The sequence below is a fragment of the Tauraco erythrolophus genome, chromosome 13, assembly GCF_009769465.1.
Source record: "Tauraco erythrolophus isolate bTauEry1 chromosome 13, bTauEry1.pri, whole genome shotgun sequence".
Classification (NCBI taxonomy): Eukaryota; Metazoa; Chordata; class Aves; order Musophagiformes; family Musophagidae; genus Tauraco; species Tauraco erythrolophus.
The window spans coordinates 16,825,408-16,881,929 of NC_141477.1; the positions used below are offsets into that span (position 1 = coordinate 16,825,408).

A 56,522-nucleotide genomic window follows, 5' to 3' on the forward strand; every position below is an offset into this window, starting at 1 on the left:
CAATGGCCAAGTCTGAGTACCGGTTGTCTAGCAGCAGTAAGAGTGATTAAGTTCACACATACTGGTTTGACTATGGACTTCATTTATTTCTTATCGAAGCCCTTTCAGAGGCCCTTGTTCAGATGTTTTACTGATCAGCTTATTTTGATGCTACGAGGAATGCCACTCCTGAAAGAAAAATACTTCAGCTGCCAGGGCTAATAGCCTGTGCAGGACATGCACAATGAGCGTAAGTAGTCCTATATAGAGCTGAACATGCAATTCTGCAGGACTGGGCTATATCCTGCAATCACAGGATACAGTGGCCACACCAAACTGCCAAACTCCTTAATTCACAAGAGCAAAATGAAAGCAATGAAGCATCAAGATAACAAAAATGACTTCCTAATCTCAGATCCAGAAAATACGTTGATAATCTTTGAAGCTTCACATTGAAATTCAGAACTATCATTACTATCTCAGCTGTGGGGGGGAAGGAGTTCTGTAACAAGCAGTTCCAAGATAAAGACAAAAGTCACCTTACAGAATGTCAGAATTAGGAAACAGGTTCAAACTACTTTTACCTCCTTACCTGAAAGCTACAATTTTACCTCGTTTTCTTAACAAGAGAAATTTCAAAAGCAGATAGACAACAAAAGGAGAATTCTGAGTCATGTCATGGTGTAACAACCCACACAGAAGACACATCAGCTAAACATACAATTAAAAAGCACAGCTGCATTAGTTAAGTTCTCTTGCCAACAACACAAATCTATTCAGATACGCTTCTGGGGAAAAAAAAACATCATCAGAGTCGTGTGCCGCTTGTTTGCGCTTCTGTTTCCAGCAGCATTTTTACCTGTTGTAAGTAGTGTCCTTGAAAAATTAATTGCAGATTAGTGCACCTTCAATGCATAAAGATGTTTTTATTTGACTCTTTTCATAGCAATACTAGGGATGTACTGGTCAACCATTAGGAATAATCATACTATAAGATGCTGAGCAGCAAAATAACTTTCTGAAGGTTGATCAACTTTCAAGTTGTTGTTTTTTTTAATTCTAATTGCTTCCTGAAGAACTACAGTATTAGGCATTATTTGTGTTACAGATTCCCTGCATTAGAAGTCCTGTTTCTTGTTTTCTGTGTAGTTTGAGTTAAATCACAACTTCTAGAAAAGGATTTATCACAGTACTTTGATTTTGTATGATCCAAGAGCAAGACTGAAGAAAGCCCTATAGAACTAAAGATTTTTTTCCTCATGCTAAACAATCTTCCTAATAATGGGAAAGGAAGACAGAACAAGCCAAGTGTAATATTAACTCTAAGTTGAAAAAAAGCAAAAAGGCTGAAGCATAGTAATGCATGCTTAGTGTCATCCGAAAGCACCTCTAGACTTACGTCTGGCAAGTAAGTTAGCATGTTAGCCAAGTTCGAATTTCCTTAAAATTCCATCTGTTCAGCAGCTTTTCAGAAGTCAGTTAAGTTCTGAAGTCTTTGTTGCAAAAGTCAGTCTCAAAAAGCTGAAGTCACTCAATACTTAGACCTTCTTACCAAATTACACTTGAGAAAATATCTGGTTTATACTGTTAGCGCTAATCAAAATTTGGTCAAGAAATATATGTAAACAATAAGGATAATACATTTAAGGCTTAGAAAGAACACTGACAAATTCACCCCTGTCACATTAAAACATCCACATCTCCTTCATGGTCCTCCTCAGTCACTTTTAAAGAGAGCACTTCTTCATTAAGAAATAATCCACTCAGTCTTTCCTTACGAGCTTGTCTTTGTTCTTTCAGCTGTCTCTTGCGTAAGGCCTTTTGCTGTAGTTTCCGTTGCTTGGAACGTTTCTGTGGAAATACGGAAGAGACAACAAATAAGGTTCTGTTCTGCAAAATAAAAACCACCTTTAAAGCTGGCTAATATAAGTTAACCTTTACAATAATGTCTGCTCTGAAAAATAACTAAAATGATTTCTCAGAGGTGGTATGAACATTCACCCAAAATCATATCTAGCATTAAAACATCTGAGTTATGAGGCACAACATCACCCTGTGGTGTTGCATAGCTGACTCTTTGATCGCAAGAATCTTTATTGCAGGGGAAATATTACAGTCTTACAACAAGCACCTGAGATGTTGAAGAGCAAGCAGGAACTGCTCCTCTCTCCCACACTTGAAATTATGGAGACAGGACAAGTGCCACAGTACTACTTTAACTGAAACATGCTTCAGTAGGTCACTCCTCACCAAGTAATCTCCTGAGACATGTTGGAAGAACAAACTCAAGAAGATTCAAAAAGCCTGATGAAACTTCTAGTTGGGAAAAAACACACAACCAAGACAGCCTTTACTATCCAGAAATTATGCCTAGATTAGGTTGATCAATCATGAATAAATTTTTTTTGGTAAAACTGTGTGTTCAAAGAATTAAGTTAGATGCATAAGCCCTTACTCAACCCTCACTCACCTTATTCTGATAAAAAGTAATGAGAAGATCTACTACGTACGAACATCAAGCTTTCACTTAGAAGAGAAGTGATGAGAAGAGCACAAGTTTAAATTCCTTATGGTCATGTCAGAGGAAACAGTCAGCATTGGTTTAGCAAGATAACTTCAGCAGATCCTCAGTTACTAACCATGCTCCGTCAGAACACATATCCCAGTTAAGATCACATAAGCAACCTGAACCAGTCAGACAGCTTAATACACATGTACATAATCAGAAACTTTACTTTTGAATCCCGGATCCTCTCTGCAGCACTTGTGGACAAATTACTATCACTGTGCGCTCGACTCATGTTGGCACTCGAGTTTGAGGTGGAGTTAGCCACACTAGAACCACTGCTGCTTGCTGAGCTGACCATGCTGGCACTGCTGCTGCTGGCACTGGCGCCGCTCACACCGCTGGTACTGGCGCAACTGTAGCTACTCCTCTTCCAGCTTTCCCTTGCAGACCGTTGACGAGGTCCATGCTCCTTGATATAGTTTCTCACCTTTAGAACAGAGGCAGCAGAATTACTAAAGCCTGATAAATACTGTACTGAGATACTCCTTTTCAAGGAAAAAAAACACAATTTGCCTATTAATAATGATAAAGTTATTGGATTGGTTCAGTTAAGTCTTTCAAAACATTGTGCTGTGGCTGCTTAAATCCCAAGCCATCTGGCAGTCATCAAGAGAAATTTAGCTAAGTTAATATGAACTTCTCTACGGAAGGAAGAAAACTCAGTAATAAGGTTTGGAGTTTTTTCACCCCCTCTTCTGTCCTCCAAGTTTTCTACTACGTAACAATAAATTGTTATTATTATAAACACCAAACAGGAATGTCAGTCGAGTTCAACTGAACTAAGTTGTTCACCTCATGTATCAAAACCCTTTCTTTTGCTAGGTATATTCCAACAAAAGCAGCTATAAGGAAAGCAGTACTTTTCTACTTTAAGATGATGCTTATAGAATGTTTCAAATATGAAATAGGCCAAGCCCATAAAAGCAATGAATGTTTTCCATTTAATCTTTACCTTCATCATAACCACAGATACAGAGTACCACTGAGGAGTTCAACTTGCTGGGATACTTATCCTTTCCCAACAGCACATAAGGACAGAACAAAGACTAAGAGGACAGTAGCATGTATCTACCACCCCAATCAGGTACGCTTCTTTGTTATAATTTGTATTTTGTAACGTTTTTAAAACACATTTTTCTACATCCCTTTTTACATGAAATTTATGGTCTTCCCCAACGAATTCCAACCCTTTGGAATTTTAAATGCTAGTTTATATTCAGTGAACAAATAAAGGTTCTCAACTAGCTGATGGTCATGAAGCAGAATATGCTTTGCCATAAGCAGTACTGGGCCCACAGCATAACTCGTTATGCACATGCCAGCTTAGGCTTAACACACATTGAGAATACATACATTATCCCAGTCTTTCCTGTGAAGGTTTAACACATACCATATGCTTTTGAACCCTATTCTCCCTCTGACAACATCGGTCTCCAGTGTATCTCTTTATCTAATGATTATGTATAAAAATTGATCACAACTCCATAAGAGGTTTGGCAAGACCTGTCAGGTGCTGAAACCCCAGAGTCATATGTACAAACCTCAACTCACCTGTTTCAGCTTTTCATCTGTGAGACAGTTCAATTCAATAATGAATTCGCTATCTGTAGGTGATATCTGAGCAGTAGGATCAATAATTTTAATAATATCAAGTTGCTCTCGAAGGCCCATCTCCGTACTGACTTTGCGACTCAAATATTCAATATACTCAACCTAGGACGCAAAGAAAGGCAAGTCATTTTAAGGTGTTATTGATTCTAAACGAGCAACAGAAAAAAGGAAGGACCAACAGAATAAAATGTGCTCACATACCACATTTCCTATAATTCTAGTCTCATTGAGTATTCTCAAAAAAGGGTGAAAACTTCAGTACATATTTGCATCTGCACTAGGCAGTTTAAAGACAAGAATATTCAGCTGAAAGAATCAAGTAGTACTGCACAGGTCTGCGTTTACACCTACAGCCATCAGTATGTCTTCTAAGACGTGGAACTAATTAGAAGTTCTTCTGTATCTTACAGTTCTCACATAGGAAAAAAGTAGATTTCACCTGTTCATCATTTGTCATTGCACTCCATGGAAGTTCATCAAGATTCCTATGCTTGTTTTTCTTTTTCGGAAGCAGACAAGGTGAGCTCGGAATACTAGGTATAACATCGGAAAGTACATCGCTCCCACTCGTAATGTCGCTGCCAGGCAACTTGTAACATGCAAGAGAAAGAACAAAGCCTTACAATACAGCAGGCAGATTTGAAGTCATTCTGACACCATTAACAACTCAGAACATACCATCGAAGAAATTTTTCACTCTGAGGGTGGTGAGGCACTGGAACAGGTTTCCCAGAGAAGTTGTAGATGCCCCATCCCTGGAAGTGTTCAAGGCCAGGTTGGATGAGGCTTTGGGCAACCTGGTGTAGTGGAAGGTGTCCCTGCCCATGGCAGGAGGGTTGGAACTAGATGATCTTTGAGGTCCCTCCCAACCCAAACCATTCTGTGATTCTATGATTAGCGAAGCGTCACTTGTGTACGTGCTCTAACAACCGTCTTAATAATTCCTCATAAGCCTGCAGTGCTCCTTGGAATCTTCCAACAAACAGCAAGCACAGCAAACTCAATTCACACTATTCTCTACTCTTCCATCCTCTTTGTAAAAAGTTGCACTTCAGAAAGCAGCAGAATGACATGGCATTTCATCTATTCCCCTTCTCCATCAGTGTAAATTGTCCATTACAATCCCAACCTAAGCCTAAACCTCTCATTTTAAAGCTAAGTCTAGTTCAAGGTAGATCATTGCAAAGTAGGCTTGTAATTTACACCACACTCCATGCTTACACAAGACAATTCAATTAAAATCACTCTCATTTTCCTGGAAGCCACTGCAGAACTTTACGTAGCTTCATTTATACAACTGACATATAATTTCCCAATGCACTTCCAGTTAAAGTGTGACAGTTGGATTACTCATGCTCAGATTTTGCCAGGTAACACCATAAATTGCTACAAAAAAGTCTCTGCAAAATTCTACAAGTCCAATCAAGTATGTCTCTTAAGAAACGCTTGTTTCAAAAAACAAAGAATAATTTTTAAAAAGCTAGTTACTAATCAAACATGCTGTCAGCTAAGACACGGGAAACCACTTCTTTTCAAAACAATTGCCAAGTTTATCAGGCAATTAAAATTTCCCAACTGAATGAACCTCTGAATCTTTAGGATCCAATCTGAATCGTTCCTACAGGCTGCATTACACAAACGAACTTGTAAATTCAGTGACAGAATACATGTAGAGATTAGCAGTTAGACTAAACCACTGAGAAATCCAGAGCTAATCTCAGTCCATTAAAATAATCTGTTATCTCAAGTTCATTTGCATCTTCTGAAACTGGATTTGTGTTTTCTTGAAATCAGCGTTTTCAGTCCTTACACTGCATTTAGAAGACTCTATACATGCTTTGACTAAGACTTATGACAAAATTTAAAAGTATTCCAAAGCACCATGTTTCCTGTTTCAAAGCTAGGTATATATTCATGGTTGACTTAAGTCTATAATATACACAAAGGTTTGCATATCACAATTTAAAAACTGCTGTACAAATGAGACTATCACAAACTACAGAGACCTGACCAGGGCTGCATCCAATACAGACCAAGGAAAAGGAGGATGTGGTTCATCTTCACACTTTTCCCATCCTGGTGAGACAAAGTGAGCTCTTTTACTGGCACAGAAAAAAAAGATGGAAAATAGGCTACAGCAAAAGCTTCTACACTTTACCTAGATTCCAGCTCCATTCCAAAGGAAGATTTACTATGACCAAACCACTGCAAACAGATATCTATAACCAGACTTCATTAGCAGGGCAGATCCTCAGTACAAAAGATCTAAGCTCATGGCTACAAGACGCATTTGGTCACAGAAACCAAACTTCCATAACATGTAAGCATTCCTCTTTGAAGAGCTGACCGTCAGCCTCTCCTCCGGATTAAGACTGCTGGAATAAAACGGAACAAAACGCTTTCTTCATTGCTGAAGATTCAGATACCTGCTCTTACATTCAGTAGTTACCAAGAAACAAATCCAAGATCCCAAATTTTACATTTACAGCGGAACTAGTTTACCTGCCATTCGAACTCACTGTCTGACCAATCCCAGTAGGTGCTGATGGAAGAGGAGACATCACTGCAGACGCTGCCCTCGGGGAACAAATCGAAGGAGGTGAACTCCTGGTCATCCAGCAGCGAGTAACAGTCGTCCTGATCGCCAACCGAAACCGAGGAGAACAGCTCCTCGCTGCACTCTGAGCTGGCTACGCTGGTTCCACAGGACGTCAAGTTCCACCTGCAAAACAGGACGAAACAAACAGAAAACAGCAAACGCATTGGCATCGTGTGTCCTGAGGAATTCTTTTAAGCCTCAGAAAACTGTCTCCACTTCACCTGCCAGTAACATTATACATTAATTTTATTGAAATAAGTTATAATTATGTAAATGAAAGTATTCCATGTGAAAATATTTTTTAAAGTCCATAAACAAGACCAAAGAGAATTCAACATTGGTATAACTATATTTTTACTTTAATATATTAACACCTTCCACCTCAGAGTCAGGACTCCTGTAGTGTATAAATTGTCTTTTTTGTTGTTGTTGCTGGTTGTTTTTTTCAAATATACTGAACTAAAAATATAATTTCCCATATGTTGGGATATTTAAACTGCCATGTAAATTGAAATAAGCAAAATTAAGTAGTAAATCAATTGTACTTCAGAAGAAAAAGAAGCTAAAAAACAAAACAAAAAAAAAGAAAGAAGAAAACAAAACTAAGGCTTAATAAGGAAACACATTATGGATGTACCCAAGGCTCCATTATTCACTGTTTTCAACTCTGAATGCCAAAAATATTGGACATACTGTTGGAATGAGACAGTGCAAGATGGGAAAATGACCTGTGTGAAAATGCTACCATGCCAATACTAAATGCTTTTTTCTTCCCCCTCGTAATTTCATTTAAAAAGCCAGTTAATGCTGTTGCTAGAGGAAAGCAATTGAGGACTCAAACTTCAGAGAACAGGTTTTTCACTCTAATCAAGAGAAAGCCTGAATTTAACAAACTCATTCTATCAGACTCCATATCTGGATTTATTTTACATATTGGCGAAAAGTAGGTCGAGACAACGATGAGTCAGCACAGCACTGCAATATGGCCAAAAAAATTTGAAAACGGCTTCTAAAATTCACCACACCACCCCATGCGATGCTCTCCTGTTCCCTCAGCCTACCCACTTCAGCCTGGCCAACCAGAAAAACATTTCTCTGTCCAACTGCAAAAGCTGAGTGACGCCATCACCCAGAGAGGCCAGTCTTCACCATCATCATTTAAGCTGCACACCAGGTTGGACAACACGCTTGCGATGAACTCCCTGCCATGTCCATTTGGCCAGCAGTGATTTCATTCAACGCTAAAGACGTTACAAAAACTTTTCTTTTAGCAGACCCAGGAGATGTTGCACTCCCTCCCTTTCTGCATCCCTTGCACACGTGCCGTGTTTTACTGGTACAAGACTTTTGTGGGCAGGGTAATCAATGGGTATGGAGCAGAATAGGAGCGTGGTGACACAGCATGCTTTTGAACATTACTACGGTTTCATTATTCACGAAGTGTCAATGAAAGGAAAGATGGAGTGGACTAAGTTTTCAGACCCATCGAAACACAGGATGGGGTACAGGGGCTCGCCCACTGATCAACTAATCACAGATGCTCCAGGCATGCAGTATCACTGCAGGCAGGGGCAGTCAGCCCATCATAGCTCAGGAGGCCTGCTGTCCTTGGTCGGGTGAACTGGATTAACAAGAAGTAGAAACTACATTACAATTACTTGAAACTTTAAAAAGAAAGCCTTGAGCCAACACCACAGATTGAGCTGTGCATCTGCAATGGCTTGAGCAGTGCAAGACAGGGCATGTCCTCGCCCAAAGAAGCGAAATATCCACTCGGGATGCCTGGGTTACTAACCTGGCTTTGTAAAATGAGCGAGCCTGAATAATACACTCAGGAAGTGAAAGACAATACAAAGAGAAAAGTACAAAATTAATTAAATGCCTATTTGGTGAGTATCACACATTTATCTTACAGGTATGCCACGAATATATCTTACTGCTCGTGTCACCATTGGGTCTTACGACACAAGAACTAGATGATCAAAGTGTATCATATTTGATCGAGGCTTTTCACGATGAATGTTTTAAGAATCTACAGGAGCTTGCCCTTGTGAATGACGCTTTTAAAGTGTAATTTCCATGATTTCATACAAATTCAATTGAACTATTACCTTATTATTCACTCTTCATTATAGCGTAGCAGAAACACCAATAACCAGTAAAAGTATCTTGCAACTGTAGAACGAGAACTAAAACTATCCCAAATGTATGTTCAAGTCCGAAATCTCACAAATTGTTCTCAAAAAAAAAGCTATTGCTACATTCAAGTTTAATACTATGCACAAATAGTAGCAGAATTAGATTCTTAGGTAAGCAGGACCGTTTGGTTTTGGTTTTTACACACAGCTGGAATTTCTTTGTAGAGTCGCACTTGTGTTTTTCGAACAGACCTTTTCTACAAATTACAGACAGCACAATTTGCCCTTCATTAGCGGCACAGGATGGAAATGCTTCTGCAGGAATCGGCGCAGCCACCAAGCCGCCTGGCTCATTCCGAACCTCCACAGGTCGGTGCGGTCCCCACGCCAGGCCTGCTTTTCGCTATTTCAAACACACCACTCCCGAGCTGCGCATCCGACAGCGCTCAGAACCCCGTTTAATAAATTCAGAGAGGAACGAACGCATCCTAGAGACGGACCGAGCTCACACAGACGAGCAATTGCAGCGTTATTATTCACAGCCAGACCAAGCTCACAGGGAAGCGTGACCCGAGCAGGGCCGTGCGGGCGGGCTGCCTGGCGCCAGCGCGGCCGGAGCACCGCCACCGCCACCGCCAGGCTCGTACCGGGCAGGGGGGCGGGGAGGAAGCCCGGCCCTGCTGCACGGGCAGCTCCGACCCCTCCGCCCGCCGCGCCTCCGGCCGCCCCAGCCCTGGCACCGCCGAACCGGCGCGGCCCAGCGGCCTCGCTCGCCGGGTGGGCAGCGGCCGGGGCGCCCCGCGGCGCGGCGGGCAGACCTGTTGGAGTGGAAGCGGTGCAGCGGGTCGGTGCGGTGGCAGGACGAGAGCTGGCAGCCGAAGTCGCTGACGTCCAGGCAGCCCTCCTCGCTCAGGCTCGAGCTGCCGCCCCGCGGCGGGTGCTGGTGCGAGAGCAGCGGGCACGGCTCCTCGGGGGCCAGGAACTTCTCGTACGGCTCCTCGGTCATGGCGGCGGCAGCAGCAGCGGCGGCGGCGGGAAGGAGCGCGGCGCTGCGCCGGCAGGGAGGAGGCGAGCGCCTCACGCACGCAGCGGCCGAGCCGCGGGCGCCGCCATGAGCAGCCGGTGCCGGGACGCGCCTCAGTCTCGCGGCCGGCGCGGCGGACTCCTTCCGGCGGCGGGCGGCCGCGCCGGGACGGGACGGGACGGGACGGCACAGCGCCCCCTGCCGCGGCGGAGGGCGGCCCGGCGTGCGCGCCCCGGGGCGGGGCGGGGCCGCGCTGCCATGGCGGCGGTGGCGGCGGGCAAGGCCGCGGCGGCGGCCTATGGGCACGGCGAGAGCGGCGTGGGACCCGGGGGCGGCTTCCTGGGGCCGCGGGTGCCGGCCGAGGTGGAGGCCATGGCCCGGGCCGTGCAGGACGTGGGCAAGGAGACCTTCCGGCGGCTCCTCAAAGGTAGGGCCCGAGCGCGGCCCGCCCGCGGCGCGCAGCCGGGGCCCGTAGCCGGGGCCTGCCCTGCCCCGGTGCCCCCCGCCGCCCCCCGCGGGGCTGTGGGTGCGGGAGCGGCCTCCGCCGCCCCGCCGCAGGGAGGCGGGCGGGATTTCCCAGGCGGAGCCGACGGGCAGGCGCTGCGTTCCTCGAGGAAGCCGCGGGTCCCTTAGGAAGGCGAGGGCGGACGGAGGGCCCGCTCTGCTCCAGGGACGCTTCCCATTGCTTTTCCCTGCAGGAAGCCAAGGGTTAAATGCAATGAAGGGTTTGCTTGGTTGTATTCTAGAATCCTGTAAGATCCGTGAGAGTGAGGTACAGGCTTTGGCGGCAATAAACGGCCCCCACGCTCGCACCGAGAGCTCTTAGAACAGTTTCTCTGTCGCTCCTCAGCCCCTGGGCCAGCGGCTGGGTCGCTGTCAGGTTGTGTGGGGCACGTGAAGCTCAGAGACCCCATGGATGTTTTCATAACGTGCAGGAGAAAATAACGGAACCTCAGAGGGCAGGTGTCGTATCGAAGGTGGGGCTGTAAGATGGAAAATGTTTTGCCTGTTTGAATTTGTCTGAGGCTTCTCCCTGTGCTAAGCCAAGACAGCTGAGATTTTCTCCAGGCACCGCTGACCGCCAAAACCAGAGTTACTCGGTTGAGTAAATTATTGTGTGCAAAATAATCACGGCACAATCAAAGAGAAGAGTTGATCAGCAGAGCAAGCAGCTTGTTTGTGGCCAGCTGCTGCACAGTGCTGTGACCCTCATGTGCGTGTTCTCTCAGCTAACATCCTTTCGGGCTTGTTTTTCCTGATTTGAGGCCATAAGGACTCAAAGCATGTGGTAGCTAGTTTGTCTTCAAAGATGTTGCATAGTTTCGGAGATGGAGCAACGTATCCAGGGTTTCCTTGCAATAACATAAAGTAATAAAGCTACGTATAGGCACAGGCGTTTGGGACAAGTAAATACAAACGTTGACCCGTATTTGGTGTCTAGTGCAGGGGCAACGGAGATGGAAAAGTGCCAGGAAGCCTGGCTGTCTCCTGAGTCCCATCTGGGCTTCGCTTCGGTGTAGTTTGTCACCCATGCCTCGGTGTGCAGTCAGTGCTTCCTTCTGTAGTGGGACCAGACAGTGCTTCATCCCAAGCCGGGGCAGGTGACCCTTCTGCACCGATTCACCAAGTGCCCCAGGGCAGTGGACAGACAGCCTCCAGGTTATGCAGAGCTGGCAGAAATCTCCAGTCATCTTCTGCTCGTGCTGGTCTGTGACTAAGAGCTTGCAGGACCACAGTTTTTGTCCTTGGAGGTTTAGAAGTGTTTGAAGACATGACGGATTTCAACAGAGTATATCTAAATTGCTCTGTTACTGGCACCAGGTTAGTTTTTTGAGGCTGTTGCTGTTACTCTGTTGCTAAAGAATAATATAAAAAATGAGATGCTGCTTCAGCTACCTGCTCAGCTCATGGTGTAAAAACTGCATGTACCATTATCTCAGGGTTATCCGGCCAGTGTTACTGCAGACTCTGCTAAACTGCAAGTGTAAGTTCGAGGCTGCAAGCGTCTTCTACTAGGAGCAAATGACCCAGCAGTGAGATTTTCTTGGGATGGTTTTGGGTTATTCTTTTTTTTCTCCCTCACAGTGATTGTTGGAAGTGTTGGTACAGCTGATATTTCGGAGTTCCCTGAGTTATACTGAGTAAAAAATATTGTATTCTAGGGTAAAGAAAGTAGGTTATAAAAGAAGACATGGATTTTTGATCAGTTATTAAGGTTGGTCAACAGAAGGAAGACTGATAATGTCATTAAAGCTGTCTAGTTAAAAACTATAAGCAACCTGTTGTTCTCTGAAGACACGTAAGTAGGTAATTAGACAGCAGCCTGTTTCCTGCGCAGTGCGTGATCTCGTAGACAGGCCCCAGTGCTGATCTTTGGCCTTCCCAGTAAATAGACTCTTCTCAGGCTCAGTTTTGTTGTTGTAAAACCTTTTTCAGACAGCGTGGAAAGCTTGGTGCCAGCACCTTACACATCCTAGCTACTCTGTGTGAATCTGCCCTGCAGACAGTGCCAGACAAATTCAGTCAGCCATGTGAATGATCAGGACTCACTACTGAATTTGATGTGCGTTTAAAAATATGAAAAGCAAAGAGAATTTATCCAGAATTAGAAGACAGTCATCAGCGGAACCACCTAATACCAAAAGGAAGGCTGGCAGTGTGATTAAAGCTCTTTTTTTTTTTTTTTCCCCTCCAACCTTAGTGTCAAGCTAGCTCTAAGTGTTGGCTTTCAGTAGCATTTGTTGGGCACTTTTAACTTTTCATGTTTTATTCACAGCACTAAATATGGATCATTATAAATGACTAATCTAATGCCCCGATCCTGCAATGGGATTGTGTCAGTAATCTTTTTTTTTTACCGACAGTGGGGCTTGCTGTGACGCCATTAGTCCATCCAGACTGATCAGAGTGCAGGACAGAGGCTGACGTAACAACAGAAATTCATATAAGCCAGTGTGTGTATGGAAAAAGGATGAATAACAGAATGATAAAGATTGACATAAACTCACACCAGTTATTAGTGTACAATATTGCCCTGTGGGTTAACAGTGATTTCCTTTAAAGTTTGTATTATCAGCAATTGTGCAAACTACAGAGTTGAAGGTTTAGTTTTGTCTCCTTGCTCATTTCATCCTTAGTCTCTGCTGACATTGCAAGATAAATTAATTCTGTGAACTGTTGGAGAGCAGTGTTGGATTGTTTACTCTCTCAGTCCTCTCACCCTGTGTATCAGAAGCGTAGCTAAGCTGTACGCAGACATCTGGTGTGAACAAGTTTGTTGATAGAAGCTCAAGTTGGATTTGCACTCGTGAGCGATGAATGTTTTTATCTTTTTTGCATTATCCCACTGGAACAAATTTCAACAGTGAAAAAATCTTCAGTTTTACAATACAAAAGCTTAATCCATTGAAGGTCTCTTGGTATGGTGTTGTGAGACTGGCTGGTGGTGGTGGATGATCAGATATATTTGCAGAGCCTGAAGTGACAATTTCACATCAGGAGAGCATCAGCGCATTAAGTCAAGTAAAATCGTTGACATGTTTGTGCTGATGTTCACCGTCTCCAGGTCTTCCTCTTTTTAAAGAGATTTTGCTTTGCTTTCTTATTCACAGTCGCTGTTAATGCACTGGAAGGAAAAGACTGCAAGGAATCTGTCCAGCTGATTGCAGAAAGCTCTAATCTCTCAGAAGAGCAACTTGCTTTCCTCATTTCTGGCATGTATACCCTTCTCCGAGAAGCACTGAGACTCCCTTTGTCAACTTTCAAACAAGAAGTAAGTTCTGGGAGTATTGGAGTCCTGATAAGTTAAAAGTTGCGTCAGATGCGAGTCACCACCTAAACCCGATTTGCCAGGTGGTGAGCTGCACATAAAAATGTTGTGCAAGTTCAAGTGGTTGGAAGAAACTGTTAAAAATGTAGAGTTTATTATTTTACTTCTTGGGAAGATTTACAGTGAGCTTTTTTGAAGAGTATTTAAGCTTCGGGAAAGAGATTCCTGTATTTTTTTCTGCTTCAGTATCTTGTTTACTGTGCATGTTTGGTTTCACTCTTAAATTCAAATTGCAAACTGTTATTTCATTGTCATCAACTCTCTCTCTTGCCCTGTGTTTACACATACCACTCATTTTGTCCACACTTAAAGTATCTCATGTTTGCTCGCCTGCCTTTCTTCATACTTCTGCCACAGGAAGGAAGATCTTACGGTCAGAACAATGTAGTGAAAATTGGGAGAAAGTGCTACTTCTGTTTATAAGATGGATGTTCTGTGTGAATATGTATACATCTGCCATGTTGCCAACCTCTGTTCCTTCTTCATTACTATTTTCTTTCCTTTTTCATGTTATTTGACCTTAACTTTTTTCTTTTCTCATTTTATTTTTATGTGAGCAAACTACTTCTGGGCTTCCGGCACCTCTGTCTTGTTTAAGATACTGTTTTCAGATTTACCCAGGCATACTGGAAAAGTTCATATATTACAGGAAACACAGTGAAAGTATTCAGAGCTTATCTTTTGCCATATCGTTTCTGTTGTCATTGTTTAAAAAAGTTACTGCAAAATATACTTGAGAATAAGGGTACGTAATTACGCTGAAAGAATAATATGTTATGGATAGCTGCATAAAAGAAGTGGCAGGGTGGTTGTTTTCAAAAATAAAGGCTTCCAAGAGATTCAGGTCTTTAAAATTAGTGTCTCACAACTTGACTGAAGCTTCTGGAAATTCTTCTCAAAATGTAACCTGTCATTTCAAAGCTACTGGCACTCGAGACTAACACTTTTGGGGAGAGATACCAAGCAAGTAACCACTCTTAATTCACTAGGTAAGAAGTGATCTTTCAATACTACATTCGGTAACATTTCATCTTCCTTGTCTTTCTAGGTTTTTAAGGAAGACCTAAAGGAGCTCAGGTACGCCTGTTCATGCCTGTTTCTTTAATCTGTTTGTTTTTTCATAACTTCTATGTAACTGCATCCCTAAATCAACTTTTTTACACAATAAAGTTGGTATAAAAATTACCTGTAAATAACACATAATACACATGCTGCCAAATGTCATGTGAAGCCAAACGAGAAAAAAACAGGTGTTGTGTAAGACTCGATTTAGCACTGAGCATGAGCAGGAAACTTCGTATGCTGGGGAGATTGGTTTAATTTAGTCCATAATGTAGGTTATGCAAATGTGAGTGACCTTCTCTCTGCCATCCCCTTCTTGCCCTGCAATATTTTTTAACGTGTTTGGTAAGACAGTGGTAACATTTCAGAAGCTACGAAACTGCCCTACTTTTTTTCTTCTTTGAAAGGCCAATGATATAACGCTCATGAAATCCTACCACCTTTTTCAGCTGTGATCTCTCCTGCCCATTACCCAAGAAGGCATAGTGTTTGTTATGGACTGAGTCAAAACCTGTATCGGTCTCTGAAGAGTATCTCTAAATAGAAGTTCATGTCCTAAAAGCTAGAGATCAGATGCTAATAATCTTTATAGGTTTTCCCTTATTTCCATATTCAGTAGCAATGAGAGAATATCAGCAGCTGATGTTCTCATCTATAGAGAAACCTCTGCACCAAGGCTCAATTATTTTAAAATGCTCATTTCCCTTAATTCTTACCATTCTGATTGCTACCTAGGAGAAATCAATAGATATGTTTCTAATTCTGTCTTTTTTCATCCTTATTTGTCCTGCAAACTGGCATTCTTCTCAGACTGTTCTGTAGAGTCATAAGCATAATTTACTTTATGAGCAACTTCAGGGAAATTGAAGCTGCAGATTTAGACACGTAATGGGGGTGTAATTCGGGCCGTGATGAAAGGTGCCGCGCTAGTTCACGCAGTTTTGTCTACAGCTCAGTGCTGGAGCTTGCCCTGCCTTTTGTCTTGTGAGCTCAAAGGCAAGCTGCTTCCTCTGCCGCGTCATGGGATTCGCACCCAGGCTGAAGTAGGTCAGTAAGGAACCGACGAATTGCTTTTGACCCAGTGGGAGTTGGTGGTTTTTGAGGTGCAATTAAGGAATAACGAAGAGCACTAAAAGTTCCATGCCGGGTTGTCTTGGGGTGGGTGAATATTCCTCTGTTGAGCAGTGTCAGAGTTGGTGTGCAGGGATGTGAGAAGTCCCTGCCTGGCTGGCTGAGGGCACTCGCTGTATCTAGAAATACAGACTCTCAGGCCCCTGTCCTGTTGTTTGACCACACTTTAATGTCTTAAACTTTTGTAGTTGTTTGGTTTTTGTTTTTTCTCTCTTTGTGTGTTATTCATGGAACTATGAAGAAACTTTTAAGTCTGGATGATATTTTTCATATCTTTTATAGCTTGAAAAATCTTTTTTATCTTGTTGTTCTGGTTAACGTGACTGATACAGCAGCAACAGTTCAGGTAACTGCATTTGTGTTGCTTGCAGACCTCTATGTCTTACGTACTGCTTGCTGCTGCTGTGCTCCCATGATTCTCGCGTTATTGGGGCTCTCCATAACTTCCATCTCTGAGTCTTATTTCCTGTGAGTAGCTCTCTTCACCTTGTGGCTACACTTTTAGAAGACTGAATAGCTTATTCTGCTCTCAAGCTATGATACTTAGTAAATTGGGTAGCGCCTTTAGCATCTTCGATTCCTGTGGGAAATGTCATTTCCTATGTTTCCCAATGCACTTGGGTTTGGAGGTGAAACACCTGCTCGTTTTTAAGGCACCTGCTAATTACATTCAGACACTTATCCTTCTGCGGTGACTCCTGGGGCTCATCCTGTGATCATGCGCATGAAGAACACGTGTAGTTGGTTGAACGGCAGTGTCTTGGCATTAATTGCACCCAGTGTTTGGGCAAGTACTTTGCATTTTAAAGCAGAAAAATTACTTATTTCCCTTTTTCTGTTGTGTCGTCTTTTAAAAGGTTTGAGTTCTGAGCCAGGTTACTTTCTTTCTCCTCTCCTGCATTCTATTTTGTTTCCTTCAGTGAGGCTGAAAATTGGACTAATTCCACCCATTAAAAGTCTTGTAATTCTTAGTGTCCTGGTGATGCAGCTAGTCTTGACTCCTAGTTTTGGTGGAGAGAGAGCTGGGAGACATGCCCACTTCTGATTAGTTAGATCAATACCACTGGCTTCACACGCTGCCATTCCATATCCCCTATTTCTTGGCCTGACTGGCTGAGCCAGTGAGAATAAATTCACTCTGAATTGTAGGTGCTATTTTTTCCCTCCCCTTTCAGGCTGTTTAATAACTTTATGGCTCAAGCCAATAACATGGGATTGAGATATCCTCACACCTTCTTCCTTGCCCTTTGAGTACCTTCCTCAGAACGTTCCTTTGAAAACTGACTGCCATCTGTAGCTCAGGCCTGAGCTGTGCAACGTGCTGTGTCTGATCTGCTTAGTGTGCACCTGGCCTCACGTAAGCTGCTTGAGCCAGAAACTGAACTTTCAGCAAAATCATTAACTACACAGCAAAAATAATGCAAGCTCAAAAGTACCAGTAAAGCTATTACAGTCAAGCAAGTACTGTGATAGGTCGCTTAATACTCATAACACCTTGTCTCCAGCTATTCCACTACATACAGAGGATATTTGGTCATCATCAGGATGGGTTAACTGATACACTTTCATGGAAAGTGTAAATAATGTTTGCAGAAATAGTCTTGTCTCTACTGAAGGAAAGACAGACTCGTGCAGCCAAAAAGCACTGTCTAGTCCCTCCTCCTGACTTTCCAGTTTGCTTCATGCTAATATGAACTCAGTTTTATCCAAGCACCATTTAAAAATGTGATTTAACCCCATTTCTTCCATTAAGAGTTCAAGCTCTAATAACTGCTGTTTCATCTTCCCGCTGCGTGAGTTGATGAGTTGTTTTTTCTCCCGTCATTAGGCACTGTAAGCCTTTAGGACAGGTAACTTCCTTGTTTGCTTTGATTTTTCTTTGATATCCCGCTGTATATCTCAAGCCACTGCTGAGTAATGTCTCTGGGCACTGGTTCATGTTGAGCACTGGATTTAACCCTGGCAGCAGCAGTAGTTACTTCTACCACTTGTCCAACCTGCTTCTCTGTAGGAAGTTACGGCCCCTGTGGCAAAGGCAGCTGAATGGATAGTGTTTGCTCGGCAGTCTCTGCAATTCACAGCCTGATGTATTGAACGGATCAGCAGCAGCTTGTTTGTAAGGCAACAGGTGTCAGAGGAATGGTAGTGGAGAGGCATGGAGTGGATGGAGTGTGAGTTAGTCTATTCAACCAGTTCTCATGGTCCCCATCGTATTTATGCTTGTCCTCCCCACGTTAGGTGTGCTCCTTTTGTAAGTGATCTTAGCTACAAGGGCCTCTCCTTTTACTTTTGAGAGAGCAATTCGTTTTGTCTTTTCATTACACTTCAGGTGAAAGTGATATGAAATGTGTAGGTTTGGGATTTTTGAAAGCATGCGGTGCTGGCCTGCCTTCTGCGCTTGTTAGAGCCATCACTAGAACTTTTTTTGAGTTTGCTGAGAGAAGTTAAGCAAACACTGGGTTCTTTTGAAACTTGCTGTTGCCATACTAGGTAGAACGGGAAGATGTTAATAACAGTTTTTAGGGTTCTTGATCTAAAAACATAGGCTGTCCTTTTGAGACTGAATCAATACTGAAGTGCTTACATCAGAGCTGGTGGCAATTTTAAGCAATGGAAGATGGACACGTTTTTTGTGTTCTGTAATAGATTTTTTTTTTTGATACCTAAGGCCATATATTTGTGGTTACAAAACACTTAACTATTCTGTATTGTTCTTCTCTTTAAGGATACCAGAAGATTTCATTGTGGATTTTTCCAGTATAGTCTTTGGTAACAGGTTAGTATCTTCATGTAGTATCAACCAGCAGGGTTGCATAGAGCTCTGGTGACAAAAATCCCAGGCCTATCGAAGGAATAGCGAAATTCTCTAAAATAATGAGAATAAGATTTGTCCCATTATTTTAATTAAACAAAACATGATGTCCATCACGCAGGGCCGTATATGCAGTAAGTAGTTTTCATACCGATTTTCAATTTTCTGTGATCATCACCCATCAGTTTTTATGATGTTCTGTAGCCGCTGTAAGGGGCATCAGTACCTACAGATGACAAACGCATTGCAGAACTAAGCATTTTTATCACTGTTGTCATTGCAAGTTAGAGCAAAAGGGAAATACTTGCTTTGTTGAGAGGCAAGCTACACATGCCTTCTGCCTGCTGTGGTTCATGGAAGCTTTCCCAGATAGCAGTTAATCAAGTCTTAATGTACAGTTGAATTGGGAATTAACACTGGGTGACTTCATGACACGTGTGAGGGATGAAGTGCTCTGCTAGCTGCAATTTATTTTCTAACTGGCATACCTCAGTAGCTCCAGAGGAGGTACTGAATCAAGAACTTTTTGAACAGCCTATCTCTCTTGTCCATTCTAGGGATTCCTTTTTTCCATATGATTCTCTGCTCAACCATATTTAGCTTATTCTACTTCTAGAAATTGCTTGAACTTTTTGCATGTGCATATCCTCCTTGAAACTTGAGGTCACTCAGTACATAGCATCACTAACTCAACGCTGCTCCAGATACTCTGCATGGAATCCTCATAGTTATAGTTGTGGTATTTCAGTTACCCTCGGAAGGGTCTGAATGCTGCTACCAAAGTTAGAAATGTTTTTCGTTTCCTTGGTCAAGATCTTGGCTTAAAACTGAAGGTTTTGGGAGTAAAAATAAATTCAGCCTTCTCATCTTTTCTTTGCGCTTCTGTTTGAATTATAGGTGTTAAGAATGCAAAATTCATGGTTGCAAAGTGGAAATATTGTTTGCAGTGGAGAAAGAAGATAAATTTAGATGTCATTTGAAGCATGCATGATTGTTTTCTGCTGTGAAATCACGATGCTGGAAAATTTAGCTTTTTCTTATTTTGAAAGCTGTGATTATCCCGTGTAATCTTGCTCTGTGTTTTGAGACCAGAGAAGAGCACCTCAGATTTGATTTCTAGAGAGATCTGCTTTTATAATCTTAAATGTAACACTGAATCATACATATGCTTATTGAGTTGTAAATATATATGATTGTGATGGCAAGAGAAGTATTAGCATCTGATCAAAAATTCAGTATGAGCTACATAACCCAGAAATATCCATTTTTAATACTTTTCCTGGCATCTTATCCTGTTTTTGCAATTTTGTTCACTAAACGACAGCTCTGAAGTACAGGAAATTTGACATTTGTATTTGTGTGTCCCCACAGTTCCATCAAGCCTTATAGACTGAAAGGAAAGAAAAACTTGCCACATGGACACTATCAAATAACTGCATGATATTAAAACTTTTTTTTTAAGGGCAAGAATAACCCTAACTTACCCCTCTCTGAATGTTTATAGTAAATGTACTGCCTTTTTTTTTTTTTTTTCTCTAAATAGTGTAGATTTAGTTTCTACCAGGAGGGTGCGTTCTGTGTGCCATTTGTCAGCATTTCACACATACCAACTTATTCTTTCTCCCTGTTCAGGGGCCTGCTAGGCATGTCTTGTTCTGTGCATAGGGAAGCATCCAGAATTTGTCTTTGCTTTTGATATTGTTAGGTCAGCTGCTGCTCCAAATTATCTAATCATTCATTTTCAAGTGCTCTCCTGTTGTATCCTTTGGCAGATGATGTTCTTGTCACCAGGTGTATCATCCTTTCCACGTGTAATTTGGACGGTCTCTGGCTGATCCCTGGTGCTTTACATGTTCTAACTTCTGCCATCTGCACTATGTGCTGACACTATATTGCAGCTGTTGGCACAGAGCATTTACAAAATGTAATTATAGTCTGTGGGTTTTGCGTATAAGATCCATTGAGTCTTTTCTGCTGTATTTTGCTGGTCCTCTTAGAAATCAATGGCTTGATTAATGGCCTGCATAATTTCTGTGGCTGTGTTGGTCACTATGCACATTCTGTCATCCTTACAGCATTCTTGCAGTTCCAGTTACAGTCTTGTCCAAGCTGGGAAGGTGCCGACAGAAGCTTAAACTAAGCTATAAAAGCTGCAGCTCTTTCTGAGGGGATGGTACTGAAGTGCAGTCCTGACCAGAAGTGGAGCTTTGTGGTTTGGCCACAGAAATGCCATAGCTTAACAGCGTTCAAAAGCTTCAGTGTTTGGGCATCACTGACTTTTTCCACTACTGCTAACCAGAACATCTTCCTGTTTTCTCTGCTTTTGCTTCCCCAAAATGCTGGTGCTGCACTGAATGGACCGTCTTCCATTGATGGCAGTCAGCATGTCTTAAGGAAGTAATGGCAGCGTGGCTATTTTTAGGCATTCCCCAAATTAAACAATACTCCGGGAGCAGCTCACCACTGAGGGAAAGGCCTGTTCTTATTGTTTAATCCTGCTAATGACTGTTCTAGACTCCAGCTTCTCATGGTTGCACCCAGCTGTGCTGACCTACTTCCTCTCCAGTAGTTGACAGTGAATAAGAACCAGCTGATCTATTTTTTTTCTGCTCGTTCCTTTACCATACTATAAGGAATGTGTGCCACTTCTGACCCCACCCAACCCTCCCTGAAAAAAGGATAAATTCTTTCTTATATTGCCTTTGCTAAATGCAAGAGTACTGGAGAATCTCAACCTGTCAGTCTTGTGTACTTTATCAAATCATTAATCTTTCTGGGCAGTTCCCGAAGGCACCAGCTAACTTGCACACAAGAATCCGAGTAGGGGTGTTAGACTATCATTTGATCCTTGATGTGTCCAGAGAGGATTCCTTTCTGGTGTAAAGTCTGTAATTAGATTATGTCTAGCACCGTGGTTGAAGGATGTGATGTTTTTTATCCTGCCCTTAGCAGGAGTACTGGAGTAGCTTTGAAATGTGCTGTAAATAACTTGCAGAGAGACATGGGATACTTAGCATGGGGAAAAAAAAAAGTAAATAACATGAAGTCCAGACTAGCTCCCGAATGGACCAGCTGAGTGACCTCATTCTGAAGATATTTCTGCATATGTGTCTAAAAATGGGTGGCTGTTATGACTTTGTATCAGATTTGGCTTGTTTACTTACCCAGAGCTTAAGATGCTGTTAAAATTTTAAACATTGTCAACCATCTGAAGTTTAAGCGCTGTCAACTGTATTTCCTTGCAGAAATAAACTGAGGTTTGATCAGCCTGATTCTTCCTGCACTACGAGTAATAAAAGAAGTCCTTGGCTTCTTACACGTTAGACAAAAACCCTGAAGGTTGTACAGAGGTTGGCAGTGAACATTATGTAAGGAACTTAAGAGTTTGTAAATTATGTTGGATTAGCAAGAACCACTGTATGAATCTTTTTTTTTTAAAGTATGCTTCAAAGTACACTCTAATATTATTATTATATTTTAAAACATTGCCGCTAGCTAATACTAGATGCTTTCTACTGAAGGAGCACAGTGACCTCATTCCAACTTGTTTAAGTCATCTGTCTCATTCCTGCTTGCTTGTTCCTGTTGGATCTGCATGAAGGTAGAAATATATTTGCAGATCCCTTTCTATGCCTCGGAGTTGCATGTAATTGAAATAACAGATATGGCAGCCACACGATGTCTCTGACTAAACTTTATAGTGGCACCGGTTTGCTGGAATTACAGAGTCACTTGGTCTCTTTTTTTTTTTAACATGGACCATAATTAAGCATAGGAAAAGTGGGTAATCTGAGCACAGCTGTCTTAAATACACAAAACCTTCACTTATTCAGACTTCTCTAAATGACGATAGATTTAAAAGAGAAACAATTTCTGGACAGGTTTGTTCTGAGGAATCTTATTTTCTCTTTAGATTGTGGTTTCTTTTATGAATTTGCATTTCTGTCATTTCTCATTTACTCTGTAGGCGTCCTGTTTTTGAAGGCACAGCTCGGACACAAGGAAGCAGGCTGCCGAGTGTCCAGGACTTCAAGTGGAGAGTGGACGTAGCTATATCCACAAGGTAGGAAAGAGAATCCTGCATGACCCTAGAAATTAGTTTGCCCAAGGTTGAACTGGCTTATTGTCTACTTAAAAATGTATCTTGCTGTTACGGATCGGCGTGTAGCATTGAAGGGTAAATAGGGAGGGGATTTTCTGAGCAGTGGAGAAGTCGGTTTATAACAGGTTACTGCTGTTAGCATGGACCTGTTGGCATGCGGGGAGAAAATTCATCTACACAAAGTAGATGAACAGGCACTTCTTTATTCCAGCGCTGGGGACACGGGGGATAGCTCCGTCCAAACATGTCCACCTTAGCGTCACAATCCATAGGGTTTTATACTTTTTTTTTTGTCAAATCATTGTTACGTAAGTTCTTTTACATAAAAATGCATATTATGCTCACTCTTAAATTTGACCTTTAAAGTGATTGGTTTCGCTAGTTATATCACCTTATCAATGTTCTTACCCTAAAACAATCATTAGTTAATTCTACTTAACTCTACTGATTGGAATCCTTGATATTTAAATCAAGATGGGAAGGGGGAAGGGGGATTCCAGGCAGCATAACTGGCACCTGTGACGGTTTCCTTAGTTTCTTAAAACAAAACAGAAAAATCCAGTAACTTCCTGGTGAGGTCTCTATGGTTACCTGTTTCAAACTTAACAATCCTAACCTATACATTATGCTTCACAATTTTCTATCTTTTAATCAAACCTAACTCTTCTACTTGATCAAATCTTAATTATTTTATCAGAGTTTTTGCAACAGACCTGCCAAAAGGCTGCCGCCTTCATCTTCTGCTAATGATACTCTTTAGGCTCCTTATTTGTTTTGATCTCCAAAACCTCTGTACTAGAAACGTTTCACTCAAAGTTTGAGTCTCTCTTTCAATATTTTAAAACTTAATGGAGCTGATACAGCTCCACAGGTCCTCAGAGATGATGGAGTAACTTAGACAGATTGAGCCTTACACAGCCAGCCAAGCTCTCAGTTTCACTGGAGCAGGGGAGGGAAATCATCTCTCCAGCTTCTCAAGCAGACTGCTATTTGTCTGTTGCACATGTTAGATAATACGGCTTTCCATCACCTGTACAGTCTGCTGTAGATTATACAAAGAGAGGCTTCAGAACAGCACCTTTACACTGCCATAGTTATGCAACTGGTCATTGATCTGCCTTCTAGTTTCTTCCACAAAACAGGAGTAAAAGGCCTTTGTGATCATCCTGTCTCTGCCTGCGGTGAATAGCTTCTTGCCATCTGCCACAGCAGAGGCAGCTGGGAGATGGATCTTTGCCTAGAGCCAGACAGAAACAGAAACCTGTTGCCTGTGCTGTTCCCGGTCTTTGTCTAGTCCGAACCAAGACAGACCAAGGTGAAATAAATTGGAAGATGATCCACTATTTTTCATAGTGTGAATTGTTAGCATGAGTTCATGTTGCATTCACGAATACCTGCATTGAGGGAGAGCACAGTCTCATTGCTGCCATAGTCGAGAGGCCCACGAGTAATCAGGGACAGTCGTCCTGAAATCAAGAGAAACAGCTCCTAAGTGAGAATTGTAATGGCCACAAGGTGTTAGTTCAGGCGACTCTCAGATGAGCAGTGCTGTAAGCACCACACAGGTATCACTATGCAGAAAAAATCGGTACCGATAAGAGAGCAAAATGTACAGATAAACACCCTCAGGCATAATGCCTGCAAGCTGCAGGCAAATCCTACGATTCATTTTCCAAACAACACAGGAGCAATACATTATCCTTTTCTATTTTCCTTCCTCTTGTTTTCCTTTCCAGTCAACCTTCCCCCTGGGAATTCTTGTTTATCATCCAGCAACAGCCTTTGCAAAGAGGTATGGCTTCTGGCTGTAACGCCTGTCAGTACCTGAGCAGGCTTTGGCAGCACTGGTTGATGGAATCTGCACAAGAATGACTCATTTCCCCTCTTTGGGTCATCAAATAAAATAACAACTCACAAATTTAGAATGAAGACTGGAAGAGCTTGGTTCCCCAAATGAGCTGGAAGTTGAAAGTATGAAGGGACGGAAAGGATTAATGCAACATAACAAACTGACTAAGAAAATTGTGCATTATTAGTAGCAGTACTTGGTCAGCTCTTGTCCCTAAGATAGTTCCACTAAACTGATTATTATGTGAAATAAAAATGCTCCTAAACTTGTGGTTACTAAACTACTAAAAAAAAAAATCTTAGTCTCCACACTGAGATAAATTGGGCAGCACTCCTGTGTTCATGAGTTGCCAGCCGGCCAGGTACAGGACTCTAAGACTGGAATTACTCGTGTTCCGAGTAAAGCCTACATGAACGTCTGAAACTGTTGATGTATAATGCTGTATTCATCACACTGCTGCTGTCTGTCCTTGTAATACTAATAATGTAAATAATTTCAGTTCACTGGCCCGTGCGCTTCAACCATCCATTCTAATGATGATGAAGCTTTCAGATGGGACAGCTCATCGCTTCGAAGTAAGTCTGATTGCCATGATAAATAACAAAGAAACCACTTGAAGTTCTTTTTTGAAAGCTGATTTGCTATTTAAAATATTATAGCTGTTGTAAACAGTGCATTATCATTGGTTGGTTTACTTTGGAGTCCTTCATGTTCAGTGTAGCCACATAAAATATATAATGAAACGCCAAAGAAAATCATTTCCTACCTTGTTCCTGCACACGCTTTGCTGAAACCTCATTTGTTAGAAGAATATTAATTACTGAAAAGTGTTGTTGCATGATATCTAGTTTGATGAAAAATTGTTATCAGCTGTAACCGTCAGACCTGATGGTGGCTCTTGAGGGCAGGAAAATTATTGGTTTATATAAGGTGTGCCACACTTCTAAACCTCCTACATTTGGTAGGGAATGGTAACATTCTCTTCTGTGGCAGAGGCAGTTTTATTCTCTTTTTCTTCAGGACAGTTCTTCATGTTAGAAAGAAAGTAAAAAACCTCTTTGCTTTTTACCTCGGAATTAGTCAGTGGCAGTATGTATGACACCGTGCATAAAGGCTTGCCTCAGGATGGCATAAACTCTTCCATATTTTTAACCTTTGAAAAGGAATGCTGTTTGTTCTGTAAATAACGTGGTGGTGTGTACAGGAATTCAGTGCACAGCAGGCACTGTTGCATTTGAACTCTGTCAAGATTTTGGCTTCAGTTCGTGTGTTAGTAGTAGTCTGGAGGAAGCACCGAAGCATTGTGAGTTGAACGAGGAGGACTAACATCGCTGTTAATGATGCTTCACGAGAAGGCAGCTGTTGAGGAAGGCACAAATCTGTGCTATGTTGCAAAGTGTTGAGGGTGTCACTTCACAGGAGATCAAACTCAGCCTTCTGTGGACAGTCCAGTAAGAGCATCCCATACCCTCTGTTTGAGGTCTTCCATGGAATGATGCCTTAAGGTTAACCCTTTACAACAGGGTAAGTCTCACTTGTGAGAATAAAAACTAGTACGTATTCTTTACTGTTTACATTTGGGGCTTTATTTCCTGGTATATGATGCCAAGTCTTGGTCTTGGTGGCATTGTTCCTTGTTGGTTTGGTTTGGGGTTAGGTTTTTCCGTTGTAAGTCTATGAAAGACCCTTTGCTATTCTGCAGTGGAGATGTGTTGATATGCCTGTCCGGTACATGCAGAAGTGCAGATTATAGAATCATAGAATGGTTTGGGTTGGAAGGGACCTTCAAGATCATGGAGGATCTGCTCCATGATCTTGCCAGGCACAGAGGTGAGACTGACTGGCCTGTAGTCCCCTGGGCCTTCCTTTTTTCCCTTTTTAAAAATGAGGGTTATGTTTCCCCTTTTCTAGTCGATGGGAGCTTCACCGGATTGCCAGGACTTCTCAAATATGATGGATAGTGGCTTAGCTTACATAACAATAATAATAATAGCATACTGATAATAATCAAGATATCTGGTAGCAAACAGTGTGCTTCTCTTAGGATCAGCTCTTTGCTGCTGCTTAGGTCTGAATGCTGAAGATCTGACTGTAAACATGGTTTCTCTATCTGATGAAGAGTCTTCCTGCAGTTAGTAGCTCTTTGGGATAAACCTGTGTTTCGGTGCAAGGTACTATATGCAAGCAAATATAGTCCCCACCTCTTCAGTTTCCTTTCATTTGGACACACATTCAGAACTAATTCAGTCCTGCTAACTAACAGGGCTTATGTAAGATGGTAAGTCCAGAAGATAATTCCATTATGAACAGTTTTAAAATGTGTATGCCACAGGGAGAATTTAGACTCTTTGGTCTCTTGGGTTGGGTTTGGTTTGGTTTGGTTTTTTAATAGCAGTGTGATTTCTGACAACAAAGATCTTTTAAAAAGCAATGGAAATTGCAGCATTTCGAGTCTAGTTGTATATATGTCAAAAGTGAAAAGGACATCATGATGCCTTTTTATGTGTTTCTGATGCATATGGAAAATGCAAATCAGATGTTGGATTCCTCTCATATAATTGATATCCGTGCGACAGTAGGCAGGAGGGTGATAAGGGACTCTGTCAAAGATCTGCGTGTCTTCAGCTCAGTCAAAGCAGTAGAGTGAATGAGGCAGTGCTCTGCGGGGCAGCCCGGGACGGGCCGGACTGCTCTCGGTTCTCAGGTCACCACGCTGTGCACTGCACTCGTGTTGATCTGTCACCCAGTCTGTGCTTGTGCTCAGGTGTGGTTCTCTGTCTGAACAGATAAGACTTCTATCCGTTTGGCTTCTCAGGCTTGAAATGGAAAGTCCGTCAGTCTCCTGCACAGCTGAAAACATTTTGTATATTTAGTCAAAATCTTTTGCCTTCCGTGTATAGGCAGGGCCTAGTCCTCTTTGCTCTTGAGGTTGCTGCTGAGTCTCTTGCTTTGAGACTCAATTCCTTTCTTCTGCAACTCTGGACAAGCAGGTTATCTGGAATTTGTTGCTGGAGAATTCCGTAGGCTCCATGACCTTCCAGGTGTCTTTATCTTTCCTTCCAATCCATGTCTCTTCACCACAGCAGCCGTCAGTTTGCATTCTGGAGTACTTCCTTTCTCACATCTGGAAATAGAGATAATGTCTTATGTAGCTGTTATTACTGGTTTTTCCCACTCTCCTTTTTCACCCAGATGATTTAGTTGAATTAATTGAATTTTATTAACCTCAAATCGTATGTCTTAGGTCTTAAAAAAAAAAAAAAAAAACAAAGCATTTCAAGAGAGATTGGGCTGACACTGTGGAAAGTTCCCTATCCATAGGCATGCCCTAGTCAAAGTTCCCAGGATGTCTCATGCTTTCTAACCTGATTCTGTTTCAGGTGCCAGTTGCAAAGTTTCAAGAACTGAGATACAATGTTGCCCTTATACTGAAGGAAATGAATGATTTGGAGAAAAGGAGCATACTGAAGATCCAGGACTAAACACTTAAACTGGGAGTTTATAGAACAGATCTGAAACCCTCAACGTGTTTTGTGAATGGCAAAGCAGGAGCCCACCGCCACTTTGCCTGTCTGAACGTCAATGGAGCATTTATGATGTCTGCTGTAAATATTTTTTCGATTCAAGTGTTAAAAGCACAAGCTCTTTTCATAAGACTTAAGAAAACCAAAAAATATATCTATGAAAAAGTATAATGCTGTTTGCGAGCGTTTTTGCATGATTCATCAAAACATTTTTTAAATAACTGTCTTAATAGATGTAAGAGTCATTTATTTCTGATTGTGATTCATCACTCTAATTATTTTTGAAAGCCTGCTACCGGAAGCCCCATCAATGTGTATCATAAGAAAGCTCTGCCGAATCTCAAATAAAATATTAAAAAACCACTCCTGCGCTCTAGTATGACAAACATCAACTTGAGTTTTGCATAAGCAACATTGCTGTCTGGCTTCTCACTAAGTGACTGTGGAGCTACAGATATTTGAAGGCTAATTTTGAAGAAAATTGGAAGACGGTGGACCAAGAAATATCAGCTGGGCTTCCCGAACTAGTTCCATGGAATTGCAGAAGTGGAAAGGCACAATCTCAGTCTTTATCTGATCAATCAGAATGGGCTAAATAGCAGCAATCTCACAGATTTCTGACTGGAAATGCCACTCTCGTTTCATGTGTTTCCTATACGTTGGATGTGAACAGAATTGTTCTGACTTACAGAAACCTCTGGCTGTAACTCCCTTAACTTGAAGCACATGTTTTAAGTCTCACTTAAACACTGTGGGACCACAAGTTTGTCCCTAAGGGTTTTGCCAAGAAGGGGTGCATTCCTCAGTCATTGCCTGAGTGAGTTTTCCCCCAGCAGCAAAGACGGGGAGGCTGTGAGCATGGCCAGCACAGGCCACGGGCCCTGGAAGTATGGGATTTATCTGGCTGTCAAAGGGAGCTTAGAAAGCCTGTGCCACTGCCATGGTAAGCATTGGCTTGTTCTAGCTGCTGTCATGGTTTCTATCTCAGTATTGCCACCCATACTTCTCTCCCGTTCTTTGTGACTGTAGAACTTGCCTTTATCTCCCTCACTCACTGCAGAAAACTACTGAAATTAAAATTGTGGATTCAGGAGGCCTTTTACACTCCCACAGATGTTTGTGTAGGAAAAGATGACTTGGCTCTTGGATTTTAAGAATCACAACAGGCATAAAAAAGATTTTATTGTCACATTTTTTAAGATGAGGCTTCTCTGACAGCAGTCCACACCAATTTAAATTTGGCTAAATAGCTGTGGTCCAGAAAGCTTTTAAAACCTGTGCAAGAACATGTCCTGTAGTTTCAAGTAAACCTATCACCCACGATTTCCAACTGCTCAAAAGCTGCATGTTCTGTTTGCTGTCTTTGTAGGCTACTCATCAACAACTTCCAGGTTTGATCTGTACTATGTTTTAACTACTGTGTTCAGGTCACACCAAAGCATATAAAGAGGAATTGGCTCCTATAACTTCAGGTGGACTGTAGATTGCATTAATGGGATGTTTTCCATTTGGTTTTGTGAAGCTTGCTCATCTTTTTTCTGGAATTACGTTATCACAAGCTGTGACACAAAACATTCTGACGTTCCTTGTTATAACCTTTCCCTTCTGAATGTTTAGGTTTACATGGTTTCACACTGGAAACGTATCTCAGCTGAGACCATAAGTGAAGTCTGTTCAGACAAATGGAACGCTGCACGGGAGTAAAATGACCTATCGCTTAAGATATTTTCAAAGTCTATTTTTACTGGTCAGAGTAGCAGAATCCATAAATACCTTTACTTTCTAGACAGAATATATTCATTCAGTTGTTCTCCTGTAAGAGCAATTGCCCATGTCCTCCAGAAGCAGAAAGGCTTCCTGACTGTTTTCTTAATGTTCTCTGCAAGGGGTGATGGACCTGTTAGTCTCAAGTTTGTCTTGCCACAGATTCCGCAGGAGTTGACAGTAATTGGAGGCTTACCATGCACACTGAGGGGTACTTCAGAAAGAAGAGTTCATTTGGGCTTTCCTTCTGACAGGTTAGCTTTCCAGTAAAACAGCAGTTGTCGTGAAAATGGCTAGTGGATAGTTCCTCAGTTTCGATAAAATACAAGCCTTCAAATTATTGTTGGATTTCTCAGAACTTCATGATGAATTATATGTTAAATATTTGTTCAACACTGAAATATCTTCTTACTTCACACTTAAAATATTCTGGAATTTGAATTCCACTGAAGTTCTGACTGTAGCCCTTCCATTCCAGTAGAGAACACAAGTAGCCTTCTGACAGTTGGGGTATGTCTGAAGAGAAACTGTTTTACCCAACTCACTCCAGGCTTGGTCGCGCTTCAGGGACACACTGTGAATCCCCCAGTACCATGCAGTGAAAGATACCAGTTGAACGGGATTCTCACTGTGTCATTCCCGAGGCCTTGCCAAGCTCGTCAGTCACCGATCAGGAAGGGAGGAGGTTTGCATGGGAAGGGCACTGGTTTGTTTTCTTGTTAGAGACATTCACGGACCAATAGCTAACAAGGACCCTTGACAGGTTCTGTTGGTGTTTTTCCCTGAAAACAAACCCCAGCGATCCAGTTGCTTTCTCTGTTTGATGGTGCCATGCATTTATTTGAACTGAGTAACATCTTAATTCTAGTGATTTTCTAACCATGGTGTTCGAACATAAATTTCTCCATTACAGTTTTTCTTTAATTTCCTTTGTAGTATATGGAACGTTATGCCTTTTATTTCAAGATTAATGTGTCAAAACATTTTTAAAATAAGACTTGATTGTTTTTCAATGTAAATCGTGTGTGTATAACAGCAGAGATGCCTATTGCATGCAGTAGGCAGAATGCAAAAGGAGAATTAAAGATGGTTGCCAGAAGTCCTTCAGGGATTCGGTGGCAAAATCACACGGAAAAGTTAGTGCATCTTCCTGATGTAACGGTCAGATCACTCTTTTTTTTTTTTTTTTTTTTAGTTGGCTCAACTCCATGGGCCATCGGTCCAAATCCATTCTCACCTATGGACTATTACCTTGTGTGCAGAGCACTTGAAAATAAAGAGCTGTCTGTGGCTGTGTTTGTTATGTGACTTCTCACATCCCTGCTTCCAGTAGAGAAGCTTTGTCAGCATGACCAGTAGGTCAGAATTTCACACTTGGGTTAGTTGTGTTCAAGAGGGGAAAGGAACAGGTTTGATGGTTGTTTTTGTGGCCTCAAAGCGTGATGCAGATTATAGCGCCAGAAGAAGGCTGAAAAATGTCGTCATGCTCTCATACTGCCTGTTATGCCAGCCATTAACTGCTGGAATAAGATCAGAATTGTGTTCGTTGTCATTAAATGGAAGAAATTAAACCTCCCTTTGTAGAAAAATCTTACAAGGGAGATGTGCTTTTGCAGAGTGAGTCACCTTCTAGCTTTAACTTCTTCTGTTTAAGTGAAGGATAAATCCGTTCTTGATCTCATGAACAATGCAGGTAGGTAGGGGGTTGCTGCTTTTTTTTTTTTTCTTTTTTTTTTTGCTTTCTATTCAAGTACACCTCATGACCCACTGCTGCTCCAAATCCATGAATATATGTATGAATGTGTGAAAACTCCATGCTTTCAGGATGTGTTATGTAAAAACACCCCAGCATATCCAGACTGAGCATGTACATTCAATTTACACAGCTGTTTTTGCTAAAACAGTCTTTGCAGAGCCAGGCCTGGTGTTAGAATCAAATATTTTGTAGTTGTTTGACTTCCAGCGAACAGTAAATTAGTATCTTGGCTTTAAAGTATTTTGCTCACTCTGTACCTGTCACACCCCACGAGGTACTAACGCTTACCAAACACCACACATCCCAGGAACTAGCAGAGGCAAAGCCAGCTGGTTTCTCCCGTAAGAAGTCACAGGTTTTGCCCATAGTCCATCTATGATAAGGTCTTAACTGTTTTCTGGCTTTGGATAAAGGTCTGTGTTCTGAACCCTCGTAAGCATACAGCTTCCACCGTGGGAGCAGTTCATAAGCACAGCTGCCCTTTTCTCTTGAACTGTTCCAGCCGCGTCCCTGCTGGTGTAAGAGAATTCCCAGAAGTACATTTCGCAGCGCTTTTTTGAGACTTATTCCAGTCCCGAGCAATCAGACTGTCAGCTAGCCCTGTGGATGCTTTCATACATTGTAAACAGAAACTGTGGAAGCTCCTTTCAAAGCACAAACGCTGGTTATATTTTCTATGATAATCTATTGCCCTTCCTTATCCTGAATTCACGTGCTGCTAGAAACCCTCCCTTACACTGTGACTTACCTCTTTGAGTGTCTGCTGTGTAGCTATGTAAATACTGGTGGCGTGTCCCCGATGCAGAGATTGTCATTGCACTGCTGCTGGTAACCAGTGGTTATGTCACTTTCCCTCGCTCCAATAGGCTTTGACTCATAGTGGTTTTCAGGACAATGGTTATAAAATAACACACTGAGGGGTTGCCGAGACTATAGTTTTGCAACAGAGACAACTGTTGACCTCAAGGTTACAAGAAAGCATTTTTCTTTTATTTTTTCTGGTTTTGTTAAGGGTTTTGTTCTTTACGAGTTTTTCTTGCATGGAAGTTTGGAAAACAAGAAGTCTGTGTTAGCAAGCTCGAGTCTGGTGGGAAAACCTCACACTTCTGAGCACAAATGCTAATTCTTGCTAACTGTTCTGAAGCATTGCTTAACTGAAATTTTGAGTGCTTCGGTTGTCCTACCTTTCTTTGAATTATTTGATGGCAGGCTGTGCTATACTTTGGATTATTGTCTGACTTAAGTGGTGGCAGAAAGAATTACTGAAACCAGCGGTTATTCAATTAATCTTTATCTTTCTCTAACGAAAGGACTTGCCTAGGAACAATGGTTAGATGTTGAACTTTTTCTTTTTTTTTTTTTTAATAGATTCAAGAGCCCTAGAGACAGAGGCCAAATTTTTTCCCAAGTGCAAAACATCTTAGCATCATAGGAATCAAAGACAATTGAAGAGTCTGATGGCTGGCTACTGTTTCCAGGAATATATCTGACTTTCTATATAAGCTTAAGGATTGCCTACACATGGACGCATAAACATCAAAAATTAGCCCTCATTATTAGTTTAAAGTGTATATTATTAAGAGTTAAGATCCAGAATTTAAGTAGCTTTATATTAGTTTTTCACTTCAAATCTAAGTTTGTCTGAACTTTCTCAAGTATCCTCTCTAAACAAGGCCTTATAAAAGTCACGTTACCTCTCCTTTCTTCCATCTCTTGTCCTGTCTATTCAAACCCCATAGGCAGGGCTTGTCCCTTCATACCTGCTTAGCTTACACAGTCTAAGCTGGGGAGTCCAGATGCTTCTGTAAGTAAGAAATGGGAAATAAATTCATTCATCCCCTCGCTTGAGCTTTGTGTGGAGGCCAATAGTATCAGTAATAGGATATCCTCAGAAATTTCAAATTCCGCAATGGATTTTAAGTGTGAAAAGTGCCCTATATTTTGGAAAACGTATGTGTATGTATCATGGACATTTCTAGAAACTGTAACTGTAGATTTGTGTAAAACCACCAACAAAACAAAACGAAAAAATCACACAACTTATTTTAAAACAACTGCTTCAGTTCTATGGTAGTACCTACAGGTGATTTTGTCCCTTGGCTACATTTAGCACAAACAGTTACACAACTGGCACAACCCTTTCACATAACGAAAATTGGTGGGAATGTGCAGATTGAAGTGGTCAACACGGCTGGTCTTAAACAAAACACACACACACCTTAAGGCACGTGCTTTTTTGTCTGGAGCCGGCACGGACAGGTGCAGCTATGCGGTATGCCACACGGCGTGATCAAATAAACGCGACATTTTCCTTCTGATGTTCTGCTTACTTGTCCTAAAAGCTTCATCACCGACGCTGAAATCGCTTCGCTTCTATGTACATTGGCTAAAAGAGAGCGATTAACTGTAGAGCTACAGCCTTCGAAATTCCAGCTCTAGCAGGATATGGCACTCCTGTTTTCCAAGATCGCTTCGCACTGCTATTCCTTGTGCATCACCGTCGGTACCGAAACGCCAGACCCAGGCGCGAGTTCGGTTTCTCCCCGCGGCGCCCCGGTGACCGGTAAGCACGGTGTAACGGGGCTGCCCGCGGGGGCAGCGGCTCCCGCTCGGCCGCCTTCACTCGGTGCGCGGCTCCGCCAAGCCCAGCCGCGCCCGCGGAGAGACGCAGCCCGGACCGGGCCGGGCTGGTGTCGGCTGTGCCCGAGACCTACCGGAGCGGACAGCAGCAGCGGGCCGGGCCGACGCGGAGCTGCCTCCGCGCCCGACGGGACTCTCACACCGGCCGGGCGCGGCCTGCCCGCCGCTGGCCGACGGGGCGCCCGCTCCCCAGGCCGGGCTCGGACCGCCCACCACGGCCGCTCCGCGGGGGCAGCGCCGGCTTCCCGCCGCCCTTGCGGGACCCCAGCTGCGGGGCCCGGGCGGCGGCTGCCCGCGGGCCCCTGGCCGGGGCGGGCTGTGCCGGGCCGGGGGCCGCTGCCGGCGCGTTACAAAACCGCCTGGTTTTGTAACAACCTGCGGGCGCTGCCCAATGAGCGCCGCCGCCCGCCGTCACGTGCCCGCCTTTATATAAGCGGCGGCGGCGCGGGGCGCTCCCGGCGCGGGGCGGCAGCAGCATGGGCTGGCGGGGCCGCGCCGCGCCCGCGCCCCCTCTGCCTCCGCGCCCCGGCGCCCCGCTCCGCCCGCGCTGCTAGAGGCGCTGCCCGCCGCCATGGGCTCCCACCTGCCGCCGCAGCAGCAGCGCCCGGAGCCCCAGCTGGTGCTGCAGCTCGCGGCCGGGGCTCTGCAGGCGCAGAACTTGGAGCTGCCGGGCAGCGGCCTGGGGCCCGAGTGGCAGGTGCTGCTCGGGCGGGCCGACGCGCTCGCCTACGGCGGGCGGCTGCACGAAGCCCTGCCGCTCTACCAGCTGGCGTCCCGCCACCAGCAGCTACGGGCGGAGCAGCTGGAGAAGCTGGTGGAGTGCCTGGCGCAGAGCGTCCGGATCAAAGAGGGGCTGCCCGCCGCCGGGAGCGGCCCCCCGCAGCCCCGCGAGTGGGACGTCTTCAGGTGCCGCAAATGCCAGGGCTTCCTCTTCGAGCCCGTTTCCTTGCCTTGCGGACACACGTTCTGCAAAAAGTGCCTGGAGAGGGACCGGGCGGCCGAGTCCCGCTGCGTCCTGTGCAAGGAGGAAGGCAGCGCGGCGGCCGGGCAGCTCCTGCGGGTCAATGTCATCCTCAGCAACCTGCTGGCCAAGTGGTTCCCCTGCCAAGTGAAGGCTTCGCAGCTCAGGCACGAAGGGAACCTCTTGTACAGGGAGAAGAAGCTACAAGCCGCCCTGCAGAAGTACAACGAAGCGGTCAGCCTAGGTAACGGCTTCCCCCTCCCCGACGCCTGTCCCCGAGCGCCGCGGGAGACGCGCTCCCCGCCGGCCGCCGCGGGACGAACAAGTTTCCACCGGCCGCGGTTCGCTGGCGGCCGCTCCGGCGCGTCTCGCCCCGCCGAGTCCCGAGCTCGGCCCGGGGCTGCCCCCGCGCCCGGGAGCGCGCCGGGGCCGCGCTCTCTCCTGCCGCCGGCTCCCCGCGGTGGGTGGCCGCCGGCCGGGCCGGGGTCCTGGGAGGGTGGCGGGAGAGCCCGGGGGGGAGGATGGGGGCTCTTCGGCCCGCAGTGAAACTGGGTCAGGAGAGCAGCCGTTGCGTAAGCCGGAGCCTGCGGTCCGGCCGGGCTCCCCCCCGCCGGCGCCGTTGTGTAACCGGCGGAGCCAGGAGGGAGCGGGCCGCCTCGCCCGGGGCGTCCCGCCGCACCCCGGGAAGGGCTCTGGGCGGGCGGGCCCGCTGGGCTCGGGGGGTCCCTGGCGACCACCGCGGGGCGCAGAGGAGCTGCGCGGCGTTGGGGCGCAGAGGGAGCGGCGGGGATGCGTGTCCGGGGCGGCGGGCGCGGCCGGGCGGGCTCCCGTGCAGCCGGCGGCTCCCCGCGCCCTCCCCCCCCTCCCCCCGTCGGTGAACGCCACAGCGGTGCGCGGGGAAAAGTTCTCTGCGGTCGTTTTCGTCTGGTTTGGGCAAAAGCAGCTAACGCTGCACGCGATAGGCGGGAGTTAAAGGTAAGGTGTTACAGACGGGAGTTCCGTTGGAATGCGGGGGTGTGCCAGGCAACGCGTACGGCCTCGATTCAGGGCACGTTGCGTCTTGGTGCTACATCGCGCAGTGCGTGCGACCGGGAGATCGCTGCCCTGCGCTGCCGTAGTGTTAAACGGTTCTCGTAGTTGTCACTTGTTTCCCTGTGTTGAGCTGTGGCACGAAAAGATCCTTGTTTACCATTTCGAAACTTTGATACTAAAAATTTTGAAACTCCTCCCCACAGCAGGACACCATTCCTCTCGCGGCCTTAGATGTGTCCTGTATGTTTCTATTGACCATCTGATTCTCAGTCAGAGCTGGTAATTTATTGTGTGAGCATCTCCGCGTTTATTTATGCAATGTTCCCTGCAGTTATATAATAACAGAGATAACATTTTGTCTGGAGTTGCCCAAAGAGGTTTCCAGATTTCAGTTAGTACGTAGTTATTTAAAGACTGGATGTTTTGTGGGTTCATACAACTTGGAAGCACCAACACATGGTTTAAAAAAAAAAAATTAAGGAATAAAGCTTAAGTAACTAGTTTTTAAATTACTTCAGTCAACTAATTTTTCTATTTCATACAGCTCCAAATGACCACTTACTCTACAGCAACCGGTCCCAGATTAACTCTACTTTGAAAGCTTGTGAAGATGCGTTGCATGATGCGGAAACAGCTTGCAGGCTGCAGCCGTACTGGTTGAAAGTAAGTTCTGACTCCAGTTGTATTTTGTTTTGTAACCTTGATACTGCCCTGACAGAAAACTGTTAGAATGGTCAGACAGCTGAATCTGAGGGAGGCTCTAAGTCCTGTAACTTCTTGGACTCTTGCAACTTACAGACATTTTAACCATGATGTTCTTGAGCTTTCTGGGGTGAAGGACGAGGGTGATAATCCTGGAGGAGGAGCTAACGCTATTGTCTTTGACCGGGTTGAATCTCAAGTTCATGAACTCTCTCTAAAAACTGAATGCTGTGCTTATATCATTCTATAAGGATGTAATTACTATTTTAGGGGAAGTAGATTTTTCCAAGCTCAGTTGGGCTCAGGTGCTGTGAGAATCATACTTGGTTTGAGTTAGAGACTATCCCAGTTCTGCCTGTAAGAGTTTTCAGGACCATTGCAGTTAAAAACCCAGACACTGCTGGTGTCTAGGTATAAGAGATGGTTATAGTGATTCATCTTTTTCTTCTCTGGAAAGATCTTTTGTAATTTCGTCTTGGTTTTACTGCATATTCTTATGATAAAAAAGCAAAAGTTGCAGCTGTGGTTGTGTTTGATTGCAGGGTCACTTAAGGAAAGGACAAGCATTAGCTAATCTGGGGAAAACGGAAGAAGCTTTAAGAGAGTTTCTAGTCTGCCTTGCTCTAGATACTGGGAACAAGACAGCCAAGTCTGAGGCACAAAAGGTGAGTTCCCTAAACCATTGTTTTCAGTGGCTTTTCATAAAGGAGGATGAGAATTTTTCTTCTGTTTTCCTCTCTTTCTCTTGTTACTGGAAAAAGCTGGATGGAGAGATATATCCAGACTGATATATCCAGACCGTTGTTCAAACTTGAGTTAAGTTAAGCTTATTGCTTACTTCGAGATAGGGAGGTTGCAAGAAAACCTACTCATCAGGCACTGCATGGAGTTACTCATGGTATTAGCATCAGCAAATCTGAAGTAGATCCGAATTGTTAGTAATTGCCACCCACAGACTATTGTGATTCCCTACAGCCAAACTTCTAATCCGTTTCCTGGCTTGGCGATGTATTGCCAAGGAGAGGGTGCAGAAGAGGGGGAGCTGCTGTTGAGTGTTCTATCAGGCCCTTGACTGGTAGAATGCAACACGCAGCACCCGTCAGACTCCACTTGGGAGCAGCAGCTCTCTTCCTACCGCCGGTCGTGCTGCCGAGTATCAGTGTGTGAAGCAGGTGTGGAAGGAAGCAGTCAACAAAAGCGCTGTTTTAGAGCAGTTTTTAAAGGCTGCTAATAATTAATGCTAAATAAGCAACAAAGTGGATCTGCAGTGAGGCTTTTTTCAGTAGAGGCCTAAGATGTGGTGTATGGATTCTTAAATGGCTTTTATGAAGACTGCTCTGCTTAGTACACCCCTCGAACCTCTGATTTCCTGTGAATCAGAGTGTTCTGACATTCAACCATTTTTTTGTTGTTGTAGCTAAAAGGCTCAGTGTCGCAGTGATGGCTTACGGTAATAAAAATGTAATTGCTGTATTTTTCTTGTACTGAATTTTCTTTTATGGCAGTGCATTCGCACTTTGCTCCATCACTGGTGGGATGGGAACTTTTGGGTTTCTGTAAAACGTAAGGCTTTCTAAAAGCACAGTAGATTTCTTACAGTAAAGCACTGTTCATAACAGTTCATCACAGAGCATGACCTGGCTGGCTGTACTGCAATCAAATTCTTATCTCGTTTTGTATATGGTTGAGATTTCCATCTCCTGTGAGTTTTTTGTCACTGATCTTTGGGGGTTTTGTTTGGTTGTTGTGTTGGTTTTTTTTTTCCCCCTGTGGGTTCCATGCAGTCTTTCACTGTCATTGTGTCATAATTTGTTCTCATAGTCACGCTGAGAGATTTCCTGTGCACTAGAGCAAGAAGAACAGGAACAAACAGATATGTTTCTAAATTCAGACTCCAAATAGCCTTATCCAAGACACCTAATTTCTGAGCAGTGGGGTTCTGAGAAAAACTAGTCGTCTTATGACTGAAAGAATTACTCATGCACTCATCAGACACAGAGTTCATCCATGATGCAATATTCTGCTGGGTCATTTCCAAGGCTGTTTGCATAACAATGACATACTACATTTTACCAAATTATTCGGGTGCAGCTGTGATGTTCTGCTTGTATTAACTGTTTCTCCATGCTAGTTTTGACATAGTGTGATCCTGTGGAATCCTTTTTGACGTTAAAAAGAAATCTTAGCTGTCAGGTGGCTTCCTCAGGCATCAGCAGGATCACCTCAGTAGTATGTTGAAATTAGTTTTTGAAGTGTGAATCTTCCATTCAGCTCTGTTTCTTTCTTTAAATAATCACCTGATAAGCTATGCTGTGCAAGTGGCTACAAGCTGCTACTTGATACAGATTCGCTTATTTCCTGACAGCAAATGAAGAAATAGCATTTTTCTACTGCCTACGTGGGGTTTTTTTGGCATTCTCACATAAGTGAATTAAAAATAGCTACAGTTTACGGTATCGGAGACATTTACCTAACCGAACTTGGATTAAGCCTGTGAGATGAGTGCTTTCTGTACTAGTAAACTCCAGCAAAAGCTTCTGATGTGCAACAAAAAACATACTTAAAGATGTTATTAATTTCTGGTGAGCTCTGAACTGCAGGACAAGAGGACAAAGTCATGTGTGTGTCACATCAGAGAATGGTTGATAACTTTATGGGCTTATTTAACTCTGAAAATGTCTCTCGCTGTCTGTTTGGCCTGTATTGCATTAGCTCTTGCACTTCTTGTTTTTACCATAGTCTAAAGGGCTCTTTAAATGATTTTTAACAAAATCAAGGATGCTTCTTTCAGCTATTCCCTTACTTGCTTTTTCGTTTAGAGGTTGCAAGGAAGGAACTAAGCAGTGAAGTATTCTGTTTTATATCACAGCTTCTACTTAGTTTGTTTTCACTCATCCCGGGAAATGCTCAGGAACACTTACCCGATATCCTGCAGCTGTTGTCACATCACTCTAGATTAAAGGGGAATCTCCTAAATTCAGTGGGATCTGGAGGCACCAGCCATAACCTACAGAGGTTGCTCAAGGTAAAGATCAAGTCTGATGCGTGGTTCTTAATTTGTTGTGTGTTTTATGTTCGCATTGGGAAGCCTTCTCTCCTTTTCACTTTTCGGAGATAGGAGGATAGATTTTTCTTAGGTTTTTACTGAGTTTCAGAAGATAGAGAACAATGTTGACTTACTCAAGTCTCTTTTTCTGACTTCTTTTTCTTTTCTAGAAGTCCTCTGTCGTTGTTGTGATAAATTTTATGCCAGAATCGAGTGGGTACTATTCCTGTAACTGTCTTCAGCCCTTCCATGTAGTTGGTAGTGGGAAAGGGCATTCAAAGGCTGGATTGAAAGACACTCAAAAGCTGTGAAATGCTAAAATCTAGGGTTTCTCTTTGAAATGTAGCTGATAATGTCAGTGACGAAATCGTCCTGCATTCAGATTCTGTACACTGTTTAGAGGTTATTGTAGAGCCATGTAAGATGTATTAGCTACTCCGTAAGTTTGGAATCACAGCCATAGTTTTGTAAATGGCTGTAGAGGTTTACATCCGTGGGTTTGTAAGGACCACTTTTGCTTCACTGAAACCTGAATTTCGAGAATGTGTTTTGCATGTGCTGTATATATAGAAGAAAACTTCACTAGTCCTTACGATCAGAAATGGTAGATTTTGAGCAGCCTTGCTGAGAAAAGGAAAGGCAATTAGGATATTCTGAAAATAAATCCTTTTGTATGACCCTTTCATGAAGTCATTTGAGGGACAGTTTGCTCATCTTTCTGCATGTTGCACATCACCACAGTTCCTGATCACAGTCCACAGTATCTGCCTTCAGGTTCGTCTGGGGAGTTGATGTGACAAGTCGATAGGTGCTGTCCTGTGTAATGGCTGCTCACAGGTGCTTCTGTGGCCATAATGGGATAAAGGCTGATCGTTCTGTCCTTTGCAAAAGAAATCTGTCTTGCTGAAGGAAGCTCTGTGCATTTTCTCTGTTATAAATTTTGTGTGTTTATACTGCTTCCTTAAAATAAATTTGCATTGTTTTGATGGTTGATACCATCATTATGATATAAAAAAATATGCATTTTCCATAGGTTAATGATAACAGTATATTTAACCTGAGATCTAGCCACATTTCTGCCTGAATCAAGTTTCATGACCAAACTATACAGCCACACATCAGGTCTCAAAATACTCAGTGCCGAAGTGGTGGGAGGGGAATAGTTCACTTTTTAATTAAAATCAGGCCTTGACTCAAACTGCTACTTCTTGACCTACAAAGTGCTTCTTGGTGATCCATCATATTAAAGACTTGCAAGAGGTTTGGGGTTTTTTCCTTATCAAGTTGTTGAAAGATTGGTCTAATGTCAGTCCTCTCTTCATGCAGGTAAATGTGGAACAGAAAAAGGGTTTTCCCATTCAAGAGGAACCAAATGTAACTACTTCTGGTAGTTTGAGGAAATCTATACAAATTACAGAGAACAAAAAGGACTGCTCGGAGGAGGAGAACAAACTCACCGCCATGCCAGAGTCTGCCTTTCTCATTTCTGAGAAGTGCAGCCTCCTGAAAAGGAAGTGCTGCTCAGAGGAGATGCGAAACGCTGAGGTACCCTGCAAACTGATGAAGAAAGGTAAGTTTAATTACTCATAGGACAAGTTTCGTGGCATGCAATCAGTGGAAATTTTGCTTTTATAAAACTTAGAGGAAGAGGGTCCAAATTACACTTTGTGCTTTATATTTTTCTCTTTAGCCTAATCAGAGCATGATGTGGGATCTTTCTTGTGTGTATGGAAAAAAAAAATTACATTAGTCTAAAAAGAGGGCCAAGAGCTTGTTAATCAGCAGAGCTTTGAATCTTTTAAGAAACATCAATGTCACCCCTGGTGTTGGCGCTTTCTGGATCAATTAAAAAAACCTTTGTTTAAAAGCACAAATGCTGTTTGTTCATGATACCTGGCCTTGTTTTCATGCTGTGGGATGTATTTACAATGATATGACAAAAGAATTTGTCTCACTTTAGACTTCCAACACTAATAAAAAATGTTTTGATATTAATTGTTAATGCAAGGCTAAATTCAACTCTGTGTAAGTGGGTATAATGTCACCAAAATTAAGGGGAGGTATGCTGATTTGTGCCAAGGCTGAATGTGATGCTTTGCATGGAAGTTATTGCAGTGATGCTTAATGGTTCAGTAACCTGCAAGTATGTACAGTACATATTTAAATATCGGATGCTGCTTGTAGATACATGGAATAACCATTGTGTTTATCTCATTCTGTTCCGTTACATTATAATGTTTTTTGTTATTGATAGATACAGTTGATACTAAGGGAAATAGTACTGGACAACATATTCCATTTGAATTTGTGGATCCATCAGATTTGGACTGCTCCCTGTGTATGAGGTATCCATTGTTTTCTCATGGATGTCTTTAGTTTTTAAGCTTTCCCTTTTATGACCTAGAGTCATAAAACGTAGCTTACTTTGTACTTATTTTCACCTCTGACTTGAAATTACTTTTTATTACAATTGTTACCCCAGTGATGCATTTCTAGACCTTTGGTTCTGAACACTGGTGATGAATAGGAACTTTTTGATCTGTTCTAGGCTACTGATTGTTTGGGAAAGGACAGGTAAGGTCACATGAGGGTTAAGCATGTTAAGGAAGGTGTCTGAAAGACTTCCTCTCACCTCTGACACACACCCACCCACTGACACACATAGTGCACAAACAACAGTTTGTCCTTTGGAGTCTGTAGAGCTGCGTATGATGTTATATAATGCACAAAATAGCCAAAGAGACCACATCCTATCAATATTCCAAGTTTGCTTACATGTAAAATACTGTGTTGCTGCTATTGCAGTAGGAGGATCATGCAAGCCAACGAGCATGTTTTTCCTTTCTTGCTTTAAGAGATGTGCTCCTTAGTTTCCTAAGGCCATCACTCCATTTGCTTGATGATTTCTTCTTCCAGTTAAACAACAGTTTTTCTTGGGGACAGCAATGACTTAATAAAACCAGTAGTTGTTGTCGACTACGTCTGTTTTACTACTTGTTTTGTAGAAAACATTTTGACTTTGGAAAATATACACGTGAGGTTTTGTTACTGACTTAAAAGGAAATATTAGGAAGGTGTTTCATGGTGTTCTTGACCTCTTCAGTGAGTGCTGCTTAGATTTGTCTCTTTAATTATCCAGATTTATCAATAATGCATATTGGGGTTATTTTTGTGCTATATTTTAAATTTGTAAATAGCAAATAGCCTCTTCATGGATTTATTTCTGAAGGTCTGCTTTGAGAAATCTGGATTTGCTTTGTTTTGCTGTTTGTATATGAGGAGGGAGAGCTTCAATTTGTTTCGGACAAACTGAAACCTTTTGGGGAACAACTGCTGTGTTGTTTGATTTGCTTCTGCTTGGAATAAATCGGATCTGCCCCCTCTCACTCTGCCTACAGCTGAAATGTGCTCCAAAAGTTTATACAGCTGTCAAAACACTTGATACTGCTAAGAGCAAAACTTTCCTCTAACACAAAGCCACACAATTAGTCTTAGCTGGTTTTAATGAGCCTGCATGCTTATGATCATTATGGCCACAAAGCATTTTTCAGATGTTTTTAATAAAATTAATTAGCCCTACTTCCTCATCCTCTATGTTAAATCAGAAACAGCCAGACGACAATACATTTGCAAAGAAATTAGCTCAAGGATTGCTGATTCCCTTATGGTATAGAGGATGATGATGCTGATCTTGTAGCTGTAATCACAAATACTGGCCTTGCATCTAGAAGGATGTTAGCTTTGTAACCTCACTGCAACAACGAAGGCTTGTGCTGAGGGAAGCTGTCACAAGAACTTTTTCTCGCTATTAATGCAGATTGATTATAATTGTTTCCTGCCGTGTTCTTCAGAAGTATTTTAGGGATTTAGATCCTGAGATACTTTGGACTAATTACCTAGTAACCTACTGACCTGTTCACAATTAACTGCAGGAGCTGTTATTAACCTATTTGCCTGGTGGAGTGGCCAAAATGTTATTGATCTACATTTGCTCCAGCAGCAAGCAGAAAATAAAAAGTAATAGTCAAAGCAACATACTGGTGGGAAATGAAGGAGCGTTATTCAGCAGGAGTGATTATTTAGTTTCTGCTGTTACAATAGCTTAAAATGATGTCATGAGAAATCTTGGTGTGTAGTATTTCTTTCTACAAGTTCTGAGGCTTGGTCCAGGTCCCCTTAGAATTATGAGGGAAAAAGCTGCTGTTGGCTTTCGTGAGAGCTAGAGCAGAATCATGCATTTTAACAGGAATTCCTTGTCTTTATGCTAACATTTCAAATCAATTAAGTCACTACTAAATTACATATGCAAGCTGGTGCTTTCGAAACATTGTAGAATTCAGTATTTTATGTAGTTCAAAGCAATAAGGTAGCCTGGTGCAGTGAAGTTTCTGTTCGTGAAACAACTAACAAGGGTTTTCAATTATACGGTCAAGTTGCCATAAGATAGGTGTGGTAGTTTAGACACTTGCTTCAATGTCAATATTTATAGTAACTAATGACATTTAATAAACTGGCTATGGCAGTTTTGTTAAGAGCCAACGATATTCTTAAAAGCGCTCATCTTGTTAAAGATGCTAATTTCCACATGTATAATAGAACTTAGTGTACTGTTTTGATAAACTGTACTATTTTAAACTAAACTTACCAATTAAATAATAATTAGACTAATATTTGAGACCTTAAAATGCTTAGGCAGTATGTTGTAAAATACAGTATATGCAGTCATATACAGAAAAGCAGTCATTTGAAGGTTCAAAACTGTCTATTCCAAAGAAACTGCTTTCCAAGTCCACATTAGAGTTGCCAATCATAGTTTATTGCAATCATTTATGTGGGCTATTACTGCAAATAGCTGTTTTGTGCTTAGCTCTACACATACAAGTCATCACATGATTTCCACAGTAATAGTTGTGCAAGTATTGCTCAATTTCATTAGAAAAAGTCAGATGGTCCAAGTTCTGCTTATATTTATTGCTCATGTAGAGGGAAATTAAATCCTAGCTTGTTGAAAGTTAATAACAATATTCTCTCACATTGAATGAAATCAGAGTTCATGGGCTACCTTTGACATTAGGTGGCAATAAGAAAATCTGTAAGCTGAATAAATACAAAAGTTGGTTGAAGAAATGAAAAGCAAGGAACAACTTTATCCCTGGAGTAGTCAGTAGTTAGATTAGTGAATGAATACAGCTTTTTTGGTAACAGCTTTTTCTTTTACTTTGGTACACGATATTGTTGTCTTTTTGTTTTTGGATTTTCCAATCCAGGCTCTTCTATGAACCTGTCACTACACCCTGTGGACACACCTTCTGTCTGAAATGTCTTGAGAGATGCCTGGATCACAACCCAAAATGTCCCCTGTGCAAGGAAGGGCTCTCGGAGGTAATGATCTCAGCATGAATTCAAGGGCACGAGATAGGATCGAGTAGCACCTTCAGAAACCTTTGATGTTTCCCAACTCAAAATAAATATTATATAACTTAAGAATGTGACTTTTAAAATGCTCTTGTGACTTACAAAGCATGGATAGTCTTCTCTGTTCAAACCTTAGGGCCAGACCGGTACTTAAAAAACCTGTAGGTGATTTTTACTTCCCAGATTTCCCAAGATAATGCCCATAGCGTAGGGAATAGTTCAATAAACAACTCTTCAGTGGCATTGCAAGCTTAAAAGATCATTTTGATTTGCTGTAGGTGTAAGAAAATGGAGGTAAAAGATGAGTACCTTGTGCCGTACGCTTTGAAATGCTGGACATACCTGTAACTGCTTGCGTGTGTTTTACTGCAGTGCTTGGCCATGAGGAAATACTGTAAAACAGTTCTAATGGAGGAGTTAATAGCTAGATATCTTCCAGAGGAACTCACTGAAAGAAGAAAGATTTATGAAGAGGAAATAGCGGAGCTTTCCAAGTATGTAATCCATTTATGTAAAATCCCATCTTTAATACTGCTGCCGTTAGCTGATGAATGGCTCCCGCTGCCGTGGAACGCGAGCGAAGATGCTGACAGAGGAGCTTCTTTCTTGGTATCATGGGATTTCAAAGAGAACAGGGTCCAGGTGAAATTGCGCTTTGAGTTGGCATAAAAACTGGACGCTGGGCTAAACAATAAACAGAAGAAATGCAGAAGGTTGCTTTTTATAAACAAAGTATAAAGTGGTTGTTTTCCGTGGCCCTCCATGAAAGCCACAGAGACAATAGGAGGAAGTAGTCTTACAGGCAGGAGGTTGCAATATACTGGGTAGGGAAGAAATGGGATTAAGGAAAATAAAGTAAATAAAAACAATAATAGAGATGCATTAATGCTTTCACTAGCAAATCCAGAAAGCATAACTAAAAATCCTTCGGTTAGTAAGTGGTATATCGCTTTCCATAATATCTAGTTGATTAAGGGGAAAAGTAATTTTAGTTTTTACTTAACTCCATTAACAATTTTCTTCTAAAGATGATATAATTTCTATTTAAAATATAATAATTTTAAAGAATATCTTATTGCATAAAATGTATTTTATACCTTGTCAGTAGATTGGTAAAATGTCATATTTGATTTTTCCTTTCTTTTTTTACAGTCTAAATAAGAATGTTCCTATATTTGTCTGCACAATGGCTTATCCTACAGTGCCATGCCCTTTGCACATCTTTGAGCCATGTTACCGCCTGATGATTCGAAGGTGCATGGAGACTGGCACCAAACAATTTGGGATGTGCATCAGTGACCCTGTAAAGGGGTGAGTGAGCAGCACGCTTGGACCGTGTGATGTATTCCACTTAGAATGGAGCAAATCTCTTTGGACAGGTGCAGAAGGGTCTGTGACTGTAATATCTGTGACAGTTTTCCAGTAGAGGAAGTTTATTCCTAATCATGCCAGTTAAAGACATTGAGAAGAATGAAGTTTCTCTCTTGAGCACTTAGATTCTGGCTAATGTGACTCCCTATTTTTCTTGAAATACACATAGCTAGCCTGTATTATGTGAAGTTGAGCTGCAGACCTCTTGTAATAAATGAAAAGGAAGTGTATTTTCTACTGTTTTGAAATCTGCTGAATGCTTTGGCACAAGAAATCAAATTGAAATGGCAGTAAGGTGTGTTGGCGAGTTGATTTTTTTTTTTTTTAAATTATGAAAAGAATAGCTAAGCTCCTGGGATACGTTTATATCCTCAATGTTCTGAATATAGTGGAGGCCACGGAGGTACAACAGGACCTTCATAAGGACTTGCTGAGCATTTACATTGAGCCATTTATAGTCACTCTTTGGTAATTTGACCTTGATGTCTGTATCTGTTTAGCCTTCCTCCCTTCTCTTTATGGTGTATGCCTACAGGATATGTATACACCATAAAAAGTGTGATGTGCACAAAATACACACCTACAGAGTAATATCTGCTGAAACTGTGGGAGAAGTTTTTTCTTTATAGAGTTCACAGTCCTTCCATAATTCTAATATTCTGAATTGCACTTGTTCTGTATGCATTGACTGAACACATTAGGATTATGGAGAAAGTGTGCTGCTCAGCTGTGTAACTTTCAGTTTCATAAGATGTTCCCTGCATTCCAAAACATGCAGTTAGTGTTAATCAGATTGGACAGCCTGAATCTTCCTGATAGTTTTGAAAACAATTGTGGAATAATTTGAACTACAGCAGGTCAGTACTATGAACAATGGCAATGAGCTGACACTGGTAAATACCTTTGTGGTAGGGACTGGCTGCATGGCAGTTCTGTGGAACTAAGGGTGGAGAGAATAAGACTTGTTTACTTGCTTTTGTTCTGATTTCAATAGGTTTGCAGATTATGGCTGCATTCTGGAGATAAGAAATGTTGAATTCTTTGCTGATGGTCGCTCTGTTGTAGACAGCATCGGCAAGAGGAGATTTAAGGTGATACAGCACAGCCAGCGAGATGGCTACAATACAGCGGATATTGAGTATATTGAGGATCAAAAGGTAAATTTAGAAATATTTCGTGTAAACTGTATTACATACGACATCCTAAGCACATATGTTTTCAGTGAGTTGGTGTTTTTTTTGTAGAACAGTTTCTGGTAAAACAGATTTGTGGTATTTACTAACTGCTCATGGTTAAAGATGGGAAACGCAGTAGTTACCACAAGCATGCACACACACTGCCCATATACTGAAGAGTGTTTTTCCTTGAGGTTTTTAGCAGACGACAAAACTAAGTGAATCCAGGATGAGATCTTACCATTTTTCTAGACAGAATAACTGCAGTTTATACGGGATCGGGGAGGGGAACCTGCCTAAGTTTGCATGGAAGCCAATTAGAAAACTCCCATTCAGGTAAGAAGGAGCAGAATTGGGTCCAGTACACCTTCAAAATTATTTACATTAATTTTTATTTTAAAAAAATATATAGGTAGGCAGTCAAAGTATTCCGGATGATATATGAGCTTTTGGTATACAATGGGAAGATAAAAGGTCTACTGTGAGGAGCTGCTAATAATTAAAAAAAAAGTTTTCTTCTGTGTTGTATGATGTTTATGTAAAGGTTTTTTCATCTAGCAATCCAGGAAGTGCTTGTTCTGCAAATAGGTATCTTTGGTTTAGAATATAGGGTAAGAAAGTGAAGGATTTGATAGATGAGGAGGCGAGGGAGCAGAATGGGGGACACCAAACTGGCTTTCAGGATTTATCCCAGAACTTTCTTGGCATGCCTGCCTGCTGCCTTCTTTCCCCTACCCACCCCAGAAAATCCTAAAAATTAATGTTGTGCTTTCCCCAACATGCAGACTGAGCTAACCGTAACCTTCTCCCTCTCTTTACTCGTTTCAGGTGCAGGGAGAAGAGTATGCTGCATTGCTTGTTCTCCATGATTCTGTCTATGATCAGGCCTATATGTGGTTTAACTCCCTCAAGCAAGCACTCAAAAGTCGGATTCTCAGTCATTTTGGTCCAATGCCAGCTAAGGATCCTGACCCACAGGTATCCCGAATCAGTGGCTTATGTAACTTGTAGAGACCGAAAGAGCAGGGATATCCAATAAGCTGGGAGGCATTGTGTTTTAGGATGAAAATATGAATACTCTGCATTTATCCTGCATAAGCTAAATATGTTAGGTTGCCATACATCAGTGGTAGCACAGTTGTGAAGAAAAAGCTTCTATTTAATGTTGGCAACTTCCTGAGACTACTTCACTGACTGTATTAATCCCAGGAGACTTAAATGCCTTTTTGCCTACTCTACGTCCCCAATTAGATGGCTGAGATAAGACAGACAAGAGGAAACTTGGTCCTCTTGTGCAAGGACTGCAAACGGTAGGGATCCTAAAATAGCAGAATAGAACAACTGAAACTAAATATGAAGTAATGTCATAAAGTATGAATAAGGAAGGCAGAACTCCCAAAGAACTGGGTCAATAATAACATGGGAACAAAATACATTAAAAAAAAAAAAAATCTGGAAGGCCCAACCTATAAACTGTTGCTAGAAATAGAAATGCATCTTGCTTATCCCTTCAACATCCTATTTTTGGGAAAGGTGCCACTCGATTGTAATTTGTTTCAAGCCAACCTATAATCACAAGCCATTTGGTTGGCAATGAAATGACCTGCTTGCCAGATTGCTGTCAAAATTCTGTGTTTTCAGAGTTAAATCTTCAAAACCAAGACCTTACTATCTATATGTATCCTAACTTATGTTTTTTTCCCCTCGCTGCAGTCTAATCCTAACGGGCCAGCCTGGTGCTGGTGGGTCCTAGCTGTCCTTCCACTTGAGAACAGAGCTCAGCTCCCTTTCCTTGCCATGAAATCCCTCAAAGACCGCTTGAATGGCATCAGACGTGTCCTTACATTCATGTCTCGTACAAGATCACGATGATGGTGAGAAGGAGAGCTGTGAAGTCTCCCACTGTACTTGACTGCAGACTGTCTCTTGTAACTTCATCTAACTGCAATAATGTCTTACAGATTTGAGTGTCAGGATGTTTCAAGCCTGAATTTCGAAGAAAATTAATTTTAAAGAGCAAGGGATGTTTATGGATACTTCAATAGTTTCCATTTGGAACTCTGAGATGATTATTCAATCACTGCACTGCTAAATTAATAACAAATGTGATAGAACAAAAAGTGATCTTGTTTGCCATAAACCTTTTAAAATGCTTAAGAGGTTTTTTAATTTATTTTATTTTTATTTTTTTAGTGGATAAAGGATAAACTGTGCAGTTTAATGTGAAGCAGAAATAATAATGTTAATGCATTATTTCAGTGAACTGCAGAGTCTTTTATTCCAAATGGTTCAGGTTTTATATAGCATTGTGTAAAATCATGTTCACAACTTCCGTTTCATAATTTATTTTTGCACTATGATTTTTCTGTTTCAAAATGTATATTATTTATGTGTTCATTCTCTAAAGGAAAGTGAGCTGCTCTATTTATTTATAGCGTTTTTACCCCGTATTTATGACTGGGGGCAAAATGATGATTCTAGCAGTGCACAGGCAACTGCTCTGATAATTTTTCAGATATTTGTGTTCAAATATTTTAAATGTTTTTCTACTATCCCCAGTTCTACTGTAGCCTAAGAAGGATTTTTTTTTTTCCCTCGTGAAACAGCCTGCTGTGAAGTCTTTGAATACAAAGATTGTGTCTGAGAATTCAAGCACAGTTGTTGGAGCTTGATCCTGTGCTTGCAGCTAGGTTCCTGATACCACAAAACGGTCAAGCACATGCTTAACCTTAAGCATGAATGTTTAAGTGCTTGAGTAAATTCGAATATTGATCAAATGATGTCAGTGGGAATTGGTCATAGTGGTGACAGAGGGATCTATCCCCTATTTTGTCACAGAACAGAGAATAACTTAGGAGTTGAATTTATATCTGAATGTTTTCTTGCAAGAATGGATAATGGCTACAAACAACTGTGAATAAAGAGCCACAATATATGAAAAGTGGCTTCTCCTAAAGAAAACTGGAAGTACTGGTATCATTTCATTGTAGGTTACTACATAGATTTAATTATTTTTTTTTTACATCCATTCTTGTTGCTGTTAAGATCAGTTTTATTTCTTTTTTTAATTGTTTGGTGGGATTTGGCTTTGGAGTGCGTGTATGTGGGAGGAGGGGGGAGTTATTTTGAACTGCAGGACTCCGAGGGCAGTTTGTGTCACATGAGAAGGAATATGTTGTAATAAATGCTATTTATTTCACCCCGATCTTCAGGTTTCTGTTAGCTTCAAATCTCTACCCAGCCATTGCATTTCTCTTAAGAGATTGGGTAGTGTTGCTAATAATAGCTAACTCCCAAGGAAAATAAGTGAATTTGAGTGATTCCTGCAAGATATAAAGCAGGTAAAAGTAGGGCAGAAATGAGAATAGGAAGTATCTTGGGTTTGATTTTATTATTTTTTAAAATCAACAGTTCATATAATTGTTTTGCTGCTTTTATTGCTTTCAGTGTACCACTTTCTGGGGCTCATCTTGCCTCTGTCTGACTGACTTTCACTGATTTCAATGTGAGCAGAACTGGGCCTTTTATTCTAAGCTGCTGTTGTTTTCCTTCTCAGTGGCGAAAAATAGACTGAATTGACAATGTTAGGGAATGCTACAAATTTCTTTTACTTTTACCCGGGATAGTGTTCTTTGCCATTCCATGCCTTTATGGAAATATGCAGTAGAATTTAATGTCAATTTTACATGTGTTCCTCCATCATCATCTCATCAGAAATATTTGTTAGCTAAAAGTAATGTCCATACTGTTAAGTTTCCATAAAATTACCTTTGTTCCCCCTCTCATTAAATTCTATAGAGCTTTTCCATAAGGGTACCAAAGAAACGAATGGAAGACAAACATGTTTCAACCTTGTGATGCAAATGGAATGCATATCCTGTGTTTGCACTGAGCTACTCTGGAAATGCTACAACTTACTTCCATACTGCTAGATTGCATTTCTTCCACAGGTGGTACTTTTGTGCTTCTATGTAAACAACCTATAGAAATACATACATGTTCTAAACAACATGTGTGTGGTGGCTGACACCTGCTGTGGCATTTGTCTTCATACATCAGTAACAAAGTGATTTCTACTTGTTTGGAAGTGAAGCTGCATTAAATGCAATTCTTCCTTAAACCGTTATACATTATTGCATAACATAAGGGGCCCGTGTTGCTCTCATAGAGAAAAGCTGTCACTTTGTTACTCTTACCTGTGAGAAAAGGACCTTAAATATCTTAAACTGTTTTCTCACAGACTTCATTGTTTTTTCCTGTGTGCTGTCTTCTACATACTTGTATTCTGCCTAATCAATTTTGTTGATTTAGACATTGGCATGGAAAGAACCCTTTATTTTAAAGGTGAATATTGTCTTTTCTATTAGCCTTGAGTAAAGCTGCCAGAATTCCCTAAGCAGAAGCTCGTGCACCTGCCCGGTATCATGAATGCCCAGTGCATTTGTTGCAGCCTGGAAACACTGGACCTACTGCACGTAATGCATACAGTTGATCCACGTATGCACAACGAATTGGACACATCAAGAAAGTTCATCTTGAGTGAATACAGTAGCATTGTGTCTGGGACTGCCACGCATCCTAGGTTAATGGCTGAAGTCTGTGAATTGTCCGAAGGAAAAAAAAATAAACAGATTTGGTAGAGAACACAAACCTGTCTAGGAAAAGCTGGACAAGGAGTAGCCATAGCCTTCAGTGAGTTGAGATGGTAGAGTTTCAGTAATGAGGTTTAAAAACCAAAAAATCTTCTAGTCATGCCACAGTATTGCTGATTTTTTTTTTTAGTTGTATTAATCAGTACAAGGATGTAAAGGCAACGTTTATTACAGGCATGAATAAACAGCTGAACAGATGTAAAAATACCTTCACTTTAATTATAGAAACAGCGTTGATCAGATAAAATACTGATTGGGGGAGTATTTTATTTAAGCTTCTCACACTTTTCTAGACACCTAACCCATTTCCATAACCAGTCTTGCTCATCTGCTTAAAAAAAAAAAATTACTCCAACTTGCATTTCCTGTGTGGCAGCCAGACAAATTGATTAATTTTTGTTGTGAGGTCGTAAGTAATGCATAGGCTTCTTGCTAGTTCTTCAAAGTAGTCACCTTCCATAGACTCTAAATCACTGAGTTAAGATTACTAAAATGAATAGAATTTTTTTATTTGCAAGGAAATGTGATCAGTCCCCCTTTCAAAAAAAAAAAAGGGGGGGGGGAAGGTGTATAGAAAGCAAGTCTTGTGTGATGGGGGCAGAGAGAGAAGCAAGAACAGATCAAACTATAACTGTGTAAGTGCCAGTCTCTTGGGCAATATCACCTAAACATCTCCCAGAGACTTCTTGAAAGTTTTAGACTTAGATTTATAAGATACAGTTTTGCTAATTTGAAATCTCTTAACTTTTCTGTAGATGAAGTATTTAACAAAATACATTAAAATAAACAACAAAGACTGGCTGTATCAGCTTTCCAGATTTCTGTACATATACATTATATGGTTTCTAATTAAAAAGTCAGAGAAGCTTTCTGCAGGAAGTAATGCTAATTTTTCCTTCCTTTTAGACTTATAACACTCAAAATAACTTTGCTTTGTCTTATATGCTCCTTTGTCTGGCAATAATTTAAGGGGATATGGAAATAGCTGTTATCTTGGCTCGCATGACTTGGTTGAAAGTAAACCTGAGACAGGACTGGATTAATCAGCAAAAATGATGATACCTGACAGTGAACTTGGACACAGTTGTGGAAAGTAGTTCAGTAGTTTTAATAATGAAATGATAAAATGGCGTGATAGGCCATTATCATGCTAAGTCTTAAGTGACATTCTGGTGTCAGTTGTAAAAGTTCCTCTTCTGTTATTTTATTTATTTATTTAAAGTGCTGATACCTGTTTTGGTTTTAGTCTGGGGCTCTGTCCCAGCTGAAACCAGGACATATCTTATCTTCCATTACCTTGTAGCAATAAGATACCAGCTGTCATACTGAATGGTTGACATGGCCTGTCCATCTGTCCTGTGTGACTGCTTACTAACAGAACACCTGAACCATGGATTTCTTAATCCAAAGATTATTTTAATCTAAAAAACAAAAATCATGTGGATTTGGATGTAGAAGGTCTGGCTTAATCTGTTCTCTAGAGAAAGAGCTTTATAAAATTAAGTATTGTTTTAGATGGTCTTTTAATGATTTCTACTTGGTGCTGAAGTTTTACTGGTGTTTAAATTAATGACGAGCAGGAATTATATTTAAATGCAGTGTTTAGCAGTGGAGAACATGTTCACAAACTCTTATTTTAAAATAAGTCTAAATTAACTACAAGTTTTTTTTGTGCATAAAAACCCAATGGAACTATATGGACTTAGGGTAGTGCTCTCCATTCCCCCAAATCCTACATCAGATGAACTCAACCCCTGCTTAGTTCCCATTTAATGCCAGCTTCACAACCTGACTTGTAACTGGTGCAGCACATAGTTTAGGATCTGGGGTATATTCCAAAGCCCAGTAAATCACTGAAAGTCTTACAGCTACAGAAAAAAAAAGGTAGTTTCAGCAAAGTCACTTTTTTGAAACACTTTGCTAAATAAATATTGTCTAGGTACAAGAAACTAATCTGCTTAGACAGGATTAAAATGGTGGGTAACAAACTGAACTATTGCATTGACTTACTCATCCAGGTATCATGTGAAGTGCTTACTAATGTTGGGAGTTTCATAAGGTCTAAAGTAACCCTCACATAGAAGTGCCTGTATTCTGTTATTGCCATTCTTGAGCTTTTTAATAGAGTCATAGCCATATATTTTATAAATGTAAACATATGCACCTTTAAATCTTTACATTCAATTTGCAGAACAAAGGTTTACAGAGCAGAAGTGTAGCAAAAACAATGTAATAGCTTCTATAATTCCCTGGTGAGGAATGGGAGAAGTACAAAAATGAAGAGAAAAGACTATCTGTGTAAGATGTCTTATTTTGGCACCATATACTTGTCCAATTTAATTCCATCAAGCTATGTGGTTACAAGAGTGCCAGAAATATATTTATCAAGCCATTTTAAATAAAAAGTTTTGTGGACTTGTATATTCCATTTGTTTGTAAAACATCCTTTTGTGCACTGTAATGAACTTGAAATGAAACTTAAGTTATACTCTCATATCACTGAACAGAGTACTGTTCAGCTACCTCTACGTAAGGTTGAAGTAATTTGTTTTTCCAGATTTGTTCACATTGTCATATAAAATATATTTTAAAAAAATCATAGTCCAAAGAACCTGTATGTGTTTGTAGATGTACTTATAACTATGTTGTACCAACGACGTCTGTGTGGAGAATTGTTTGCTAATTAAAATTTTTGTGTTCTTTACTCTTTGGCTTGCATAACAAAGAACTATGGAGGTGAACAAATGTTACATGTGAGCTGCTTTTGAGGTGTTTTAGATGAAGGAACAAAGAACAAATCGTAGGTCCTGCAGTCACACAACAACACTTGACGTGAAGGAACCAAAGCACAGGAACAAAATTTTCCACACCTCATCATTTGTAAAGGATGTTACGTGCTTTTTTTCCCCTCTTTGCTGCAATAAAATAAGAATAATGGGAGGAGGGCCTGGCTTACAGCACTACCATGCACTTCTCTGGACTTTGGTACCTCTTGTGCATTACTGCTGGCTTTACAGGTTTCTGTGATTTAAAACTATAACCAGGATACATTTTCACTTACAGTCTCAGGCAAGAATGAATTCTAGCTGCAGTTGAGCTACATCTGTGAGGTGATGACGGGACTATTTTCAGTGAAGACCCCCTTAGCAAGAAGTTCCATAGGATTTTTCAAGTCCTTAACTTTGTAGAAAAAGCTAGAGGATAGTTTTATTCATACACCTAACATTGAGAGGAGCGACTATATCTTATTCTACTAAAACCATGTAGGAGTTGCCAAAATTTTTTAAAGTTACGTATGTATGGGCTGCTCCTTTTGCCTTGTCGTTTCAGCAAGATGTGGCATGCTTGTGATCTGCTGCCTAAGTCCCAGCCAGCTCTGGTATCAGAGATTGGCTTGCTGGTCTCTTATGTAAGCTTGTTCAGGCCCTGTATTTATTTTAGAATCCAGGGCACAGGCTAAGACTGTATATAGTAAGCCAACAACTAATTATGTCAAGACTGCGATTTTCTATAACAAAATAGACTCTATAACACTCATTTGTGTCTGAGTAGAGGAAGTGTCTTGGTTGAAGTGCTTTTCCATTGGGGAAATAGTAAATAGTCAAAACTGAAGCTTTGCTTGGGAACATATTGGTTTAAACTATTCCTTTTAAGTCATGATTTTAGTTTTGAAAGCTTTAAGAATGGTTACTAAAAAGTGAAGTTCAGATGCAGTATAAAGCAAAGAAAATGTAAACCAAGTACAGGGTAGCAAATTATTTCCCAACTACTTGCTCACT

General features: G+C 41.8%; 3 protein-coding genes across 3 annotated transcripts; 2 read left to right on the top strand and 1 right to left on the bottom strand.

Moving 5' to 3' along the window:
- Nucleotides 1-242: 242 nt before the first annotated feature.
- On the bottom strand, nt 243-9,905 carry FAM199X (family with sequence similarity 199, X-linked). The gene is made up of 6 exons (XM_086619765.1): nt 9,715-9,905; nt 6,662-6,881; nt 4,599-4,748; nt 4,100-4,261; nt 2,715-2,975; nt 243-1,830 (listed from the first exon to the last, which is right to left on the bottom strand). The coding sequence occupies exons 1-6, from the start codon at nt 9,900-9,902 to the stop codon at nt 1,660-1,662; spliced, it is 1,152 nt and encodes a 383-aa protein (XP_086475891.1). The 5' UTR covers nt 9,903-9,905; the 3' UTR covers nt 243-1,659.
- Nucleotides 9,906-10,178: 273 nt separating this feature from the next.
- COMMD5 (COMM domain containing 5) lies at nt 10,179-28,400 on the top strand. The gene is made up of 7 exons (XM_086619805.1): nt 10,179-10,347; nt 13,532-13,692; nt 14,798-14,826; nt 18,668-18,718; nt 22,722-22,817; nt 25,205-25,280; nt 28,086-28,400. Exons 1-7 carry the CDS (start codon nt 10,179-10,181, stop codon nt 28,185-28,187), a joined length of 684 nt encoding a protein of 227 aa, XP_086475931.1. The 3' UTR covers nt 28,188-28,400.
- A 6,560-nt stretch (nt 28,401-34,960) lies between these two features.
- LONRF3 (LON peptidase N-terminal domain and ring finger 3) lies at nt 34,961-55,447 on the top strand. The gene is made up of 12 exons (XM_086619946.1): nt 34,961-35,594; nt 36,927-37,045; nt 37,627-37,749; nt 39,954-40,109; nt 41,457-41,700; nt 42,385-42,475; nt 45,398-45,512; nt 45,918-46,039; nt 46,698-46,856; nt 47,911-48,073; nt 48,920-49,069; nt 49,805-55,447. Exons 1-12 carry the CDS (start codon nt 34,961-34,963, stop codon nt 49,961-49,963), a joined length of 2,235 nt encoding a protein of 744 aa, XP_086476072.1. The 3' UTR covers nt 49,964-55,447.
- The last annotated feature ends 1,075 nt before the right edge of the window (nt 55,448-56,522 follow it).

Excerpts from the sequence above, each read along its gene's own strand:
- FAM199X (XM_086619765.1), bottom strand. The coding sequence starts at position 9,902 with ATGACCGAGGAGCCGTACGAGAAGTTCCTGGCCCCCGAGGAGCCGTGC. Across the intron at positions 4,749-6,661 it reads ACAGTGAGTTCGAATGGCAG|TTGCCTGGCAGCGACATTAC; the intron begins GTAAACTAGTTC and ends GCATGTTACAAG. Across the intron at positions 4,262-4,598 it reads CAATGACAAATGATGAACAG|GTTGAGTATATTGAATATTT; the intron begins GTGAAATCTACT and ends TTTGCGTCCTAG.
- COMMD5 (XM_086619805.1), top strand. The coding sequence starts at position 10,179 with ATGGCGGCGGTGGCGGCGGGCAAGGCCGCGGCGGCGGCCTATGGGCAC. Across the intron at positions 13,693-14,797 it reads TGTCAACTTTCAAACAAGAA|GTTTTTAAGGAAGACCTAAA; the intron begins GTAAGTTCTGGG and ends TTGTCTTTCTAG. Across the intron at positions 25,281-28,085 it reads GGACAGCTCATCGCTTCGAA|GTGCCAGTTGCAAAGTTTCA; the intron begins GTAAGTCTGATT and ends ATTCTGTTTCAG.
- LONRF3 (XM_086619946.1), top strand. The coding sequence starts at position 34,961 with ATGGGCTCCCACCTGCCGCCGCAGCAGCAGCGCCCGGAGCCCCAGCTG. Across the intron at positions 40,110-41,456 it reads ACCTACAGAGGTTGCTCAAG|GTAAATGTGGAACAGAAAAA; the intron begins GTAAAGATCAAG and ends CTCTTCATGCAG. Across the intron at positions 45,513-45,917 it reads GCAAGGAAGGGCTCTCGGAG|TGCTTGGCCATGAGGAAATA; the intron begins GTAATGATCTCA and ends GTTTTACTGCAG.